Source organism: Vicia villosa, linkage group LG2, assembly GCF_029867415.1.
Source record: "Vicia villosa cultivar HV-30 ecotype Madison, WI linkage group LG2, Vvil1.0, whole genome shotgun sequence".
Taxonomy (NCBI): Eukaryota; Viridiplantae; Streptophyta; class Magnoliopsida; order Fabales; family Fabaceae; genus Vicia; species Vicia villosa.
This window is the reverse complement of record NC_081181.1, coordinates 62,196,701-62,268,789: the sequence shown is the minus strand read 5'-3', so window position 1 is coordinate 62,268,789 and position 72,089 is coordinate 62,196,701. Positions and strand designations below refer to the sequence as shown.

Here is a 72,089-nt window from a genome sequence, read left to right as displayed (position 1 = left end):
TATGGAGATTCTGCTTTGGTCATCAATCAAATCAAAGGAGAATGGGAAACACGCCAACCAGGGCTAATTCCTTACAAAGACTACGCAAGAAGATTTTTACCATTCTTCGACAGGGTAGATTTTCATCACATTCCTCGTGAAGAAAACAATTTGGCTGATGCATTAGCCACACTCTCTTCCATGATTAGGATAAATCATTGGAATGACATTCCTCGGATCGATGTTATGCGCCTGGATAGGCCCGCTCATGTGTTCACAGTAGAAGCAATCATCGACGACAAACCGTGGTATCACGACATCAAGAACTTTCTTCAAAAGCAAGAGTACCCTCTTGGGGCGTCAAAGAAGGATAGAAAGACTTTGAGAAAGTTAGCTTGTAGATTCTTCCTGAATGAAGATGTTCTGTACAAGAGAAATTTCGACATGGTTCTGCTCAGATGCGTTGACAGAAAAGAAGCCTTAATACTCACGACTATGGATGGAGAAGAATTCACCCGTTCTGTGAACGTCGACGCAGTCAAGAAATACTTCGCCTAAATAATTAAAAGAACAGCTCGCTAAGTTGAAAACTCGCAAAGAGCGACTTAGGCAAAAAAGAGCGTCTCGGTGAATCGAAAACCCGAAAGGGCGATTCAGGCGGAAATTAGAGACATAAAAAATATATTAATCAATCCCGGTAGACTTAAAACCCGAAAGGGGTAGTTTACGCAAAAGTTAGGGATATATGGCAAGTAACTGTGTTCAGGACAAACTTGATCATTCAAAATCCATAGCGGAGTATTCATCAGCAGTAGGTCATCTTCTACGAAGCACGAATACAACGCAACTCGAAGTGGAAGGGAAAGATAACGGTCGTCACGTTTCATCGTAGCCCTTTTCCCAAAAAATTACCAATTTCCAACTTTGTAAATACTCCATGGAATCAAGCATTTGGCTGATTACCATTCCATATATAATAATTTGAGCCTTGTGCTTTTCCTTTGCAATCTAGTCTTTTTCAGTTTCTTGAAATGCATTTTAAGTTTAAACAGTCATTTTTCTTGAAACAAATGTTTTCATAAAATAAAATGAATTTACTTGCAAAAATAAAGGTGAAATTTCTTTCTGAGGTTTGCAAACAATAGGAAGAATGCAAATAGTTGCTCCGAGAACGGTTGAGACTCCGGGAACCAAGTTTTCCCCATGAGGTCGCTTTGCGAACATCTCCCAATGACGGATCTTTACTTCAATTCATATTACTCACTTCGGACAGCGGACAACTGATAACCAGATATTCCCAACAGAGTTCGAACTACAAGAAGAGGACATCTTCTGATCAACAAGAATTCAAGTCGCATCATAGGATTTTACATCCGCGACAATTTTATTCACATTCACTTTACATTTTATCATTATATTCATGCATACATTACATCATAATTGCATAGTCGAATCAGGCTTTGATCCTGTGAATGCCTAAGTCATTTAGGCATGAACTCAAGTTTCCCCGCAAGTTCCGGAGAAACTTTTTCCTTTGAAACAACAGTTCATACACAAGGATCTCCCCAAGCAAGTTAACAGATGGTAGTCTCCCTCAAAGAGATAGTTTGTTCACTTTTGGAATTCCTCAGCCGAGATTCTCCTGCAGAGCGACATTCAACAGTCTTCTTCAGATAAGATAGTCTGCTTCGCATTTTGGAATTCCCTACAGGTTTGGTATTTCCCCAGCAAGGTCGAGAGATGCCACTTTTTCGTCAAAGAAAATAATTCAGAATCTCCCAGCAGATCGACAAAATGATTCCCCAGCAGAATCAGTGAATGGTAGTCTTCATCCAGAAGATAGTTCATGATCCCCAGCGGAGTCAACAAATGGTAGTCTTTCCCCAAGGAAAGACAGTTTGTCTGTTAAATACTCCAGAGATCGAAAAATGGCAGTTTCTTCAAACAGTTTGTCTGTTTCAGGGATGTTTAGTTCCCCACAGAGTCAATAAATGGTAGTTTTCCCCTTAGGAAAACAGTTTGTTGATTCCCCAGGCACCAGTCGACGAATGGCAGTTTTCACCCCGAAAACAGTTCGTCCGCCTTCAAACAAAGTCATTAGCCCCTCAAAAGAGCGCGGGCCCATATGACAATCTTTCAAAGATGCCAAGTCAAAAGGGAAGATGGTGAAGTTTCTTTATTTACCGTCAAATGGTATCTTACCTCCAAGTGCTGGTAAGAAGTTTGATGAGGAAACAAACCTTAAAGTTTCTTTATTACCATCAAATGGTATCTCATCTCCAAGTGCTGATGAGAAGTTTGATGAGGAAACAACCCCTTAAAGTTTCTTTATTACCATCAAATGGTATCTTACCTCCAAGTGCTGGTAAGAAGTTTGATGAGGAAACAAAACCTTAAAGTTTCTTTATTACCATCAAATGGTATCTCATCTCCAAGTGCTGATGAGAAGTTTGATGAGGAAACAAATCTTTGAAGTTTCTTTATTTACCGTCAAATGGTATCTTACCTCCAAGTGCTGGTAAGAAGTTTGATGAGCATTAAAATGGTATCTCAAATGGTATCTTACCTTTCAATTTCTATAGGATTCTAACACCACAATCTGCATATTTTAATCAGCATTAAAATACTAATAGGTTATGATTCTTACAAAACCTAAACTTATGTAATTAATCACAACCAACAATAATTAACGATAAACTACACTATGAAACGATTATCTAAACATGCAATAACCTATGAAATTAAAATGCAAGAGAGAGAGAGTATGTGTTTGTGTGTGTGTGTGTCTGAGAGAGAGAGAGAGAGAGAGTACATCTAGATGTATAGTTGTTCGTCTCTATCATCCTCACAGGAGTCTACTCTACTCTCAAATGGTTTCCCATTGAAAGTTGTTCTTCCAATATGTTTTGAAAAATATTACATGAGTTCATACAATCTCATAATCCAAAAAAATGATGAGAAAATAAATCTCCTATATGGATCTTTACTTGTATACATCCTTGATACCGAACTCTCTAGGAAATCTTTACTCAATTATTGCTTCTTGAATTGTCCAGCTTCACCAATCTTCTCTAAGTCTTCATATGTGGAAATCCCCGTGATCCTACCGATTTTTTGAGTGATAAACTATCTGAAGATTGAGAAGAACTCATTCCTTGTCTGTAGACTTCGACACAACACTACCAATATCATCTTGGAGAGAAAAACCTCCTTTTTCATTGTAATTTGTCACCACCTGTTATAACTACCACAATCTTGCAAACTTCCTGAAAAATATTGACACACTCTTCAAAGAAACGTTAGTTCCAAGACAAGTCTTCCTTAATAATTACACATCTTCTCAATTAAGATTTGAGTTCAAAACGTGAGGTTGAAGATGAAAGAAATTTGTTTGCTAGAGATTTTGAGTTTTCAAAATGGAATTTGTTGTTACGTAGTTACGTACATAGTTAATTAGTTTTTTAAATATATGAGGTAACAAAAGGATTTATATGTGCTGATGACTAAGCACAAAAATAGGTTAAAATGGTTGTTAGATTTGAGTCAAGAACAATTGTTGATTTGTGTCAAATGAAATAGTAGAGTGGAACAAGATCAACATAAAATAAGTGACATATTTCCTATGATTCGAGTCAATTTGGATAGATCCAAATCGGAAATATGAGAAAATGTGTGATTCTAGTCATGTGTAAATGGTGATTCGAATCAAACTAGGAAATGACTAACATGAACTTAGACAAGAGAATAAACAAAGATATACAAACAAGGCAATAATCAAACAATTAAACAATAACAAAAAAATATAGATTAAGCAAATAGTAACAAAAAATATATCCAACAAGAGAATAAAAGAACCTATTTACCCACCAAAGTGAATAAAAGAAAGAACAACGTGTTTGCCGTCAATCGAAACAACAAAGCAAACCAGCAATTGGAGATGGAGAACAAGTAGTCTTTGTCAATGTAGAAGTGACTCTGATGTGATTGTCATACCCTAATTTTTGACCCCCCTGAGATGACATATCTTCAGGATTTTCATCAAGTCAAAGTAAGTACCTAGGACAGTCTGGCATTCAATCGAGGGTGTTCAAAGACAAGAAAATTCAGGCAAAGGATCAATCAATAGAAGGATTAGTCTCTAATACAAGCATAAGACTCAAAATCCTCATTATTACACCCATGATTGATTAAGACACCCAGTCATCTAAGCACAGGATTACTCAGATCAACAGACTAGGGTTTGGAGCCTATCAAGGACTAAAATCAGGGATCACCTTTGGGAAACCCTAAAAAGCCCAAAGAGACCATTCAGAGACATTAATCATCTTCAAATAACTCTTATGACAAGATCCACTGGACATTACACCCCAATTCAAAGTCTACAGTCATTATTTTCATATGGTCGACAATTAGGGTTTTTGACCTAATTCACCAGGATGGTTGACTTTTAATCAGGGCATGGATCCAGAACTCAATACATGATTCAAGAATCTCTACTACCTCAATATAATCCATTTACATCATTCATTTGAGGAGAAGATCTTGTTTCTTCACAAAAGCCCAAAAAATTCACTTTGTCAGGAAAAGTCAACTGTGTGGGATCATCATTGACTTTTAAGGTTTTTGGTCAAAAAATGACTTTCAAAGATCAATATCATCAATATATGGATGTCAAAGTCATTTGACCAAAGAAATTCAAAGAAATTCATCAAGGAGCAAAAAGTCGGGAATTAGGGTTTTTGAGGGCATGGTGAGAACTCAAAATTTCACCTACACAACTCAAAAAACTTCCAACATGAAAGTTGTAGATCTTGCAAAATAAAACAACATATTACAAAGGAACTTTTTTCAAAAGATCAACCATTTAAGGGTTTTGGAGATTTTGAAGTTTTAGGTCATAAACACTTAGAAAATTTTCTAAGTGTTTTAACCTAGTTTTCATCCAACTTTGGGCTCATTTTTCACAAATTTCCCAAATGATTCTGAAGAAGACATAAACTAATGATTTAAAGTAGATGTTTAGGGCTTTCCAAATTGTGTTCAACCTTCTCCAAATTCAATTTGAGCTAAGAGTTATGCTTGTCTAAAGTTGGCCTCATGAAGTAAAATTATAGGTCATGAGCAAATTGGAACTTTGCAATTTTGTGCATTTTTGCTTCACTAATGGATGCTACACGACCCATAACATGTCTGAAACAATACCATGCATTCATTTTCACCATGCCATGATAATTGAAGAAGATTCCTAAAACAAGAACATGTGATTATGTAATGATTACTTTTGAGAATTTATGGCAAATTGATGAATCACCCAAGGAATCTTCTCACCAACCAATTAGAGCTCACTTTGCATCTGAATTGTCCCCTAAGATCAGATAGAATCAATGGATAGGGGAGGTGGCTCGAAAATGCAATGATCACACTTGGATATTCTTTGAAATTTCTTCATGGCTAAGAAACCAAACTTGCTTCACTAAGTAAGCTCACTCTCCCAATCAGTACTGAGACATTTGCCTATAAATAGAGGCCTCATTCTCATTCAAAAAACACACCAAAGCAACCATATTCCTTGCTTTCTCTTTCTCTTCTCATGTTCATTGTTTTTCAAAGTTCTTTGGCAAGAAGAATCGATTTCTTCAAACCAGAGCTTATCTTTGGAAAGTGAGCATTCTAACATCTCAAGGGAGGTCATTTGAGGTGATCCAAGCACCTGGATCACTTCTGTAAGTAGAGGAACACCATTGTTGCTCTCACTTTGGAGCATTTGCAGTTGGAGGTCCATAGAGTGACTCAGGAGGTTTCAAGTCAAGCCAATCATCCAGGCACACTCCTCAGGCCATAGTGAAGCTAACCAGATGGCTGCAGCTCATCTGTAACTCCAAATTCAACAACCTCCATGTTCACTTGAAGCTGAAATCGAGGGAGGTCCATAGAGCAATTCAGGAGGATTCAAGCTCCAATAAGCATTCAGTTAGCATCATTGAGTCTCAAGGAAGCTATTGAGATCATTCATTCAAACCCAGGTGCTCTCAATCATCCTCACGACCTCCATTTTCAGAGGTAAGTTTCTGAACTTCACCTCTTTAATTTAATCACTCACTGAGTTAAAGCTCGATTCTGTAACACTCCATTTATTTTCATAATTTAATTTAATTAGATTAATTGAATTATGAGGAATTAAGCAATTGGGCTTGAGTTGTGGTTAGTAAGGGAGGGGGTGTATTGGTAGGCCCTATTACTAATTAAAATAATTCTATTTTATTCTTAATAAAATAGAAGGAGTGGTAGAATAGAGAAGGTTACACTATTGGGAAAAGAAGTCTGAACGTGAAAAGAGAAGAGGAACGGAGAAGTGCGACCGAGGAAGAACGAAGAATCAACCTTCAGGTAAGGGGGGACTCTTCCGTTTATCTTCTATTATGGGATTATAGATAGTATGATAGAATTGATCGTATCATTCGCATCAATTGGGTTGTGCTTAGGTTGTAGAAATGTTAGGTTTTGGGAGGATTGATGCATAATGATTATATCGATCATGTATTGGTGATAATTGGATGGTTGAATGTATTATAATGTGCTATAATATGTGGTTGTTGTACTGTATGCGAAATCTGGTTGGAATGAGATTTGTTTGGTAGTGATTCGGTGAAAGAGGGACGAAATCGCAGGCTGTTTTCTGCTATTCGGAGCGCTGGAATTCGCCAGTTCGCGCCGCGTCCAGGAGTTGGCGCCGCGAACTGCTTAGCAGAAGGCCAGGAATTTTTGTTGTGTTCAGTACGCGCCGCGAACATATGACCGCGCCGCGAGGGCGTAGTTTTTATTCGTTCCGCGCCGCGAACCTTTGTTTGCGCCGCGAAGGCGTAGTTCCTATTCGTTCCGCGCCGCGAACTGTGTGTGGCACCGCGTGCTGTTAGTTGTTGCGACTGTCCATTTTGAAAAGTTTTAAAGAGGTGTAACTTTTAAACCGTAAACCGGATTTTGGTGCCGTTTCGAGTACAGTGAGGCTAATCAAATAATTTATATACTCAAATGGTGTTTTGAGTTGTGGCTCGAATTATTTTTAAAACACCCGATCTTATTTGTTTGTGGCGGGATATGTTTATAGGTACACTAATGAATGTCTTACCTGTATGATGTTGTGGTTATAACTGGTGTTTATTATACATGTATTGTTGGTATGAAATATGTGTTTTATTGATGATTATGACATTGATCGATGTATGTGGGTGATGAGCATGTTATGGTTGATGCATGCATTCATAATCATTATGTGGCTGGTCCTTGACGATGGTGGATCAGTGGTAGCTAATTCCCATTGTGTGGAATTAGTGAGTGGGTGTTGCCGTATCCTTGATGATGGTGGATCGGTGAGTTGGGTTATTCCAGATTTTGGTACCACATGCATGTAGTTGCATTGCATTAGGCTGTTTTGCTATTATAACATGAATGGAAGATTGTCCAATGTTATAATATGTGTTAATTTGGTTGTTTGCTTACTGATTGTATGGTTTGAATCTGATCATAACTGTAATTGGGTGAATGGCATGTGAAATGATATTTTATTATTTATATCTTATAACATTAGTTAAATGTGAATGAGACTCACCCTTACTGTTGTTATTTTTCAGATTGAGGAGTAGCTCTCGTACTTGGTGAGGATTAGCTCGTCAAGTAGTATTAGAGTCAGTTGGGTCCGTGTCATGCTCTGGTCGTGTAACACTGGGGGCGTCGTTTAGAATTAATTGCTGAACTTTTTATTTTGGATGGATTTGTATGTTGACGCTCTAAGTCTGTGACTTGGCTGTTTGTTATTCAGATGTTAAAGATAATTCCGCTGTGTTAACATGATGAATCTGAATAAATTTGGTTGACGTTCTCCTTTATGGCATGACATGAGTATTATTGTTTAATCATTGGAAGTTGTAATGCCCTTATTCATGTTTACTCTGATTAGTGTTTATTATTTATGCGGGGTATTAGAAGGGTGTTACAATAGTGGTATCAGAGCATTGTCGGTCGTTTGAGTCAGAGTCTTAGTGTCGGTTAATCCCTCGTATGCGATTAGTGTAAGGTTGACACTGTCGATACTTCTTGTTCTAATAGATATTGTTTGATATTTAGCAGAACAATGGCTGGAAGAGGAGGAAGAAACGATGATGCTATCGCTGAGGCTCTGGGCATGATTGCTGGTGTGCTGGGAGGGAATGCCAATGGAGCTGGAATTGGTGCTGACAGGCAGCTGAATAGTTTTCAGAGGAACAACCCTCCGTTGTTCAAAGGCACTCACGATCCCGAAGGCGCCCAGAAGTGGCTGAAAGAGATTGAAAGGATCTTCCGGGTGATTGATTGTGACGAAAATCTGAAGGTGAGATATGGGACTCACATGCTGTCTGAAGAAGCCGATGATTGGTGGATGGCTAGTAGGGACGAACTGCAAGCTGCAGGTGTTGCAATCACTTGGGCTGTGTTCAAGAGAGAATTCTTGCGGAGGTACTTTCCTGAGGATGTTAGAGGCAGGAAAGAGATTGAATTTTTGGAGCTGACATAAGTTAACATGACTGTGCCGGAGTATGCGTCCAAGTTTGTGGAGCTAGCAAAGTATTATGTCCACTACAACAATGATGAGGCTAGTGAATTCTCGAAGTGTGTCAAGTTTGAGAATGGTCTCCGCGATGAGATTAAACAGGGTATCAGATACCAGAGGATTCGCAGGTTTGTCGATTTGGTTGACTGCAGCCGAATCTTTGAAGAGGACAATATTAAACTGAAGTCGTCGCACTCTCGCGAGTTAGTCGATAGGAAAGGGAAAAAGCATATGGATCGTGGTAAGCCTTATGGTAAGGGTAACCAGAAAGCTGGAGGCTGGAAGAAGCCTAGTGGGGGAGACTCTAGTGCCCCTATTAAGTGCTTCAAGTGTGGAGAACCTGGACATCGCATTCACGAATGCAAGAGTGAGGAAAAGAAGTGCTATAGATGTGGAAAGGCAGGTCACATTGCTATTGAGTGCAAAGGGAACACTGTAACTTGTTTCAACTGCGGGGAAGAAGGTCATATCAGTCCTAAGTGTCCTAAGCCGAGGAAGAATCAAACTGGTGGTATGGTGTTCGCCTTATCTGGTTCAGAGACTACTCCAGAGGATCGGTTGATTAAAGGTACGTGTTTTATCCATGGCACTCCTTTAATTGCAATAATAGATACTGGGGCAACTCACTCTTTTATTTCATTGGATTGTGCTAAACGACTGAATTTGGAAATATCTGAGATTAATGGAAGTATGGTCATTGACACTCCTGCGTCGGGTTCAGTGACTACTTCGTTCGCTTGTTTGAACTGTCCAATTGATATTTTTGGTAGAGAATTCGGAATGGACTTAGTGTGCCTTCCGTTGGAACAACTTGATGTTATCTTGGGTATGAATTGGTTGCAATTTAATCGGGTTCATATCAATTGTTTCACGAAGACGGTTATTTTTCCTGAAGATGTCAGTGTTGAGGATTTAGCGATGACGGCTAGACAAGTGGATGAAGCAATGAAGGACGGGGCTGTCGTGTTCATGTTGATTGCGCACATGGAAGTGAAAAAGAAAGCGGTGAGTAGTGACTTACCAGTAGTATGTGAATTTCCAGAAGTCTTTCCAGAAGATGTAAGAGAATTGCCGCCAGAGAGGGAGGTAGAATTTGCTATTGAACTAATTCCTAGAACTAATCCTGTGTCGATGGCACCTTATCGTATGTCGGCATCGGAATTGAATGAGTTGAAGAATCAATTGGAAGATTTACTTGAGAAGAAATTTATTCGTCCTAGTGTCTCACCGTGGGGTGCACCGGTGTTACTAGTGAAGAAGAAAGAAGGTTCAATGAGGTTGTGTGTGGATTACAGACAACTCAACAAGGTTACTATCAAGAATCGGTATCCCTTGCCGAGGATTGATGACTTGATGGATCAACTAGTTGGAGCATGTGTGTTCAGCAAAATTGACTTGAGGTCGGGATATCATCAGATTCGGGTGAAGACGGACGATATTCAGAAAACAGCATTTAGAACGAGGTATGGTCATTACGAATATACAGTGATGCCATTTGGAGTAACCAATGCGCCGGGGGTTTTCATGGAATATATGAATAGGATCTTCCATCCTTTTCTGGATCAGTTCGTAGTAGTATTTATTGATGATATTTTGATATATTCTAAGAATGAAAAAGAGCATGCGGATCATCTTAGAGTGGTATTGGAACTATTGAAGGAAAAGAAACTTTATGCAAAACTGTCAAAGTGTGAGTTCTGGTTAAACGAAGTGAGCTTTCTTGGGCATGTAATTTCTAAGGATGGTATTGCCGTTGACCCAACGAAAGTAGAAGCAGTGTCTCAGTGGGAAGCTCCGAGGTCAGTTTCCGAAATCCGTAGTTTCCTTGGTCTGGCGGGTTACTATAGAAAGTTCATTGAAGGTTTTTCAAAGTTAGCATTACCGTTAACTAAGTTGACTAGGAAGGGTCAAGCGTTTGTTTGGGATTCGAAATGTGAAGCAGGATTCCAAGAGTTGAAGAAGAGGTTGACTAGTGCGCCGATCTTGATTTTGCCGAATCCGGCGGAATCTTTTGTTGTTTATTGTGATGCTTCGTTGTCAGGATTAGGAGGTGTACTGATGCAGAATCAACAGGTAGTCGCTTATGCGTCGAGACAACTCAAGGTGCATGAGAGAAACTATCCGACTCATGACTTAGAGTTGGCAGCAGTGGTATTTGTGTTGAAGTTGTGGAGGCATTACCTATATGGTTCAAGGTTTGAAGTATTTAGTGATCACAAGAGTTTGAAGTACCTCTTTGACCAAAAAGAGTTGAATATGAGACAAAGAAGATGGTTAGAATTTCTCAAGGATTATGATTTTGAACTGAATTATCATCCGGGTAAAGCAAATGTTGTTGCCGATGCATTGAGTAGGAAGTCCTTGCATATGTCTATGCTTATGGTGAGAGAATTGGATTTAATTGAGCAATTCCGAGATTTGAGTTTAGTATGTGAAGACACTCCTACCAGTGTTAAATTGGGTATGCTGAAGCTGACTAGTAGTATTCTGGAGGAAATCCGAGAAGGTCAGAAGACTGATGTAGAGTTGGTTGATAAGTTGGCTCTGATTAATCAAGATAAAGGAGGTGAATTCAGAATCGACGAGAATGGTATAATGAGGTTTGGTAATCGTGTTTGTGTTCCTAATGTTGCCGAATTGAGAAGAAGCATTCTTGAAGAAGGACATCGTAGCGGATTGAGTATTCATCCTGGTGCTACCAAGATGTATCATGACTTAAAGAAGCTGTTTTGGTGGCCTGGAATGAAAAAGGAAATAGCTGAATTTGTCTATGCTTGTCTGACTTGCCAGAAGTCGAAGATTGAGCATCAGAAACCGTATGGAGCTATGCAACCGTTATTTATTCCAGAATGGAAGTGGGATAGTATATCTATGGATTTTGTTTCAGGTTTGCCGAGGACGGTGAAGAATTGTGAAGCTATTTGGGTTATTGTAGACAGGTTGACAAAGTCTGCTCACTTTATACCAATGAGAATGGATTACCCAATGGAGAAGCTGGCTCAATTGTATATTGACAGGATAGTGAGTTTACATAGTATTCCTTCGAGTATCGTGTCGGATAGAGATCCAAGGTTTACATCCAGATTCTGGGAAGGTTTGCAGAGGGCTTTGGGTACTAAGCTGAGATTGAGTTCTGCTTATCATCCGCAGACGGATGGACAGACGGAAAGAACTATTCAATCACTAGAAGATTTGTTGCGTGCTTGTGTGTTGGAAAAAGGCGGTGCTTGGGATAGTTATCTACCCTTGATCGAATTTACTTACAATAATAGTTTTCACTCGAGTATTGGTATGGCTCCGTTTGAAGCTTTGTATGGTCGGAGGTGTAGAACGCCTTTATGTTGGTATGAATCTGGCGAAAGTGCCGTGATTGGACCGGAAATTGTTCAGGAGACAACAGAAAGGATCAAGATGATTCAGGAGAAGATGAAGACTTCTCAGAGTCGTCAGAAGAGTTATCATGATAAAAGAAGGAGGACACTTGAATTTCAAGCAGGAGATCATGTGTTCTTGAGGGTGACCCCCACAACCGGTGTTGGTAGAGCACTGAAATCAAGGAAGTTGACTCCGCGATTCATTGGTCCGTTCCAGATTACGGAGAGGGTGGGAGAAGTGGCGTATCGTATTGCGTTGCCACCGACGCTTGCGAATCTGCATGACGTATTCCACGTATCACAGTTGAGGAAATACATTGCTGATCCATCTCATGTGATCCAAGTCGATGATGTACAGGTAAAGGACAATCTGACAGTTGAAACTGAAGGATAGAAAAACACTTAGAAAGGGGGGATTGAATAAGTGTGACTTTAAATCTTGGACGATAAAAATAAATTGCACAATTATTTTTATCCTGGTTCGCTGTTAACGAAGCTACTCCAGTCCACCCCCGCAGAGATGATTTACCTCAACCTGAGGATTTAATCCACTAATCGCACGGATTACAATGGTTTTCCACTTAGTCCACGACTAAGTCTTCTAGAGTATTCTGATCACAACTTGATCACTCCAGGAACAACTGCTTAGACAACTTCTAAGACTTTTCTAGAGTCTACTGATCAACCTGATCACTCTAGTTACAAACTGCTCAGCCAACTGCTAAGACTTCCTAGAGTCTACTGATCACACGATCACTCTAGTTCCTTACAACTTAATGTAATCTATTCAAGAGTTTACAAATGCTTCTTAAAAGCTATAATCACAAACTGTGATATTTCTCTTATCGTTTAAGCTTAATCTCACTAAGATATTACAACAGCAATGTAGTGAGTTGATGAAGATTCTGAGCTTTGATTGAATAGCGTTTCAGCAAGTTTATTTTCGTTCAGAGTTGTTAAGAATTGGTAACCTTGCTTCTCATCAGAACTTCATATTTATAGGCGTTGAGAAGATGACCGTTGAGTGCATTTAATGCTTTGCGTGTTCCGTACAGCATTGCATTTAATGTTATACGCTTTTGTCAACTACCTCGAGCCTTGTTCACGCTGTGTCTACTGACGTTGCCTTTAGTAGCTTTAACGTTCCTTTTGTCAGTCAGCGTAGTCTGCCACCTGTACTTCCTTCTGATCTGATGTTTGTGAATACGACGTTTGAATATCATCAGAGTCAAAACAGCTTGGTGCATAGCATCTTCTGATCTTCTGATATTGAAGTGCTTCTGTTGCGTGATACCATCTTCTGATCTTCAGTGCTTCTGATCTCATGTTCTTCTGATGCTTCCATAGACCCATGTTCTGATTCTGCTTCGACCATCTTCTGATGTCTTGCCAGACCATGTTCTGATGTTGCATGCTGAACCATTTGAGACACAACTTCTGAGCGCTGAATTATGCGTACTCTATATATATATTTCCTGAAAGGGAAATTGCATTGGATTAGAGTACCATATTATCTTAAGCAAAATTCATATTATTGTTATCATCAAAACTAAGATAATTGATAAGAACAAATCTTGTTCTAACAATCTCCCCCTTTTTGATGATGACAAAAACATATATAAATGATATGAATTTGCGATCAGAAAGAGTAGACGGCAAAAGACAAATTACACAGCTATGGCATAAGCATATGAATATGTCTCCCCCTGAGATTAACAATCTCCCCCTGAGATAAATAATCTCCCCCTGAAATAAATACTCGAAGAACTTTGATAAAAGACTTCCCTGATTATTTCGGTAGAGACGATCATATAAGCTTCTGCCTTCAGAGAATTCATAGCTTCTGACTTCTGCTTCCATTGGACAGCTTCAGAACTTGAATTTCTTTAGATCCTTAGAACACTCACAGCTTCTGATTCCTGCTTCCATCGTGGACAGCTTCAGAACTTGAATTTCTTTGATCTTCAGAACATTCACAGCTTCTGACTTCTGCTTCCATTCAGGACAGCTTCAGAACTTGAATTTCTTTGATCTTCAGAACATTCACAGCTTCTGATTTCTGCTTCCATTCAGGACAGCTTCAGAACTTGAGTTTTCTGGATCTTTTAGAACATTCACATCTTCTGATTTCTGCTTCCCTCGGATAGCTTCAGAACTTTGAATGTCTACCAACATCACTTCATGCTAGATTTGTATCAGAACATTGTTGAATGTACCAGAGCATCATCAGAGCATCTCTACATCCTGAAATGTTACAGAACAAAAACTAAACGACAAAAGTCAGCATGAACGAGTTAGAACATAAAATGTATGTTTGAACACATTGTATGTATCAGAGCCATATAGGCTGAAATAACGTATCAGAGCAAATAATGTATCAGAGCCATAACATTATATGTATCAGAGCAAATAGAATTTTGTCAGAACAGGATAGACAATGATATTCAAATTCTATTATCAGTGCTTCTGATTCATTCTTCTTTCTTGCTTCTGATCTCTGAAGCTTGACAGCACTCAGCTTGCTTCAGTTTCCAAGAGCTTATTCCTTTTACAGAATAACGCTTCTTATGGTTTTGCTTCTAGTGTTTGCTTCTGAAGATTCACTTCACTTCTCTGTACTTGCAAAACACTTAAACCATATAGAACTTGCAGTTCTTGTTAGTGAATGTGTGGGAGCCTCTTTACCCAGCAACTGATAGATTTAATCAAATCATTTATCATTTATCTTCTCCCCCTTTTTGTCATAACATCAAAAAGAATATTTAAAAAGATTCAGATGCATAAAACGACAAATAGAATCACTGGAATGTAAATCAAAGAAACTTTTACATTGATAATCAAAAAGGTTTACAAGAAATTCCTATGTTTAACAAGCAGAAGCAACAAGGAAAAGAAAACTATACAGACCAAATCCTAGGACCCTAGCTAAGACAACGTCTGTGCCAGCATGCCATGAAGGAGTGAAGAAGATAATAAAGACAAATGAGGTGACTAGCACAGTTACCTATGGTCGGCGTCCCTTCAACTGCACGCGCGTTTATCCATGAATAGTAACGACAGGTTTACCATCCCGAGATAAAACGTAACAGCTGTTTTGCTTTAAAAGAGGTTCTGAATCAACTTAGACAATGAAACGTTAGTTATAACCGAATCATAATTTCTAAAAGATTTCAATCAGAACTTCTGATTGGAAAATCACATTTCATTTCAGAAGATACTCATATATAAGAACTTCTCATCTTCTCATTCTGGGCATAGATCCATATTGATGTTCTTCAGAATGAATTTAAACCTATCTTCAGCCAGGGGTTTTGTAAAGATATCAGCCCATTGATGGTCTGTATCCACAAAGTTTAAAGAAATAACACCCTTCTGAACATAGTCCCTTATGAAATGATGTTTAATCTCAATATGTTTAGCTTTTGAATGAAGAATAGGATTTTTAGATAAACATATAGCAGAAGTATTATCACAGAATATAGGAATGTTACTCTCAAATATCTGATAATCTTCCAACTGACTCTTCATCCAGAGCATCTGTGTACTACAGCCAGCAGCAGCGACATATTCTGCTTCTGTTGTTGATAGAGCAATAGTTGCTTGCTTCTTGCTATACCAAGAGATCAAATGACTTCCAAGAAATTGGCAACTTCCTGAAGTACTTTTTCTTTCAATTCTGTCTCCAGCATAATCAGCATCACAGAATCCTACTAAGTTGTATTCTTTAGATTTTCTGTAAACTAAACCAACATTAGTAGTACCTTTCAGATACCTTAGAATTCTCTTAACAGCAGTTAAATGAGATTCTCTAGGATCTGATTGGAATCTAGCACACAAACAAACACTGAACAGAATGTCAGGTCTAGAAGCAGTCAAATATAGAAGAGATCCAATCATACCTCTGTATAACTTCTGATCTACCTTCTTACTTACCTCATCCTTACCTAGGATGCATGTTGGATGCATAGGAGTTTTGGCTTCTTTGCAGTCCAGAAGATTAAACTTCTTCAAAAGTTCCTTCACATACTTGGTTTGGTGAACATATGTTCCTTCTGATGTTTGATTTATTTGTATTCCAAGGAAATACTTGAGTTCTCCCATCATGCTCATTTTAAACTCAGCCTGCATAGACTTAGCAAACTCCTTTCCAAGTGTAGCATTAGATGTTCCAAAAATAATATCATCTACATATATTTGACAGATTAAAATATCCTTTTCAAAGGTTTTACAAAAGAGAGTAGTGTCCACTTTTCCTCTAGTGAAACCATTATCTAGAAGGAAAGAACTTAAGCGTTCATACCAAGCTCTGGGAGCTTGCTTCAATCCATATAATGATTTCTTTAGTTTAAACACATGATTCGGAGACATAGAGTCTTCAAAACCAGGAGGTTGATGGACATAAACTTCTTCATCTATATAACCATTTAAGAAGGCACTCTTAACATCCATCTGATAGAGAGTGATGTTATGTTGAGTGGCAAAAGAAATTAATAGACGAATAGACTCTAACCTGGCCACTGGTGCAAAGGTTTCTGTATAGTCAATCCCTTCTTGCTGACTATAACCCTGAGCCACCAATCTGGCTTTGTTCCTTACCACCTCACCTTTCTCACTGAGCTTGTTTCTGAAGACCCATTTTGTACCAATTATATTGAATCCATCTGGTCTAGGAACAAGATCCCAAACATCATTCCTTGTAAACTGATTCAGTTCTTCTTGCATAGCAATTATCCAGTCTGGATCTTCTAGAGCATGATCAACAGAAGTTGGCTCGATCAAAGATACAAGACCTAATTGACAGTCTGCATTGTTCTTAAGGAATGCTCTTGTTCTGATTGGATCATCCTTCTTTCCAAGAATGACATCTTCTGAATGACCAGAGATGAGTCTGGATGATCTTCTGACAGATGGTTCTTCAGAAATACTTAGATCCTCCAGAGAAGCTGATACTTGATCTTCAGATTCTTTGCTTCTGAGAAGCTCTGCTTCTGATGCATTGCTTCTTGGCTCAACAACTTCTGATATGTCAATATCATAACCTGCAAAATGATCAACCTGCTTTGGTTTTTCAGAACCAAGCTTATCATCAAACCTGATATTGATTGATTCTTCCACAATCAATGTTTCAGTATTGTATACTCTGTAGCCTTTTGAGCGTTCAGAATATCCAAGAAGAAAACATTTTTGAGCTTTGGAATCAAACTTACCAAGACGATCTTTAGTGTTCAGAATAAAACATACACATCCAAAAGGATGGAAATATGAAATGTTGGGCCTTTTATTCTTCCACAATTCATAGGGAGTCTTATTTAGAATAGGTCTGATAGAGATTCTATTCTGAATATAGCATGCAGTGTTTATTGCTTCTGCCCAGAAATGCTTAGCCATATTGGTTTCATTGATCATGGTTCTGGCCATTTCTTGCAGAGTCCTATTCTTTCGTTCTACAACCCCATTTTGCTGTGGAGTTCTAGGACAAGAGAAATCATGGGCAATACCATTTTCTTTGAAGAACTCTTCAAAGGATCTGTTCTCAAATTCACCACCATGATCACTTCTGACCTTTATGATTTTACACTCTTTTTCAGATTGAATCTGAATGCAGAAATCAAAGAACACTGAATGAGTCTCATCCTTGTGTTTCAAGAATTTTACCCACGTCCAGCGACTATAATCATCTACGATGACTAATCCATATTTCTTTCCTCTGACAGATGCTGTTTTGACTGGTCCAAACAGATCAATGTGCAAGAGTTCTAATGGCCTTGAGGTAGAAACAACATTCTTAGACTTGAATGCAGGTTTGGAGAACTTGCCCTTCTGACATGCTTCACAAAGAGCATCTGATTTGAATTTCAGATTAGGGAGTCCTCTGACAAGATTCAGTTTGTTAATCTGAGAGATCTTTCTCAAACTAGCATGACCTAATCTCCTGTGCCAGACCCACTGCTCTTCAGAAACAGACATAAGACAAGTCACCTTCTGACTCATAAGATCTTGCATATCTGTCTTATAAATGTTGTTCTTCCTCTTGCCTGTAAATAGGATTGAGCCATCCTTCTGATTTACAGCCTTGCAAGACTTTTGATTGAAGATTATATCATAACCATTGTCACTTAATTGACTGATAGATAAGAGGTTATGAGTTAATCCTTCTACAAGAAGTACATTAGAAATGGAAAGAGAGTTACCAGACTTTATAGTTCCAGAGCCAATTATCTTGCCCTTCTGATCTCCTTCAAACTTGACTTCTCCTCCAGACTTAAGCACCAGGTCTTGGAACATAGACCTTCTTCCTGTCATGTGTCGTGAGCATCCAGAGTCCAGGTACCATGACATGTTGTGCTTTGTCCTTCTTGCAGCCAAGGATATCTGCAATAGGAATAATCTTATCCTTAGGTACCCACATTTTCTTGGGTCCTTTCTTGTTAGATTTTCTCAAGTTCTGATTGAACTTGGGTTTGACATTATAAGCAATAGGAGGAACAGCATGATAATTTTTAATATGAGTTTCATGATATTTCCTAGGTTGTGTCACATGCTTCTTGGTGTGTGTTATGTGAAAACTTTGTGCATGTGAAGTGTGCCTAATATCATGAGAGTGGCCATACTTGAACTGATCATACAATGGCTTGTATGTGAGTTTCATTTCATCAACAGGTTCAAGTTTGTATGGGGTTTCACCCTCATAACCAATGCCAACTCTTTTGTTTCCAGATACGGCATATATCATAGAAGCTAGCTGACTTCTGCCAATACTTCTAGATAAGAACTTCCTGAAACTTAAATCATATTCTTTCAGAATATGGTTTAGACTAGGAGTGGATTTTTCTGAATTAGAAGGAGATCCAACATCATTGGATAATTTTAAAAGTTTATCTTTCAATTCAGAATTTTCCAATTCAAGCCTCTTTGTTTTCAAATTCAAATAGCTTTTTCAGCTTTTTGTATTTAATACAAATCTGAGACTTGGATTCCAGAAGTTCAGTTAATCCGGAAACTAACTCATCTCTAGTAAGTTCAGAAAATACCTCTTCAGAATCTGATTCTGATGTAGATTCTGATCCGTCATCTTCTGTCGCCATCAGCGCACAGTTGGCCTGCTCATCTTCTGAATCATCTTCTGACTCATCCCAGGTTGCCATAAGACCTTTCTTCTTATGAAACTTCTTCTTGGGATTCTCCTTCTGAAGATTTGGACATTCATTCCTGAAGTGTCCTGGTTCATTGCATTCATAGCACATGACCTTCTTCTTGTCAGATCTTCTGTCATCAGAAGATTCTCCATGTTCAAATCTCTTTGAACTTCTGAAGCCTCTGAACTTCCTTTGCTTGCTCTTCCAGAGTTGATTTACCCTTCTGGAAATCATGGACAGTTCATCTTCTTCTTCAGATTCTGATTCTTCAGGATCTTCTTCTTTGGCCTGAAAAGCGTTAGTGCATTTCTTGATATTAGATTTTAATGCAATAGATTTACCTTTCTTTTGAGGCTCATTTGCATCCAGCTCAATCTCATGGCTTCTCAAGGCACTGATCAGCTCTTCCAGAGAAACTTCATTCAGATTCTTTGCAATCTTGAATGCAGTCACCATAGGACCCCATCTTCTGGGTAAGCTTCTGATGATCTTCTTCACATGATCAGCCTTGGTGTATCCTTTGTCAAGAACTCTCAATCCAGCAGTCAGAGTTTGAAATCTCGAAAACATCTTTTCAATGTCTTCATCATCCTCCATCTTGAAGGCTTCATACTTCTGGATTAAGGCAAGAGCTTTTGTCTCCTTGACTTGAGCATTTCCTTCATGAGTCATTTTCAAGGATTCATATATATCATAGGCTGTTTCCCTGTTTGATATTTTCTCATACTCAACATGAGAAATAGCATTCAGCAAAACAGTTCTGCATTTATGATGATTCCTGAAATGCTTCTTTTGATCATCATTCATTTCTTGCCTTGTCAGCTTTACGCCACTGGCATTTACTGGATGTTTGTAACCATCCATCAGAAGATCCCATAGATCACCATCTAGACCAAGAAAGTAACTTTCCAGTTTATCTTTCCAGTATTCAAAGTTTTCACCCTCAAATACCGGCGGTCTTGTATAACCATTGTTACCGTTGTATTGCTCAGCAGAGCCAGATGTAGATGCAGGTGGATTTGTCGGAGTTTCACCAGCCATCTTTTAAATGAAGTGTTTTTCTCTTCCTGAATCTTTTCTAAACACGGTTAAGTGCTTGCACCTTAGAACCGGCGCTCTGATGCCAATTGAAGGATAGAAAAACACTTAGAAAGGGGGGATTGAATAAGTGTGACTTTAAATCTTGGACGATAAAAATAAATTGCACAATTATTTTTATCCTGGTTCGCTGTTAACGAAGCTACTCCAGTCCACCCCCGCAGAGATGATTTACCTCAACCTGAGGATTTAATCCACTAATCGCACGGATTACAATGGTTTTCCACTTAGTCCACGACTAAGTCTTCTAGAGTATTCTGATCACAACTTGATCACTCCAGGAACAACTGCTTAGACAACTTCTAAGACTTTTCTAGAGTCTACTGATCAACCTGATCACTCTAGTTACAAACTGCTCAGCCAACTGCTAAGACTTCCTAGAGTCTACTGATCACACGATCACTCTAGTTCCTTACAACTTAATGTAATCTATTCAAGAGTTTACAAATGCTTCTTAAAAGCTATAATCACAAACTGTGATATTTCTCTTATCGTTTAAGCTTAATCTCACTAAGATATTACAACAGCAATGTAGTGAGTTGATGAAGATTCTGAGCTTTGATTGAATAGCGTTTCAGCAAGTTTATTTTCGTTCAGAGTTGTTAAGAATTGGTAACCTTGCTTCTCATCAGAACTTCATATTTATAGGCGTTGAGAAGATGACCGTTGAGTGCATTTAATGCTTTGCGTGTTCCGTACAGCATTGCATTTAATGTTATACGCTTTTGTCAACTACCTCGAGCCTTGTTCACGCTGTGTCTACTGACGTTGCCTTTAGTAGCTTTAACGTTCCTTTTGTCAGTCAGCGTAGTCTGCCACCTGTACTTCCTTCTGATCTGATGTTTGTGAATACGACGTTTGAATATCATCAGAGTCAAAACAGCTTGGTGCATAGCATCTTCTGATCTTCTGATCTTGAAGTGCTTCTGTTGCGTGATACCATCTTCTGATCTTCAGTGCTTCTGATCTCATGTTCTTCTGATGCTTCCATAGACCCATGTTCTGATTCTGCTTCGACCATCTTCTGATGTCTTGCCAGACCATGTTCTGATGTTGCATGCTGAACCATTTGAGACACAACTTCTGAGCGCTGAATTATGCGTACTCTATATATATATTTCCTGAAAGGGAAATTGCATTGGATTAGAGTACCATATTATCTTAAGCAAAATTCATATTATTGTTATCATCAAAACTAAGATAATTGATAAGAACAAATCTTGTTCTAACAGAAACTTTGCCTATGAGGATTGAAGACCGAAGGCTGAAACAATTGCGTGGCAAGGAGATAGCACTGGTCAAAGTAGCTTGGGGAGGACCAGCAGGTGGGAATGTGACTTGGGAATTGGAGAGTCAGATGAAGGATTCCTATCCAGAGTTATTTGCCTAAGGTATGTTTTCGAGGACGAAAACTATTTAGTGGGGGAGAGTTGTAACACTCCATTTATTTTCATAATTTAATTTAATTAGATTAATTGAATTATGAGGAATTAAGCAATTGGGCTTGAGTTGTGGTTAGTAAGGGAGGGGGTGTATTGGTAGGCCCTATTACTAATTAAAATAATTCTATTTTATTCTTAATAAAATAGAAGGAGTGGTAGAATAGAGAAGGTTACACTATTGGGAAAAGAAGTCTGAACGTGAAAAGAGAAGAGGAACGGAGAAGTGCGACCGAGGAAGAACGAAGAATCAACCTTCAGGTAAGGGGGGACTCTTCCGTTTATCTTCTATTATGGGATTATAGATAGTATGATAGAATTGATCGTATCATTCGCATCAATTGGGTTGTGCTTAGGTTGTAGAAATGTTAGGTTTTGGGAGGATTGATGCATAATGATTATATTGATCATGTATTGGTGATAATTGGATGGTTGAATGTATTATAATGTGCTATAATATGTGGTTGTTGTACTGTATGCGAAATCTGGTTGGAATGAGATTTGTTTGGTAGTGATTCGGTGAAAGAGGGACGAAATCGCAGGCTGTTTTCTGCTATTCGGAGCGCTGGAATTCGCCAGTTCGCGCCGCGTCCAGGAGTTGGCGCCGCGAACTGCTTAGCAGAAGGCCAGGAATTTTTGTTGTGTTCAGTACGCGCCGCGAACATATGACCGCGCCGCGAGGGCGTAGTTTTTATTCGTTCCGCGCCGCGAACCTTTGTTTGCACCGCGAAGGCGTAGTTCCTATTCGTTCCGCGCCGCGAACTGTGTGTGGCGCCGCGTGCTGTTAGTTGTTGCGACTGTCCATTTTGAAAAGTTTTAAAGAGGTGTAACTTTTAAACCGTAAACCGGATTTTGGTGCCGTTTCGAGTACAGTGAGGCTAATCAAATAATTTATATACTCAAATGGTGTTTTGAGTTGTGGCTCGAATTATTTTTAAAACACCCGATCTTATTTGTTTGTGGCGGGATATGTTTATAGGTACACTAATGAATGTCTTACCTGTATGATGTTGTGGTTATAACTGGTGTTTATTATACATGTATTGTTGGTATGAAATATGTGTTTTATTGATGATTATGACATTGATCGATGTATGTGGGTGATGAGCATGTTATGGTTGATGCATGCATTCATAATCATTATGTGGCTGGTCCTTGACGATGGTGGATCAGTGGTAGCTAATTCCCATTGTGTGGAATTAGTGAGTGGGTGTTGCCGTATCCTTGATGATGGTGGATCGGTGAGTTGGGTTATTCCAGATTTTGGTACCACATGCATGTAGTTGCATTGCATTAGGCTGTTTTGCTATTATAACATGAATGGAAGATTGTCCAATGTTATAATATGTGTTAATTTGGTTGTTTGCTTACTGATTGTATGGTTTGAATCTGATCATAACTGTAATTGGGTGAATGGCATGTGAAATGATATTTTATTATTTATATCTTATAACATTAGTTAAATGTGAATGAGACTCACCCTTACTGTTGTTATTTTTCAGATTGAGGAGTAGCTCTCGTACTTGGTGAGGATTAGCTCGTCAAGTAGTATTAGAGTCAGTTGGGTCCGTGTCATGCTCTGATCGTGTAACACTGGGGGCGTCGTTTAGAATTAATTGCTGAACTTTTTATTTTGGATGGATTTGTATGTTGACGCTCTAAGTCTGTGACTTGGCTGTTTGTTATTCAGATGTTAAAGATAATTCCGCTGTGTTAACATGATGAATCTGAATAAATTTGGTTGACGTTCTCCTTTATGGCATGACATGAGTATTATTGTTTAATCATTGGAAGTTGTAATGCCCTTATTCATGTTTACTCTGATTAGTGTTTATTATTTATGCGGGGTATTAGAAGGGTGTTACAGATTCTATCTTGTTTAGCATCATCAGAGGATTGAAAACCCTCTATCATCTTGCATTTATTCATCTTGTTTGTCATTTAATTTCAAATTTAGGGTTTATATGTTCTTAGAGTTTTCTGAGAAATTAGGTAGCTATAGTTCATATAAATAAATGTTAGTTACATATCTGGATTCGTGAGGAAATTTAGAACAAGATTGATGTTTACATCATGTCATTTAGTTGAGAAACCAGAGAGTTAGGATTTTGAAAATCTTTGAGCTCGAGGAAGAAGATGACTATGGCCATGGCGCGCAAAATTTGAATCTGGGGCCAAAGTTTATTTTATTTTGAATGGTATGCGTTCCTTAAACGACTGAACAAACTTGCCCTAGTGGCCTCCCATACGCCCTTAGTCTCATCATGCCTCAAGTCTGGGGTTCGAATCCCCCTCGCCCCAGACTTTTTGATTCTTTTATTTTTCAATGATTTACTAGTTGTTTTGAAACATAACCAAATGAATGCAAGTTACTATCACCACACGCGCGTTGGCTCAGTGGTGTTTGTTTTGAGTGTGTGACCTAGAGGGCGTGGGTTCAAACCCTCCAAGGGCCAAAACTATTTTTTTTAACACACAAATTCTTTCATTTTCTCACAAACTTCACATATTTATTTAACCTATCAAATTAATTTATTTTCACTTCATTTTTCACACACTTATCATTTAATATACCTATTTTGTGAATAATAAAAAAAATCATAAAAATATTATTTATTTCATATATTTTTTATTAGGTTTAAAATAGTATGTTTTAAGTGTTTTCTTAAATACTTTAAATACATATATTCACTTTGTTTTAACCTAATCATTTTGTAAATAAAGTTTATGATAAAACCCTAATTGTTTAGGTCTTAATTAAGTAAAAATCTTTATTTTTACTTTGATTAAGTTGACTTTTGTCAATATTCAAAACTGTTTTCAATCTCTAATTAAACGGATGATTAAGGTTTTCAAACAACAAAACCTTGTATCATTCCAAATCATTTTCAAATTGCTTTTACACCAGTACTGTAAAGTATTGGGCCTCTAATAGAGTGTAAGTCCCAAAAACCTTCTCTTCTTAGCTTGTTTTCAAAACTATATTTTCAAAATCTTCTTTCTGTTTTCAAAACATTCTTCTGGTATTTGAAGGGCATTATTCCCGGTGAAACTCTTCAGATACCTATGTGACCTTTGTCCATCTTCACTTCTTCTGTTTTCAAAAACCATTAACTGTTTATCATATATATATTCAACTGTTATCCATCAATTACTGGTAAGGCTCTGTACATACTTCTTCAATGGCCTCCACTCCATCCAGGTTAGGCTTTACAAGCTTTCAATTTACAGTCTTTATTTAAATTACTGTCAAATATAAACTGTGCATATATATTAGTTTAGAACTACGTTTGAGTATAAACCTTAGGACAGTTAAACTATATATATATTATAGGAATATGGCCTAGGATTGAGAATGTCTTCCCGGTGAAGGCTCTTTCCTAATTAGAGATCTGTAGTTCAAACCCCCAAGATGAATTATTCCCGGTGAAACATCTTGGTAAAAACCTTAGAATCCAAATAATAGGACACATCCACCCAAAGAGGAATTATTCCCGGTGAAACCTCTTACCCATTTGCTTAGAGCCAAAATAAGTTCAAAACTACATAGCTTTCTCTTGTGCTATAACAAGGACCCTCGATTAGCCTCCTCTTGGGCTTTGTACAAGGACCCACAGGCTTCTTAAAAGCATTTCCAGCTTCCTCTTGAGCTTGTATACAAGGACCCATCAGGTTTCTTATAAACATAGGAACAGGTCTTTAGTCACCTTTTAGCCTACCCTGGTGAGTTTCTTCCAATTTAAACCAGACTTTAAACAATCTAAGTTTGTCTCAATTTTGCATTGAGTACACCTTTTGGAATGAGAGACATGGACAGTCTCTGTCACCCTTATCTTCATCAATCTTCCTTAGCAGAGTCTAGGATCCATGTTTGATCATCCTCAGCATATGTCAGCCTTCATCTTGGGCTTTAAACAAGAAGTCTCCATTAGATAATTTTTCTGCCATTCATTTCAACAAAATCCCTGGAAAGGGTTAGCTTCCACACATTCTTTCATTTTTAATATAAACCCCTGGAAAGGGTTAGCCTCCAAAGTCAATTTAAAATCAATCCATCATTTCAATAAAATCCCTGGAAAGGGTCAGCTTCCACACATTCTTTCATTTTTAATATAAACCCCTGGAAAGGGTTAGCCTCCAAAGTCAATCATTAAATGTCAAAAAATAAAGATTCATTTCTCTTAGGAGATAATTTCCCCAAAAAGAGTCAAAACCCCTGGAAAGGGTCAGCCTCCAAAAACATGATAAAGTCAGTCTTTTAACAGACAAATTCACCAGCTGAGTCAAAATCCCTGGAAAGGGTTAGCTTCCAAAGAAAAACAGTCTTTTAATAAATAAAACCTCCTCAGTAGAGTCAAAACCAACAAAAACAGTTAGCCTCAACCTTGGGCTTCATACAAGGCACCCAAACAATAAAACTCCCCTGTCAAGAGTCAGCCTCAACCTTGGGCATTGTACAAGGCAGATAATAGAGTCTCCCCAGTGAGTTCTTCATCATTCAGTAGCCACAACCTTGGGCTTTGTACAAGGCAGATAAACCATATTTTCATGTGTCAAAGATTCCTAAAACCTAGGATCTTTTCCCCATAGAGTCATCCATACTCAGTTTATTTAAGAGCCTGCCACAACCTTGGGCTTTGTACAAGGCAGAAAATAATGTTTTCCCTAGCTAGAGTCAGCCACAACCTTGGGCTTTGTACAAGGCACATAAAATAGAGTCATTCATTTAATTATCCTCAGCAGTCAGCCACAACCTTGGGCTTTGTACAAGGCACATAAATAGAGTCTCCCTAAGTAGAGTCAGCCTCAATTCTGGGCTTTGTACAGAACACAAAAATATCATGTAATTAATCCCCAGTGGAGTCATCTCCCAGAGTCAATAATTAATTAATCAATCAAAAAGCCTCAAGCTTGGGCCTCATACAAGCCAGCTAAAGTCAAATCTTTTATACAGTAGATAGACATAACTTATCTCTATAGAGAGATATTTTTACTACTCTACCACATTCAAACAAACAAACATTTCATTTCAATTTTAATCAAGTCTCCCATTTAGGATTTTGAAAGGCATGAGCTGGCAGTAAAACCCAGACATGTAGTAACTTTCCCTAATTTGGATGAGCATCTTTCTTTCATTTAAGAGGCATTTGACTGGTATACTTGCACATACACAAGTAAGGTCCCCCTCTTGAATGAAATGAATTCAGTTATTCTGTCACTCCTTTAAATGTTTGTGGTAGAATAGTACAAATACCTCTCTGTAGAGATAATTTCATGTCTCTTTACTGTAAACAGAGATTTAATTCCAAGCTTCAACCTTGAGCTTCAAGCAAGGCACCAAAAAAACATTAATTTCCCTAGTTAGTTCCCCGAACTACATTAAGCTCTGACTTCCACTAGGGATATGTAGGCATGAGGTTCACAAGGAATCTCAGCGAGCTAATAAAATACCAAAAATAGTCAGTTTGTTTGTCTGTCTGTCTTTTTTTTAATCAATTCAATTCCTTCTCCTAATACAAAGGAAAAACTTTCCCAATCATTAGCAATAAACACAATCACAAATGACACAGAGAAGGTTCCTGTAGAGTACTACAGATATGTAGGGTGTTTAAACACTTCCCTATGTATAACCGACCTCCCGGACTCCAGAATTTCTAGTCTAGGTGAAATCCCCACACTTAGCAAACTCCTAGGGTTTAGTTGAGATCTTTTTTCCCCTTTCCTACTCGTATGACAAATAAGAAAGTTCGTGTGATATCGTAGGAAGAACTGAAATAAAATTCCTCCCACCACGGGCGCATTCTCCTTCCAAATTTCGCGTGAAGGGTTTAGCGTGCCGTCCTCCCAAGTGAAACGGGGAGGTAAAGAAAACGACCACCACAGTGATACAACGGCACTACAATATGACAAACATAGATTTGAAGTTCGTAAAATCGATAAATCACAAATATAAATCTACAGAGTTGCTGCAATTGCAGTTGCAAATTTTTTTCTTTTGAGAAATTATTCAATTGAAAATGATAGGAGAAATTTTAAAGAAATAGATGGATTTAATGATAAGAGGCTATTACTAATTTATCATAGGAACATTAGAAAGTAAAAGAGTAAAAATTCAAAAACGGAAAAAAAACTGAATACTCCCTTTCTTTTTTTCACGCAATATATTTCATGATAGGAGGTCTTTTCCTTTTTTATAGGCCTTAATCATCAATTTATATTTAATTAATTTATTTTAATTATTTTTCACTATGCCATAAAAGGGCTACGAAAGCGCTTTTTTTTATCCTTTTACAGCGCTTAAAAGCGCTGCCTATGGTGGCGCTGCCGTAGGTAAAGACAGCGCTTTTTTTACGCCAAAAGCGCTTCCTTAGGTTTACTTTAGACAACGCTTTTTATTGAAAAGCGCTTTCGTAGGTGGGTCTGTAGCAGCGCTTTTTCCAGAAAAAGCGCTTTCTAAAGTAGTCTTTAGCAACGCTTTTTTTCAGCTTTTATGCTTTCGTTTGGCATCTTAAGCAGCATTTTTTTTATTAAAAGCGCTTTCGTAGGTAAGCCTTTAAGAGCATTTTTAAAAGCGCTTTCGTTGATTCTCTGTTTTGTTCCATTTCTTCTATTGCTATTAAAAGTATATATATATATATATATATATATATATATATATATATATATATATATATATATATATATATATATATATATATATATATATATATATATATGTTTTATCTCCCAAAATCTTAAATAATTTAATTTTACAATAAAAAAGCTTATACTATAAGTTAGCTTCCAAGCTTACATCATTTACAATTGAAGTAACATAATTTCAATTTCTAATATCAACAGCAAAATAGATAACAAAAGAAACTAATTTCAATTTTTAATACCAATCACATTTCATGTAAGACTTGAACAACTAAATTGCATTGATAGAAAAATTAGTTTCAAAGATCAATTACATTGCATATCAGCATGATTCTACTTTTTAACATATTCGAGATTGTATATTAGCATGACTCTAGTTTTTAATATATCCGAGATTGCGTAATATTAGCAAATATCATAGTGCATTGTATGTAATATCTCCTAGACTCATAATACATAAACTAAAAATGACAACTAACAACATCCACCTAAAAAAAATGATATTTTAAACATAAGACATGTATGTAAACTAATTCCTGAGAACACAAAAAGAAAAAGAACAATAGACAACATTTACACTTGTTATAAACTGAAGCTGCAGTGGAAAATCACCTTTGAATCAGAGGCAAAATTATAAAATTCTTTCTTAGCCAAGTAGTTTCATTTGATGTCTTATATCCTGAAATTGAGAAGTGAATCATTTATTAATATTATATGAAGTCTAAAAGGATAAAAAGAGAGTATAAAACATAAACATGCACTAGTATAAAACAAAAGATACCACACAGATAAATTAAAAATTAGCATGTTCAGCAAAGTAACATCATGTAACCTTACTGAGACTTTATTCACGTCCAAAGTTCAGCAAAGTGCATTAAATGTCATAAAGAAAGACTGATATTTCATTTCCACCTTTGTTCAAGCCTATGAACATTGTTAGTACAATCTAACCAAAACAAATATCAAACATAATCATTGGATTCATTATACTACATGGTGCTAATGCTAAAATTTTCATAAACTCTAGAGCTGAGATACAAAACAAGAAAAACTATAATAATTCTATAAATTATTCCATACCAACAACAAGGAATTTCACCACCAACACCTTCGGCGAGAATTTCACCACCTACGAAACACATACACCTAATTGAATCGACGCGTTCAAGAATTACTCCATCGATTTATTCAGCTCCGAGCACAACGAATATTAAGCTCTGCCAATCACAACGACAGTTTCAAAACCTACGTTATCAAAACCAACACTGCGGAAGAAGACTTCAACTACTACAGAACCAGTTTCGCCACCAGATCCGGAGAATTCAAAACCTACACTCAACATAGAAACATGCCTAACCTAAAATTCGCCACTTACACTGCCGTCTCCGTCGGAAGATAACAAACCTTCACAAGCTAAAGCAATTCCAGAAGCGTCTGTAACAAGAGTTTCAGTAACTACGGCAAAGACTCTCTCCATGCTGTTAACGCTTTCAGACCGCATTGTCGTTGCGTCGGACAACATCACCGCCGTAACAAACAAATTTAAAACTATGGGTGTTATATAGAAACATGATAACATGGTAAAATTTTGTGCTATGCTACACATTAGATCTCTGAAATATGGTTTGAATACAATCATATACATGATTAATCAGGGACTAATTATGAGCTAATGGCATGCTCAAAACCTAACAATCATAGCTGGTGAGCCATGATTATTTATACATAACTATATAAATTCTAACATGAATGTTTCACTTAATAACTTTAACCCAAAAGTTTTCATTTCAACAATCAAGCATCAAAGAAGAATGAATGACTCAAAGATGAACTAGACACCATTCAATTTTACAGTGATGCTTCACTGAACTAGTTTAATTAGTTATTCAACCATATGAGATACCTGGACCAATTGTATATGTACTTTTAAACTTAAAACTCATCCATATCTTAGGATCTAATAATTATATTCTAGATAAAAATACAAAACTACACTTGTACAAAAAAGAAACACAAAAAAAACAAACACTAAATTTTAAACAGAAAAATACACTAATTTTCCTACGATGTAGTAGCATCTTGTCTTTCTCAACATTAACATTGAATGAAATAGTTTTTAAACCCTGAAAATAGGTTTCCAATTTTATGACTTAACACTCTCCACAACTCCTTTGTATTTTATGTCATACTAGTTAATGTATTACATGTGAGCTACAACAATGATCCATTCTAGTGTATCAAAACTATCTCCAGCTCAAATATTTGAAGTTTAATTATGAGACATATATAAGAAATCATTTATATTCAAAATGATTAAAGCTTATTGCAATTAGTTATTCAATATTGATTTGTAAATTGCATGAAGGTCTGAAGGGATCACAGTTACAAATGATATGAACAAATACACATAATAACTGGCATTCACGGTATGACAACACAACCTTCAAACGCATAACAGACACAATGTCATCAAAGTATACAACCACTACACGCAGACACACAACAATGACAGTATTAGAGAGCACAAGCACACATATTACACGTAGCAGTTAAAGTGTGAACAGCTGCAACATCATACACATAGTCACACTCAAACATACATACACACACCTCACAACCACATATACATCATGCATACATCACATGACAAACAAGAACAAACACAATATGCACATGATTGTGGCAATAACATACAAGTATGGTATTGCATTTCTAAACATCAGATTACACAAATAAACCCAACAACCAACACTCCTTTAAACTACCAAAACAACATTAACTCACTTTATACAGTGACGCTTATTCTTAATGTCGTCGAAAAACTGATGGACATCAGCAGTAGTAATTATTTTGGAGGAAGCTGCAGATTCCTGTCACGAAACATGACAACAACAAATTAAAATGATTAAACAAGGACGTGATCAATGTATTCATAATCAATATTCCAATGTGTCTCTACGAGGATGATGGATACTACACTAACTGTAACACCACTCTTACGTTTAAATACAACATCTAATACCTCAAGTACCCATTTTGAGGAGAAAACAAAGAAATGTATTGTTACAGTGTTGTTAATCCTAACATGAAACTCACATGGGAAGATAAAGCTCCAAAGATCACAATCAACAGTAGATTCATAAACTAGAGTAAAAAACCCATTTTAAAAGTGAATAACAATACTTAATGAAATTTAAAGGAGAGATTGTAAGAAAGTTAAAAGAAACTCTTACCGTGGTGATGAAAACAATGACGAACAAAGCTTCAAGAGCCCACGGGGATTCCCAATTACGAAACTCCTGAACAAATCGGCAACCAAATCGCAGAACAACAACAGCAGAATCGCATAAAGATAGACGGAGAAAAGCAGATCGGAGAAGAAGAGGTATCTAAGTCGAACAACAGCAGAATCGACAACCAAATCTTAATGAATTAGGGGTTTAGGGTAATGTTGGGGATGAAGGTTTAATGTTGTTCGTTGTGTTTTTGCTTCATGAGAACCACCGTGTTTGCTTCAATGGCGAGTGGAAAGGTCGATTGAGAGAGATGAAGAGGGAACCTGAATGAACCGTGTTTGCTTAGGGGTTTTCTGTTTTATTTTATAAAACTTAAATGGCCTACGATAGCGTTTTTGAAAAGCGCTGGTAAAGGCCCCCCTTTAGAAAGCGCGTTTTAAAAAGCGTTTTCTAAAGGGGGCCTTTACCAACGCTTTTCAAAAAACGCTCTCTAAAGGAGGGCCTTTATCAGCGCTTTTTAAAAGTGCTTTTGTAGGTCAACTTTACACAGCGCTTTTTCTGTAGCCAATTTCCGTGTTTTTTAATACTTACTTATGGCAGCGCCTTTCAGAAAAAACGCTATCTTAGGGGTGCTGCCAAAAGTTATTTTTAAGAAAAAACGCTATTTTTAGTCCCCAAATATATTGGGGGACTAAAGATATTTGGGGGGCCAAGCCTTGCTTGCTTAGTTTAATGGTTGATTCTTCAACAAATTTTTTTAGAGAAACGAAAAATAAAAATCTATAACTTTAAAAGGACTTTAATCATATTCAATCTAAAAAAGATAGATATTAATTTTTAAAAAAATTTGGATAAAAACATATTTATTTAGTTATAAAAACAACTAACTTAAAATGTTTACATTTTAAATTAATCATCCAATTAATTATTTAAAATGTATAGAACTATATATTTTGAAATCATTTTCTTGTAACCAATTTAAAAGAAGGATATTTCAATTCAAATTTATACTATGAATAAATAACAGTTAGATTTTTCTACATGCCTTTTAATCAATCCAAACATATATAATTACCAATCAAGAATTTTTCTTTCTCTCTTAAAGAAGTATTGAAGAATTCGGTATATATTATAGCTATAAAATTTTCATAGATTAAGAGTCAAATAGTCACAGGAAACAATCACACATAATTCAGATTTCCCAATTATTAGTTATTAGAAAGATAATAAAGTCCCACATTAGTTAGAGATAGAGCATTGAAAGAGTATATAAAGAGGAACATCCCTCATTTTACAAATCGGTTTTGTAAAGATGAGTTAGGTCAAACTCTAATATGATATCAGAGCTTATCGATCGGACCATGGGCCGCCTACCATTAATATTCACGTACCAAGTCCAAAAAAACTGTTGGGCGTGAGGGATGTACTGGGAAGATCCTAAAATCTAGAATGTATTAGGAAGATCCTAATATTAGTTAACACATAATCTAATGAGCTATAGAAATATAAATAAAAATTCAAAACTAATTATAAAAAAGTTTAATATTTGGGTGGATAAATATTTTTTTATAAATTAATCAATATTGTGAAATGTGAATAAACAAAGATTATGTAAATATATACCTCATTAAAATAAAATATTAATAAAATAATTATTTTAGCAAGAGTATTTTAAGAAATAAAAGTTTCAACTTGTTGGTGGTGATATGCAGAAGGAAATTTAGATTTTTACTTAGCCACTTGTTTATGTATGGTTATTTTTAGTTGTTGACATTTGGTGTAATTTTTGTTCCAAGATTTCTAATTTATACAACAGACTATGGAATTTAGGGCCATTTTATTTCAGCTTTAAAGAAATAGATTTTTTCTTTGTATTTTTGAAAATAGATTTTCTAAAACCGTTTTTCAAAATATTACAAATTTTTTTATATTCGTTTTTTCTAAAATGAAACACTTAATTTGACATCCTGTAACATAAACATACATAATTGAAGACCAAAACTTAGTCAAAATCATAATTTTTTCAAAAAGTTGTATTTCAAAAATGATTTTTATGAAAATCTATTTGAAATAGCTTCAAAATTAAGTGATTTTTTGAAATTTTGATATCCAAATTTTTTCCCCATAAATAGATGAAATACCTAAAATCAAATTTTAAGAATAATTATTCAAACAGATTTTTCATTTGAAGCTTTTATAAAAAGTTTCTTTGTAAAAATTTTTTTTGCAAAATTTGGTAACACTATAAAAATCATTTTTAAAAAAAGCCAAAACAAACGGGCCCTTAGTTGAACAAATCATCCACATTAATATTGACACTAATTGCAATATTACATCAACTATATTCTAGATATTTGTCAAAAGAGTTAATCTGGCCAAAGCAAGCGTATCATTTTGAATGTTGAGATTAGTGTAGTGAATTTTATTTGGAATTGTAAGAACTAACACAAGTTTGAAGATAAGGAAATTCATTGGATTTCTTCTATTAATATGTTTGTTTGTAGTACTTCTTTGACAGATAACCTCTCTAGTGCTACTTCTTCATCTATGCATGCATGGTTTTGAATTTTGAAATTCTTTAATACTCACCCTCCTATAACTCCTAATATAAAAAAGTTTCTTTGAAACCCTTCTAATATTTGATTGAAATAAATGTAATATTAATAGTGTGACTAGAGGTTCTCCAAATCCTTGGATTGATAGAATTGTCTCCTTTGTCTTTCAAGTTGGGGGTTTCTATTGGCGAGACTCTGCCAAATTGATTTTTTGAGAATTTTTCTTAAAATAGACTTGGATTTATTGAGTTTAGATTTTGTTACCCATGTTTTAATCTATAACCATGTATATTTTTCTATGTTATTTAACCAGAGTTTTGATTTTGTTAATTGCTCTATATTCATTTGTCCTAATTAGAGTTTGACATAATTCATTTTTATAAAATTGATTATCTGATATCATATTAGAGTTTGATCTAACTCATTCTTACAAAATCGATTGATAAGGTGAAGAGTGTCACTCGATATAAACATTTTCAATACTCTATCTCCAACTAATATAAGACTTTAGGATTTTTTAATAACTCACCTGAGTTTTATCCTCCTTATGTTTTGAAGAAGATTTTTAATGAGACATATGTAGAGAAAAACTTTGTTTCTCCTTACTTAGGTTTTGGTATAGTCCCTTGAGAGTTTTAATTTTATTCTATTTTTTAATTATTAATTATACTTTTTGTTGATAGAGAAAAACTTTGTTTCTCCTTACTTAGGTTTTGGTATAGTCCCTTGAGAGTTTTAATTTCATTCTATTTTTTAATTATTAATTATACTTTTTGTTGAAAGGTCATAGTTTCCGTTGCACTATAATTTTGAAATAAATATTATATAATTGATTTCATTGGTAACATAGAATAAGCCATGCAATTAAAATAAATAAAATAAACATTATTTTTATCCCACAATATTATCAATAAAAAATTTGATGCGACAATACCCATCCCTTAGTTAAAGATATGATCTAATCTCAATGGTGCATTATTCAAATCAACCAACTTTACTATTGTTCGAAGGAAAACATATCTTTATTATCATGAGACGTCAAAAAGAATTATTTTAACAATTAGCAAATTTATTGTGTAACCTCTTTACTAAGTGCACTAAATGGATAAACATAATACATTAATATACTTAAGAAACATTTAATGAGAATTATAAATTGATGAAGGGTCTTTGCAACCTCATAAGAGCTAAAAACAATTTCATTATATTTATAAGATCATGAACTTTATACACTATAAAAATATTAATTCATGATAATCTATTTTCTACATGCAATAAGAAAAAAATATGGTTGTGATTCTCAAGTTTGTTAATATTTTGATTCTATTTTTTTTCTTATTTCTTGTTACAATAGAAGTGGATGGTCGTAAGTTATCGTTTTATCATTTTTTTAATTCTTTTTTTTTCTTCTACTTTTTTCGTTTGTAAACAGTTTTTTAAATCTAATTTTAGTAACATTATTTTATCATCTTTTTCATTTCAGAATATACTAAATGTCAGACAGATGGTGATTGCCCAAAAAATGTGGACTTATCTTTTGTTAGTAAGTGCATTGCTAACAAATGTTTTTTTTTCTTTTTTTATTATAAGCGAAGATTTGATTAAACAAGAGTACTAGGGGTACTCAATCCCAATTACAAAACGAGAATAACCTTCGAACAAAAAAGCAAATTACTCACCAAATGTATCCTTACCAACATTGATAAAAAATGTGAATGGGTCAGAATTGTTTTTTTATTCTTTGATTATGTAATTTAAGAGAGTACAAAAAAACCATATGAATGAAGGAGATCACGATGTTTTGCTAACAAAAGAAATTTTAACAAAATTTATGAGAGGCTATTTCATGAATTGTAATTTAATTATTATGCTAGAACCTGATAATTTTCTTCCTTTTTTCTAATTTTATGATTTTGCAGTTATTATTTTGTAGTCAAAGATAATAACAAGATAGAAAAAAGTATTATTTATATTTTCTTCTTGTATTTAAATTTTTGGAAGAATTACCTTGCCATCCAAATCTGACATATAACACATAATTTTCAACCCACCACCAATAAGAAAAACATCAATAATAAGATTGAATGACATTTTTCTAACTCCAAAGCCTGTATTTTATTTTTCTGTCATAATACTTTTTCATTCATCATTTTCAAACACGTTAATTTAAATTTATTTTTCCTTTAATAGATACTTAAAGGGTCTGTATCATGAACACTTAAACAAAGTGATGAGTACAACACTTAAATTTGTATCAACTACATGTGTATCTTTGACCACTTGAACTAATTTTAGCAATTACTTGACTTTAAATGTTATCATCATCAAAATAGTGCATCATCAAAACTAAGCAGGTTCTGATTTAATTGTATCTTGTTTTCCATAAGCTTTACCATCTTGGATCACGTCTTGATTATACCTGCAAGCGCATAGATCTACGACTCTTAATAGCTTAGGAGCGAGTGATCTCTCTCCTATATATATTTCACAGATTCCTTCATGGATATCTATGAGTACCATGGCGATCTCATCACCGCCTAAGCCTCGGTATAGGAGAAGCACTTCCTATCTTGTACAGTTTTTCTCCTACCATAGTATACTTCGTTGCTAATCTTCTGATCATTTTTGCTTTGGTATGAGTTTAAAATTTGTTAGCCATGTTTTCTTTTGTAGCCATGTTTATTTTCCTATATTATTTATCAAGAGTTTTATGTGGTGGATTTGTTGACTGCTCTATACTCTTTTCTCTTCTTTGAGTTTTATCCTAATTAATTATTTTAAGAATAATTTTAAAGAGGAAGACGTAGAAAACCTTTGTTTTTACTTGCTTAGTTTTTGCTTACTTATTAATAATACTTTAAGAGTGTTATATTATAGATACAAATCTTATAAGTAATTTGCAAGGTAATCCTTGGTCCATGAATTTTGTCCACCATTTTGCCCACCATTTTCATATGATTGTATGAGTCTGCATGAGCAATAATCTGCATGGTAATCCTGAGTCATTTTTTTATTTTATAATTAAATTAACATTACTTATTTTTATTTGAATCAGTCATTTTTTACCTTTTTAGTATTTTTTTGTTTTGTTTTGTTTTGTTTTGTTGACCAAGTCAAAATTCAAGTTCATAATCCCATGACCAAAACACCCTTAAACTTGCACTACAGTAATCTCAAACCAGATCAAAGATACAAAGATTGAAAAATAAAAATCATATCTTCCCTTTTCAAATTCGAGATACATTGAGATTTCATTTTATATTACAAGGAGGTCCAAATACATTGACTTAAGCCTTAAACTTATATAATCAAATCGAACATAAAAAAATAATAGAAATCAAGTCTTTATTCGACTAATATAACAAATTAAATTAATTTTCTAACCTAATTCTTAATCTATAAAATGCCAAGAAAATTTAGAAAATGGAAGAATGTTAAAAAAAACCTAAAAAGAATTCTAAAGTTGTTGTTATCCCAATTCACCCTCACTAAAGCTCGCCATCTAAGTACTTAGGGTTTCACACTAAAACCCTAAAATACTTGAGCATTTGTCTTCACCCATTGCCACCGGTACCTCACATCAAAAGAATACACAACCCAAAGTCAGAGAGAAAAAAGGGAAGTACAAAGACAAAAAGAAAATGGAACTTAAACAATTACCTTTGTTCACTGGAGAGAATCATGTCTCAATAGATTGGTGATTTTCCTTTCACGTCATTATACTCGCATTTGCATTATCTTTTTCTTATTTGAATTGTGTTTTGGGGTCAATTTTTAAACTAACAGAGATTAGGGTTTGAGTTTAGGAATTTTGGATTGACGTTTAGTTTAGATGTTTGGAGGTCGAATTAAGGCTTATGAGCCTTTGATATATAATTTAGGTTTTGTTTTGATTTCAAATGTGTGTTTATGATTGTTGGTTCAGATTAGTGTTTAGGTTTTATTGTTGATGTTTGGGGATTTTGTTTAGGAATTAATTGCTAACTCAGACTGATCCATGTTTCGACTTAATTTTGGAGTTGTTTAGGCTTGGTTTGGTGGGTTTATGTGCAACTAAGGTTAAGGTTCGGTGGGAGAAGATGGAGATTCATCTCCTCGAGGTTTAGGGTTCATCCAGATAGCATAGGGTTCATAGGGTTCTAAGTTAGGGTTCTTAAGACTTGAAGTTTTCTCGGTTTGTGATGAATTTTCATGATGAATATTCATTGGTTTCTTGGGTTATCCTATGAAGGTGGTGGCGCTAGGGTTTAGGAGTGGGGGTTTGAGGGTAAGCCTCCAACAGAGGCGATTCCGTCAGTGGCATTTTAGAAAAAGGTCAGAGGGTGCATTTTAGAGAGAGAGAGAGAGAGAAATGGGAGATGGTGAAAGAGAAATAAATCTCTCTAAGAAATGTGCGATTCCAGATTTAAGACATGTGGCCTCATTGGCGGACACTGGATTCTTTTACTTTAACTTATCCCACGTACCCATGTTTACTATGCGCCCTTGTTGACTTTAAATCCCGACCTTCTATATATTTTAATTACTTATTATGTATGCAGATCCAACAAGCGCAAAGAGATTTGACTCGATCTCATCCAACACCTCAGAGAGAGTCAACCTTTGACTCTCTCCATGGACCCTAGGCTGTCGCTATGGGCCTCCATGGCTTTGAGCCATGTCTTCGTTATTTTTCACACCCTCCTGAATTGCTACCTGGTCATAATATGCACCCCTTGTTTATTTTCTCATTTATTTTATTTTGCTTATTTATTTTGTTTCTATTTTGTTTTTTCTTCTTTATTTTTAGGATCATTTATAGGGTTTTTATTTTAAATTTAATTAGATTAACTTTATTTATTTTTGGATAGATAGTCAATTAAAAAATACCAAAAATGTTTTGTTTTCTATGTAATAATAAAAACATAAAAAAAAATCTTTTTCTGGTGAATAACAAAATGTGAAAATACTTAGCTATGTTTACTTTCTTTTCAAAATTAACAAATAACTAAAAAAAATAAAATTAAAGCAAAACATTTTCTCATTGTTCATCAATCCATCAAGTTAACTTTTCTTGATCATCTGACTTAATAAAAAACAAAAACCTTTTCAAAAAGAGAATAATTCGGTTCTTTAAATGTGAATACAAACAACACTTAAGTCTCCATCATATGAGCATATAGATATACATTTAAGCGCTCGAAGGCGACCTAACATTGTTCTATAAAATCAACCAACCAACAAATAACCGAACTACGAAGACTCTGACTTTCTCATCGCATAGTGGAAATACATAGGCACAGGATTTTGAAATCTTGGCAAGCTCACTAATATAAATACTAACTTTTTCCTCTTTTATTCTTTTCTGTAAATAATTTATTAGAAATAAATAAAACCTCGCAAACATGCCCTTAAGCAAACCACTAACCCTTAGCTATTAGGAGGTTCCCGTTGAGTACAACAGATGTGAGGGGTGCCTAACACCTTTCCCTCGCATAACCGACTCGCGGATCCTAAATTGGTTGTGATGACCATGTTTTGTCCTATTTAAAGGTTTTATCGAATTTTCCCTTCAAATAAAATCTTCGATGGCGACTCTGTTATATTTCGACCATTTAGATGCTAGGGTATTATTCGCGTCGCTAAACAATTTTATACATACAAAATTGATGAGTTGATACGCGAGGTGTTTAGAGATATGATCTCACCTCAATGGTGCATTATTCAAAACAAATATATTTACTATTGTCCAAAGCGAAATTTATCTTTTTACTATCATGAAAAGTTTAAAAAGAATAATTTTAATGATTAACAATAAAAAAATTAGTTCTATTTAACAATTTTATAATAAAAATTGATGTGACAATACGCACCACTTATTTAGAGATATGATCTCATGGTGTATTCTTCAAAACAAACAACTTTATTCTGGTCCAAAGAAAAACTTTTCTTTTTTACTTTCATGAAACGTTAAAAAGAATAGTTTTAATAATTACTAAATTTGTTATACGGCCTCCTCCTTTAATTGAGTAAACAAAATACAATAATGTATTTGAGTAACAAACATCACTATATAAACTTGAGAAAATTAACTACCATGAAAAATACTAAATAATCCTTTAGAAGTATTTCTTCTTTTGAGACACCTGGGCTTTTATAAGGCTAAAATTGCATTTTGTACAATTCGCCATATAAAACTAGTGGAATATCCGTCCTTCCGCACGGGTACTTGCGTGGGTTGGACAGGTTGCACCAAATAAGGTGTATTTATCTGCCAAAAGGAAAAGGCATAAAATAAAAGAAATAGTAAGTAACTTAAAAAAGATAATATCTAAATTGATTAAAGTAAAATTAAAAACTACATTTAAATATTAAAAGTAGTTTGATTAACTAAAAAAGATAATATTTAGTTTGATCAGTAACTTCATGTTTTCGTTAATATTCAATATTTTGATCGATTATGTTCCCGTTACTATTTAATATTTTAATCGTAATTGCATGATTATAATATAATATTAATATAAAATGGTATAATCTCTTAAAAGTTTTAATTTCATTCTATTTTTTAATTATTAATTATACTTTTTTGTTGAAAGGTCATAGTTTCTGTTTATAATTTTGAAATAAATATTATATAATTGATTTCATTGGTAACATAGAATAAGCCATGCAATTAAAATAAATAAAATAAAATTATTTTTATTCCACAATATTATCAAAAAAAATTGATGCGACGATACCCATCACTTAGTCAAAGATATCATCTAATCTTGGGCTAGCTGGCAGCGCTGTTCATGGTTCTGGTTTTGCTGCTGACAGCAACCAGCTGGAGCTTTTAATCGGTGTTGTGCAGCCCACGCCGGATCTTCACGATGGCATTGGTTGGAAGCACGAGCAGGGGGGTATTTTTACGGTGTCTAGTATCTATAATTCTCTTCGTAGCAAGCGGATTCCTTTTGGTCCGGTTGAGCAAAATCATTCAGCTTTTACCAAAGTTTGGAAGGTGTGTTCGATAAAGATCAAGGCTTTTGGATGGAGGTGTTTTATCAACAAAATTCCGACGAAAGATCAATTGGCTCATCGAGGTATAAATTTTTCTCCGAATGTTAATTGTGTTTTCTGCGAATGTTCTGTGGAAACGGCGCAACATGTTTTATTGTTATGCAATGGTGTGGATTTGGTTTAGAGAGATATTGCAGAATGGATCGGTTTGAAGGATTATAGGAAGCGGACTTTCAAGGTAAGTTTTATAAAATGGCGGCGTTTTAGTAAGGTTTCCAAGGTTAGGAAAGGTAAGGAGGGAGTGGTGTAGTTGGCAACTTGTTGGTATATTTGGTTGGTTAGGAACAACATTATTTTTAGAAATGAATCGTGGAATATTTCGGTTATGGTGTGGGGTGTTAAAACTCTAGTATGGAGATGGGCATTCATTGGGAAAATTATGAAATCCAATTGTAACTTTTACGAATTTTGTAGGGATCTGTTAGCCTACTTGTCATAAGTCTCAATTGGTTTGTAATTTTCTTTTTGGTTCCCTTTTGTTGTTAACGTTGTTTCCTTTCGAGAACTGTGGTTCTCCGTTTAATAGATTCTTGCCTTTTGAAAAAAAATATATGATCTAATCTTAGAAATTTTTTAGTAATCAAGTTTTAAAAAATATATACATAACTAACCCATATTTCAAGAAAATTACCCCAATAATCATGTTTGGGGGTGTTTTACACATAGGCGCCATTCCATATGGCGCCTACTATTTTTTTTCAAATTTTTTCAGCTACCTGCGGCTTTACCTATGGATTTATTATTACTTGCGGATTTACATGCAAACTAAATATTAGAATATTCTGCAGGTAAATTCGTAAGTAAATCTGCAGGTAACACTAAATTCGCAGGTAAATCCACAAGTAACTGAGAAAAATTTACAAAAAATAAGAGGCGCCATATAGATTGGCGCCTATGTGAGAAACACCCCCAAACATGGTTATTTGGGTAATTTTCTTAAAATATAGGTTAGTTATATATATTTATTTTAAAACTTGGTTATCATAAAAAATTTCCTCTAATCTCAATGGTGCATTATTCAAATCAACCAACTTTACTATGGTTCGAAGGAAAAAATATCTTTATTATCATGAGACGTCAAAAAGAATTACTTTAACGATTAGCAAATTTATTGTGTAACCTCTTTACTAAGTGCACTAAATAAATAAACATAATACGTTAATATACTTAAAAAATATTTAATGAGAATTATAAATTGATGAAGGGTCTTTGTAACCTCATAAGAGCTAAAATCTATTTCATTATATTTATAAGATCATGAACTTTATACACTATACGAATATTAATTCATAATAATCTATTTTCTACCTGCAATAAGAAAAAAATATGGTTGTGATTCTCAAGTTTGTTAATATTTTGATTCTATTTTTTTTCTTATTTCTTGTTACAATAGAAGTGGGTGGTCGTAAGTTATCGTTTTATCATTTATTTATTTATTTATTACTTTTTTTGTTTGTAAACAATTTTTTAAATCTAATTTTAGTAACATTATTTTATTATTTTTTTCATTTCAGAACATACTAAATGTGAGACAGATGGTGATTGCCCAAAAAATGTGAACTTATTTTTTGTTAGTAAGTGCATTGATAACAAATGTGAATGGATCAGAAAAATTTTATGATTTACGTTGTTTTGTTAACAAAAGAAATTTTAATAAAATTTATGATAGACTATTTTATAAATTGTAATTTAGTTATTGCGTTGGCACCTGATAATTTTCTTTCTTTTTTCTAAGTTTATGATTTTGCAATTTTTATTTTGTACTCAAAGATGATAATAAGATAGCAAAAAGTATTATTTATATTTTCTTCTTGTATTTAAGTTCTTGGAAGAATTGCCTTGCCATCCAAATCTGACATATAACACATAATTTCCAACCCACCACCAATAATAAAAACTTCAATAATAAGATTGAAAAATAACATTTTTCTAACTTCAGAGCCTATATTTTATTTTCTGTCAAAATATTATTTCATTCATCATTTTCAAACTCATCAATTTAAATTGATTTTACCTTTAATAGATACTTAAAGTTAATAGATACTTAAAGAATTTGTATCATGAACACTTAAATAGAGTGATGAGTACAACATTTAGATGTGGATCAACCACTTTGTGCATCTTTGATCACTTGAACTAACTTTAGCAATTATTTGACTTCAATTGCTATCATCATCAAAATAGTGCATCATCGAAACTAAGCAGGTTCTGATTTACTTGTATTTTGTTATCCATAAGCTTCACCATCTTAGATCACATCTTGATTATACATGCAAGCAAATAGATCTACAACTCTCAATAGCTTGTGAGCGAGAACTCGCTCTCCTATATACCTTTCATAGACTCCTTCATGGATCTCTATGAGTACCAGTGCGATCTCATCACCGCCTAAGCATCTTTGCATGGGGGAAGCACTTCCCATCTTGTATAATTTTTCTCCTACCATAGTATACTTCGTTGTTAATCTTCTGATCATTTCGCTTTGGCCTGAGTTTAAAATTTGTTAGCCATGTTTTCTTTTAACCATGTTTATTTTCTTCTGTTATTTATCAAGATTTTTGTGTGGTGATTTTGTTGATTGCTCTATACTCTTTTCCCTTCTTTGAGTTTTATCCTACTTAGTTTCTTTTAAGAATACTTTTAATGAGGAAGATGTAGAAAATCTTTGTTTTTACTTGCTTAGGTTTTGGTATAGTCCCACAATAGTTTTAATTTCAATCTATTTTTACTTATTAATAATACTTTTAGAGTGTTATGTTATAGATACAAATTTTATAAGTATATTTTAACTTATTAATAATACTTTTAGAGTGTTATGTTATAGATACAAATTTTGTAAGTAATTTGCATGGTAATCCTTAGTCCATGAATTTTGTCCACCATTTTTTCATCTGACTGTCTGAGTCTGTATGAGTAATATGCATGGTAATCCTTAGTTCATGAATTTTGTTTATGTCTCATAAGCTCATCTAATGTCAAGAGTTTCATCTGAACTATGGCCTTTCAAGTATTATAGTCAAAATCAACCTCATTGACCCAAAAGTCAAAGAGGAACTATTTTGAAGTTTAGTCACTTTACTTCCTTTTCATTTTGTTATTTGGGCTAACAGTGTTTGTTATTTATTTTAGGACTAATGCATTGCCATTTTATCGTAGTTAATTTGAGTGTAGTAACATATTATTAATAATATTGTTAGTGATATTATTATTGGCATTATCATTGGTAATATTAAATATTAGTATTATATATTTAATATTATTAATATTTGTTGTTATTATTATTAATATTAGTTGAATTCTAGGGAGTAGGGGTGGAAATAGGCTGGGGAGAGATAGGCTTTGCCAAGCCTAAGCCTGTCAAAAAAACCCGAAGCCTAAGTATAGCTTGTAGTCTGTCGTAGGCTTATTTTTTAGGTCTGAGCCTAACCTTTTCGAAGGTCTGGTTAGCCTGTAGCCTACATAAAATCCTATTTATTTTAGACATATGTAAATAAGCAATTTAAATAATGTTTAAATAGACTAACTTATTTTAACTTACCTATTAGTATAAGTTCTAGGAGACTATTTGTTTAAGAAAACTTATGAAAACAATGTTCATATGGTGTTTTCATCTTATTTTCGCAAGTTCTTCAAGATAACCAAGTTTTATTTATGTATTTTAATTCAAATTACAAAACATAACGTAATGATCATAAAAAAAATATTCATATTTATTTAAATAGGTCGGCCTGATAGGTTTAAAAGGCTTTTTTTAGGGCCTGAGGCCTAGCCTTTTTAACTAAATAGGCTTATAAAGAAGCCTAGGCCTTTTCTATTTAAAAATAATGTGTGGCCTGGCCTGAGCCTATATAGGCTAGCTTGTAGGTCCCTGTTATCGGTCTGGCCTATTTCCACCCCTACTAGGGAGTCCGTTTTTAATTTTATAATTAAATTAACATTATTCATTTTTGTTTGAGTAAGTCATATTTACCCTTTTATTATTACTTTGTTTAGTTTTGTTGACCATGTAAAATTCAACTTCAGAATCTCATGATCAAAACACCCTAAACTTGCGCTACAATAATCTCAAACCAGATCAAAGATACAAAGATTGAAAAATAAAAATCATATCTTTCCTTTTCAAATTCCAGATACATTGAGATTTCATTTTACATTAAAAGGAGGTCCAAATACATTGACTTAAACCCTAAACTTAGCAGAATTAAATCAAACATAAAAATAACATAAATCAAATTTATATTATCCTAATCTAACAAATTAACTTAATTTTCTAGCCTAAGTCTTAATCTATAAAAAGCCAAGAAAATTTAGAAAATGGATGAATGCTAAAAAAACCTTAAAAAGAACTCTAAAACTGTTGCGATCCTAATTCATCCTCACCAAAGCTCGCCATCTAAGTACTGAGGGTTTCACACTAAAATCCTAAGATACTTAAGTAGTTGCCTTCACCCGTTGCCACTAGTACCTTGCATCAAAAGCAGGCATAACCCAAAGTCAGAGACAAAAAGAAAAAGGAACTAAAACGATTACCTTTGCTCATCGGAGATAATCACATCTCCATAGGTTGGTGATTTTCCTTTCATGTTATTATACCCGCGTTTGTATTAACTTTGCCTTGTTTGAATTGTGTTTTGGGGTTGATTTTTAAACTAACAGAGATTAGAGTTTGAGTTTAGGGATTTTGGATTGATGATTGGTTTAGGTGTTTGGAGGTCGGAATAAGGCTTATAAGCTTTTGATCTATAATGTAGATTTTGTTTGGATTTCAAATGTGTGTTTATGATTGTTGGTTTCGATTAGGGTTTTAATGTTGATGTTGTTAGAACAAGATTGAAAATCTATGTTTGGAATCTAGTTTTGATGATAACAAGCATATATTTTGTGAGTAACAATTTTATTACTAATGGTTTCATTTAGTGTGCAGATATTATGTTATAAATTGTATACAGGATTCATCAGAAAAAGAGTACAACAACTACATCCAGAAGATTGACGGAGCTAAACATCATTCATCAGATGTTCTGATTAAGAATACGTCAAACAAGACCATTCAGAAAAATATGCAACAACAACAGTATCACAAAAAGCACACAATCAAAAAGTACATCAAAAGCTTCAAAAATAAATAAACAAGGAAGATCATTCCAAGAAGCTTTGCAAACATCAGAAGACCACGCAAGTAGAAAGATAAGAAGTTCTGAAGTTACAACACAGTGACCTACAAAAGGTAAACAGCAACAGAGTCACATATAAATCAGAAGATAACCTTCAGCTCAGTGTGGAAAATCAAATAAAATATAAAGGATTAGAATCAAGAAGAAAACCGTTACAAACATCATCATTAGCTAAACGGCTACAACAATTAAAAGGAACAACTCCCAAGGTTGGTTGAAGAAGAAACCTACATGCAGTCCATTGAAGAAAACAAAAGCATGGTGGAAACACGTCTACATTTACTACGCTTTCCAAAGATCAAGACAACAAACACACTTTCAAAGCTATAAAAAGAAGTAAAATCTCTCATGAAGAGTGTGGTTTTTGGAGATAAGATGTAGTAATGAAAAACTAACAGAATCAGAAGGAGCCTTAAATAAAAGAGGATTGAAATATTGTCTGACAAAAGACTCCCATTCAAATTACTAAAAAGAATCAAAGAAGCTACTCTCAATAAGAATTTTTGTTCTTAATCTGCTTATAAAGAAGATTAAAGGAAGAAGAATAAAAGAAGCTACTCTCAATAAGAACTGTTGTTCTTAATCTGCTTACTAAGAAGATCAAAGGAAGAAGAATCAAAGAAGCAACTCTCAATAAGAACTGTTGTTCTTAATCTTCTTACTAAAAGGATCAAAGGAAGAAGAATCAAAGAAGCAACTCTCAATAAGAATTGTTATTCTTAATCTGCTTAAAGAATAAAATTGAAGATCAATGCAAGAAGCAATCCTGACTAAAGACTGATATTCTAATCTACTTAACAGAAGAAGTAAAGATGAAGATCAACTTGAAGAACCATTCAATACTGAAGGACAATGATCTTACTCTACTTACCAAAAAGAAGCAAAGATCCATTCAGAATATGCAGACAAGAAAAGTTCAATGATTAATACAAGCTATACAGTTTGTAATTAGAATATCTGCTTACTAAGAAGCATTATGTGAAAACCAAGCGAAAATTGGTAATGATGCCTTGAGCGACCTTGTGAAGGTCTGATGCTCGAGAAGACAATTGGCTGCGGTCATTGTGGAAATATCTTGGAGACCAAGTGAATGTCAGGAGTCCATGAGTCAATGGATGTTATATCTCGTGGAGATGATTGAACAGTCCATTGTAGTTAGTCACAACAGGTAGTTATGCAGGGAGTTAGTCACAACGCGTTGTTGTGCAGGGTTCCTGAGTCAATGAACGTTATATCTCGTGGAGATCACTGAACGAGTCATTTTCTAGATTGTTAGTCACAGCAGTTGGTTGTGCAGGATTGTTAGTCACGACGGAGGTTTGTTCAATTGTGATCATGAATTGGTTATAGTGGATTAAGACCTTTATAGTGAATTAAGACCTTTCTGCACTGGTCATTTTAACTCAGAACCTCCTAGCTTTAATATGCAGAACTGTACTGAGCAAGTCAAAAGTTCTGAGAATCTTTAGAAGTTAAAATGAAACGTCTCATTGGTTATGCAATTATTCTTCATAATATGCTTCCGTTATGTAACTCATAGCATATCTAATATATGAGATATAAGAAGAAGAGAAGACGTTAAAAGGAAAGGGAATTAAAATCTGATAAAGAACACAATTCAATCCCCCCTTTCTTTTATTTTTTTCCACCTTCAATTGGTATCAGAGCATGGCTCTGTATTGATCTCAAGATCAAACACTTAACCGTGTAGAGAGATCCAGAAGGAGAAAAACATCACTGAGTAGAAGATTAACGTCATATTCCAACACTCAGTATAATCGGGAGATGTAAAGGCAAAGACCTCAATACTCTGTGCACATCATCTACTCATCATAAGGAGTTTTGTGGATCAGCGTCAAATCTGAAGAAGCCCAAGTCATCTAAAGTCATAAGATAAATAGTCAGGCATCAAAAAGAACTGAAGAAACAAGAATCGTCTCTGGAAACATCATATGAACTGTGTGTCTCAGAAGCCTATAGTTCATAAGTTCGTCTTGATAAAATATTACTTCATCATGCTAGCTCTAAGGAATGAACACGCGTGTAAACCTCCGAAAGATCACACGTGCCAAGTATGGTTACTCATCTCTAGATAACTGTTCAAATCATCTCAAAAACCATGTTCTCTTCCTTAATCAATGGGTTAACTAATTAGTTATCATAATTAATTTCTTTTAAATGATTTTTAAGTGTTCTCTATAAATAGTATTCAAAATTTCTCTTTCCCTCTTTCGCTCCCTCTCATTTTGAAACCCTACATTCTGTCTTTCCCGTTTCTCTCTCTCTAGAAATAAAACCTCAACCATTCATCAATGGAGTCTTCCTCATCCAAATAAAACCCAACAACCTTCTCCATCAACCCCCAAACCAAAGGATACATTGAACCCAAAAGAACAATGCTTCTACCCGTTGATAAGATTAAAGTTCTTTGTGGATACATGGTGGATTTGGAGAACATCAAGGATAACGAAATCAATTTACTTTCTGCGCTTGAATTTCAAGGATGGAGAAACTTCTTTGATAGATTGATCGGTCCAGTATTCCCACACTTGGGCAAAGAATTCTGGATACATGCAGAAACTACTTCATCTGCAATTCTATCGATTTTAATGGGTAAGCAAGTTGTGATCACTGAAAATTTGATTAGGAAATTATTAGGGATTGAAAAAGATGGGTATGTTGGTATCTTTGATGGAAGACCAGACATGGTGGATTTGGAGAACATCAAGGATAACGAAATCAATTTACTTTCTGCGCTTGAATTTCAAGGATGGAGAAACTTCTTTGATAGATTGATCGGTCCAGTATTCCCACACTTGGGCAAAGAATTCTGGATACATGCAGAAACTACTTCAACTGCAATTCTATCGATTTTAATGGGTAAGCAAGTTGTGATCACTGAATATTTGATTAGGAAATTATTAGGGATTGAAAAAGATGGGTATGTTGGTATCTTTGATGGAAGACCAGATATGGAATTGGTCCGCGCAGAAATTTACAAGAATGGAAAATCCTCGACAAACTCAAAGTTCAAACAATTGAAAGAATACTATCAAGTTTGGGAAAAAATCTTTCTGGGTTGTATCTTCCACCGTAAACCTACAAGTCATCTGACTATGTGAATGCCGACCAACAATTCTTATTGAACTGCCTTGCTAAGAACATTAAGATTGACTTACCATTCATTCTCTTCAAACATTTATTGACACATGTCAGAGAATCAAGAGAATATTGAAAGGTCAAAGTTCAGAAAAACTGGATTCCCCTCTCTAGGTTAATCTCAGACATTCTGACGGAGAATGGTCTGATAGCTCATCTAGAAGAAGCTAAACTGGTTCAAGAGTTAGAACCAATATGTGGAAAAACCCTAAGCGGGAAGAATATGAAAAGATGAATATCTTAAAGAACATGGTCCACAAGCCCACCACTCCTGAAGCAAGCTTCATCATAAGCAGAAGGGTTCAAATTGAGGATTTTCCTATGTTCAATGCGAGAGACACTACTCACATCATTTTGGACTTTATTAGGTTAAACAATCAAGCAGGCATACCCATTAAGCCAGCCTGGTTTCATGGCAGAAATAACCTCATTCCAGAAGTTAACAAGAAAAAGATGAAGTCCAAAAAGAGAAATGTTGAAGAATAAGGAACCTCTGTCAAAGTTAAGAAGGCTAAGAAGAGAAGAACTTCAGGTAATTCCTCAATCTCTCTTTCAGCTATTAATTATGAAAATATTGAAACTTCTGTTTTACCTGATTCCCAGACTATCAAATCTCCAACCTTAGAAAACAATCCTACCAATCCTCCAGAAGACGAAAATTTGGCACAACTATTGTCAGACATTGACAATTTTGATCCAAAATCATCTGAATCATCCAAACAAATAGAAACCATTGCTAAGCAACAAGAAACTCAAACGAACACTCCTCAAGTCATTTCCAGTACTCTGGAAAATCCCAAAGAAACAAGTCTTCAAACCGACAATCAAAGAGAATCCTCACCCTTATCACCTGCTGAAACCCAAACAAAGACTACTCTAACAGAAATTCAACAAGAAAATCCTCCCATCTCTCCCATACCAACTAATCCAAACCCATCTAAACATCCACCACCAAAAGAAACAATATCTCTCAACTCTTCTGAACCTAAAGCTACACCTTCACCACAAAATCCACCAATCCATGAAGAATGTATAGAATCTTCTGAATACAGGTCTCAATCTTAAAATCTGATTTCAAAACCTTATGGGTGGTACACAAGATCTTGGAACATTCTTGGATACACTATCTCCTTAGCCACAATTATTCCTGACACCTTTGACCAAAACATTCCTGCCTATAACATGTTTCCTGAATCCATCACATCCACCCCTCCATACTTAATCAGAACAACTTTACCTCGTTCACTAAAAGATGCTGTCAGAACATCATCACCTAAAGTACATGTCATTCCGGCTCCCCATCACCACAAGATTCACCAATCTCACAACAAATAACTTCAGAAGATCCATTTTCCGAATCTCAACAAGTAGAAGCCTCTGAACCTCAAATTGAAAAATCTCCAGAATGACAACCTGAACAACTCATTAACCCTGAAAAATCCATTGGATCACTATCAGAACCATCTACCGAGTCAGAACCTAACCGACCCTCTGAAAAGGAATCAGAAACTCACCCTGAACCTCAAATTCCTGAACCTACACAAACAAATGTTGATATATTGTTCAAGAATTTTGAAACAGAGATGCAGGAATGGATAGCAAAGTTAAAAGCTGACTGTTCAACAAACAGAAGTCTAGTGGCTTCAGAAGCCCTTTGGGATGCATTCAGAAGGAGATTCATCTCTGAGTCTCTTAAACTCAAAGAAGTATGCCGCACTCATGCTAATGAGAAATTTTCTGAGTATCTGAATGTTGTTATCACTCTTGTGATGGATCTCTGGGCTCTAAAACCTTCACTATTCATCAGCAACACTTCTGGTTCTACATCTTTTGAGCATATGGACATTTATGATAATCAAGAAAATTCCTTGGCTTTGGTAAAGCATATTTCAAGTGATGTGCCTAAATACATCTGTGAAGGAAGAATACCAACGTGGGAAATTAATGCATATTAGGTGACTCCCAAGGTTCTCACTGTTTCATTTGTACTTGCAAGCGTTGCAAATGACAAGTCTTCTAAGATGCTTGAAATGCTAAATAAACTTGATAAGGAAAATGCAGAAGTTAGAAAAAGACTGGACAAAGAGGATGCAACCAACAGGAAATTTGAATCATGGATGATGAGGCAAGAGGAGTCTACAAATGAAATTAAAAATCTTCTTCTATCTATCGTTCCCAAACAACCTTAGTTTATGTTTCTATTTGAACGTCTGCTATACTTCTCTCGCTATGTGTATAAATACTTTGCGTATTGTGTGATTTATGAACGACTCTCTGTGCTTTATTTCATACTCCTTACCTGCAATCACTTACAGCATCAGCAACTATCTAAGCAACCACATAAGTGAAAATTATTAGAAATTTTGAAGTTAGTTTCCTTATTAAAATTGACATGCCATTCCTATCTGACTTAAACGTATGCAGTAGAATCAAATAGTTAATTCAATTCAGGGGGAGATCATACATCTCAGGGGGAGATTGTTAGAATACTAAGGGAGTTTTTAAATCAGAAATTAACAGAATTATCAAGTTCAGGGGGAGAAAATTAGTGCACCTAACCTTTCAAGCCTTTGGATTATGACAAAAAGGGGGAGAGGAAGAGAAATATATTTTGATAAACAAGAAGTATATCATTCAAAAAGAAAACAATAGTAAAATCTTAATGTGATTAAAATCTAAGATGTTTTGATTAAAACATGAAATATGAGGAAATATAATTGTTTATTTATTATTGTCTCATAAATTTTTTCCATCAAAATACATGGGTTTGTCATCATCAAAAAGGGGGAGATTGTTAGAACAAGATTGAAAATCTATGTTCAGAATCTAGTTTTGATGATAAAAAGCATATATTTTATGAGTAACAATTTTATTACTAATGGTTTCATTTAGTGTGCAGATATTATGTTATAAATCGTATACACGATTCATCAGGAAAAGAGTACCACAACTACATCCAGAAGATTGACGGAGCTAAACATCATTCATCATATGTCCTGATTAAGAATACGTCAAACAAGACCATTCATAAAAATATGCAACAACAACAGTATCACAAAAAGCACAAAATCAGAAAGTACATCTGAAGCTTCAAAAAGAAATAAACAAGGAAGATCATTACAAGAAACTTTGCAAACATCAGAAGATCATGCAAGTAGAAAGATAAGAAGTTCTGAAGTTACAAGTTCTGAAGTTACAACGCAGTGACCTACAAAAGTTAAACAGCAACAGAGTCACATGTAAATCAGAAGATAACCTTCAGCTCAACATGGAAAATGAAATAAAATACAAAGGATCATAATCAAGAAGAAAACTGTTACAAACATCATCATTAGCTAAACGACTACAACAATTAAAAGGAACAACTTCCAAGGTTGATTGAAGAAGCAACCTACATGCAGTCGATTGAAGAAAACAAAAGCATGGTGGAAACACGTCTACATTTAATACGCTTTCCGAAGATCAAGACAACGAACACACTTTCAAAGCTATAAAAAGAAGTAAGATCTCCCATGAAGAGTATGGTTTTTGGAGATAAGATGTATTAATGAAAAACTACCAGAATCAGAAGGAGCCTTAAATAAAAGAGGATTGAAATACTGTTTGACAAAAGACTCCCAATCAAATTACTAAGAAGATCAAAGGAAGAAGAATCAAAGAAGAAACTCTCAATAAGAACTGTTGTTCTTAATCTGCTTACAAAGAAGAACAAAGGAAGAAGAATAAAAGAAGCTACTCTCAATAAGAACTATTGTTCTTAATATTCTTACTAAGAAGATCAAAGGAAGAAGAATCAAAGAAGCAACTCTCAATAAGAACTGTTGTTCTTAATCTTCTTACTAAAAGGATCAAAGGAAGAAGAATCAAAGAAGCAACTCTCAATAAGAACTCTTGTTCTTAATCTGCTTAAAGAAGAAAAATCAAGATTAATGCAAGAAGCAGTCCTGACTAGAGACTGATATTCTAATCTACTTAACAAAATAAGTAAAGACGAAGATCAACTTGAAGAACCATTCAATACTGAAGGATAATGATCTTACTCTACTTACCACAAAGAAGCAAAGATCCAGTCAGAAGATGCAGACAAGAAAAGTTCTATGATTAATACAAGCTACTTGTCATACAGTTTGTAATTAGAATATCTGCTTACTAAGAAGCATTATGTGAAAACCAAGCGAAAATCGATAATGATACCTTGAGCGACCTTGTGAAGGTCTGATGCTTGATAAGACAATTGGTTGTGGTAATTGTGGAAATCTCTTGGATACCAAGTGAAGGTTAGGAGTCCATGAGTCAATGGATGTTATATCTCGTGGAGATCACTGAACAGTCCATTGTAGTTAGTTACAGCAGGTAGCTATGCAGGGAGTTAGTCACAACATGTTGTTGTGTAGGGTTCCTGAGTCAATGAATGTTATATCTCGTGGAGATCACTGAACGGGTCATTTTCCAGATGGTTAGTTACAACAGTTGGTTGTGCAGGATTGTTAGTCACGACGGAGGTTCATGCAGTTGTAATCATGAATTGGTTATAGCGGATTAAGACCTCTGTTGAGAGGAAAATCACCTGAAGAAGGTGGACTGGAGGTAGCCTTATTTAGAAGGTGAACGAGGATAAAAACAAACGTGTCTTTTACTTTCCGCACTGGTCATTTTAGCTCAGAACCTCCTATCTTAAATATGCAGAACTGTACTTAGCAAGTCAGAAGTTCTGAGAATCTTTAGAAGTTAAAATGAAACGTCTCATTGGTTATGCAATTATTCTTCAGAATATTCTTCCGCTGCGTAACTCATAGCTTATCCAATATATGAGATATAAGAAGAAGAGAAGAAGTTAAAAGGAAAGGGAATTAAAATCTGATAAAGAACACAATTCAGTCCCCCCTTTCTTGTGTTTTTCTCCACCTTCAGATGTTTGGGGATTTGGTTTAAAAATCGGTTGCAAACCCAGACCGATCTATGTTTCGACTTAATTTTTGAGTTGTTTAGGCTTGGTTTGATGGGTTTCTAGGCAACTAAGGTTGAGGTTCAGTTGGAGAAGATGAAAATTCATCTTCTCGAGGGTTAGGGTTCATCCAGATAACCTAGGGCCCATAGGGTTCTAAGTTAGGGTTCTTAAGACTTGAAGTTTTCTGGGTTTATGATGAATGTTCATGATGAATATTAATTTGTTTCTTGGGTTTTCATATGAAGGTGGCGGCGCTAGGGTTCAGGAATAGGGGTTTGAGGTTGAGCCACCGACGGAGGGGATTTCCGTCCGGTGGCATTTTAGAGAGAGGTCAGAGGGTGCATTTTAGAGAAGTAGAGAGAGGTTGAGAGAAATGGGAGATAGTGAGAGAAAAATGAATCTCTCTAAAGAAATGTGGTTCATATACCCCCTATGTGCGCTGCTAGATTTAAGACACGTGGCCTAACTTGTGGCCATTGGATTCTTTTACTTTGACTTACCCCACGTACCCATGTTTACCATGCACTCTTGTTGACTTTAAATCTTGGCATTCTATTTTAATTACTTATTTTGTATGTTGATCCAACAAGCGCGAAGAGATATGACTCGATCTCATCCAGCGCCTCAGAAAGAGTCAACCTCTGACTCTCTCCATAGACCCCAGGCTGGCGCTATTGGTCTCCCTAGCTTTGAGCCTTGTCTTCCTTGCTTTTCACACCCTCCTTGATTACTACTTAGTCATAATTCTCACCCCCTGTTTATTTTCTCATTTATTTTATTTTGTTTTTTTATTTTGTTTTTTTATTCTTTATTTTTAGGACCTTTTATAGGGTTTTTATTTTTAATTTTAATTAGATTAATTTTACTTATTTTAGGATAGATGGTCAATTCAAAAATACCAAAAATATTTTGTTTTCTTCTTCATAATGAAAACAAAACAAAAAATTCTTGTGAATAACAAAATGTGAAAATACTTATTTTTTAGCTAGGTTTACTTTCTTTTCGAAACTAACCAATAACTAAAAATAACAAAAACAAAATATTTTCTTATTTTTCATAAATCCATCAATCCATCAAGTTAACTTTTTTTATCATCTGACTTAATAAAAAAGAAAGACCTTTTTAAAAAAAGATTAATATGGTTCCTTAAATGTGAATAAAAAAAATGCCTAAGCCTCCATCGTGCGGGCATACAGGCATACATTAAAGCGCTCGAAGGAGACCTGGCATTTTTCTATAAAAACAACCAACTAGCAAATAGCCAAAATACGAAGGCTCAGACTTTTTTATTGCATAGTGAGAATACGTTGGCACAGAGTTTCGAAGCTCTGGCGAGCTCACTAATCAAAAAACTAACTTTACCCTTTTATCCATTTCTTGAAATAATTTAGTAGAAATAAATAAAACCTCGTAAACATGTCCTTAAGAAAACCACTAAACCCTAGCTATTAGGAGGTTCCCATTGAGTATAACGGGTGTGAGGGGTGTCTAACACATTCCCCTTGCATAACCGACTCTCGAACTCAAAACTGGTTATAATAAACGTGTTTTGTCCTCTTTAAGGGTTTTATCGACTTTTCCCTTCAAATAAAAACTTCGGTGACGACTCTATTATATTTTGAGCATTTAAACATCGGGTATTTTTTGCGTCCCGACACAATTTTATCCATTAAAAATTGATGCTTTGATACGCGTGGTGTTTAGAGATATGATCTCACCGTACTGGTGCATTATTCAAAATAAATATCTTTACTATGGTCCAAAGAGAAAAAATTTCTTTTACTTAAAAAGAATAATTTTAATGATTAGCAATAAGAAGATTAGTTCTATTTAACAATTTTATAATAAAAATTGATGTGACGATACACACCCCTTATTTAGAGATATGATCTCACCTCAATCGTGTATTACTCAAAACAAACAAACAACTTTATTATGGTCCAAAGAAAAAAAAATTCCTTTTACCTTCATGAAACATTAAAAAAAATAGTTTTAATAAATACTAAATTTGTTATGCGACCTCCTTACTAAGTGCATTAAATGAATAAGTAAAATACAATAATGTATTTGAGTAACAAACATTTAATGATGAATATAATTTTATGAAGGGTTTAAAAACTATTTATCTATATTTAAATCAACATTAACTTTATACACTATAAAAAGATTAATGCATAATCTGATTTTTACATGAAGAAAAAAAATATGGATGGATTTCTCAAGTTTGTTAATGTCATGATTCTATTTCTTTTCTTGTTTCTTGTTACAATAGAAGTTGGTGGTGGTAAGTTATCTTTTTATCATGTTTCAATTTTTTTAACTTTGTCGTTCGTAAACAATTTAGTAACATTATTTTATTTAATTTTTTCATTCCAGAACATACAAAATGTGAGACCGATGGTGATTGCCCATAAAATCTGAACCCATATTTTGTTAGTCAATGCATTGATAACAAATGTGTGGTTTAGGGAAAAAAAAATTATGACTCTACGATAACTTAATTTATAAAAGTACAAAAATACCATATAAAGAGGACTAAGTTATTTTGCTAGCGAAAGCAATATGTAATAAGTTTATGATATATTATTTTTTGAATTTTAGTTTAATTATTGCGTTGGCACCATATAATTTTTTTGCTTTTTTTCTAATTTTATGATTCTTGCCATTATTATTTTGTACTCAAAGATGATAGTAAGATAGCAAAGAATATTTATTGTCTTCTTCTATCTAAATTTTCAAAAGAGTCATCCTATCATCTAAACTTGATATATAATCTAAACTTGATATATAATATTGAGATTCGTTAAAAATATATATGTTGATATTCTTTATGTTGGAGTATGATTGTCAGTAACGACAATGAAAGTTTACGTATTATTTTCAATCAAGGTGGAGATTATTAGGTTTGGTTGAAAATATATATAAGTTGAAGAAATCCCACATCACTTAATTTAGTGAAGGAAGAGAGATCCAAGACTATATAAAGGATTCAAGTTTTTCGTTACAAGATGCATCAGTTAAAAGCAATTTAAACTTGTATTTGACTTCCTTTGCTCTCTTATGCTCTTGTGTTAGAGTGTTGTGAGATGTAGTTAAATATTTGTTTTGGAGGGTGTGGGTATACTGGGGGTCTGGGGTATTTGAGGGTATATTACGTGTTGTAACAATTTTCACATAGTATTATTCTCTGATTGTCTATTGACAACGGTCGTGGTTTTTCTCCGATTTTGAAATTTCCATGTTAATCTCTTATGTTATTATTTTGTTCCTCTTTTTCTCCATCTTTGTTATTTTCCCAACATATAACACATAATTTTCATCCCACCACCAATAAGAGAATTTTTTTTTTAAATAACCATGTTTAATAAAAAAATTACCAAAAAAACCATGTTTTTGGGGTATTTACCAAAATGTCTAGGTTTGGGAACCCAAATAAGTGGATGCGCCAAATCAATTGGCGCATATGTGCATTATACGCCAAACCATTTGGGCAAATGATAAAAATTTAGGGCAAAAGCATGTTAGCCAAACCATTTGGCGCATGCATGCATTATTCAACACATAGGCGCCATTTCATTTGGCTACTATGTGTTAGGGCTTTTTTTTTTCAAAATTAATACGTTTCGGGTATTTTCGCGCAAAGTTTTTGATTCCGGTGTTATATTTTCGTAAAAACGTTTGATAAACCGAGTTCGTAAAATTCTTAGTAACCCTAAATAATGTTTGCGTTGTCAATTGCGGTATTTTACTAAAGCACACTTTATTGATGAAAGACTTAGGAAAGGTTACAATAGGTGGTAAAGAAATTGATACATTGTCGAAAAAAATACAAAGTAGATTAAACTTGCGACGAGGTTGAGCCACGATTAGGGCATCTTTTTCTATTGTGCCCCACCTGACGACAAATGCTGCATTTTCTTTCCATTTTGTCGTGGACGTCCATTTCGGTTCTAATTTGCGAACTATTGGGGCGACCCTTTTTCTTTCGCCGCATTGCGTCATTATGCCAAACTACCTCCCCATCATACTCAAGCCAGTAATCCTCCTTGGCTACCACTGGAAACGCAGCATTGTAAACTCGGAGCAATGTCTGAGCCTTGTAAATTGGAGACAGTAGTGATTTTGCGTCGCGGTGCGCAAATGCACATGCAGATGTGACATGTGAGCAAGGCATACGAAAAGCTTGAAACCTTCCACAGTCACACCAATGTTCGTCTAGCAGAACCCTATATTGTTGTATTGGCAAACCTTCATTGTGGTCAGTTGTTTTGCGCACACTGAACGTGCGGTTGAATCGGTCAAAAGAAGTTACTTGATGAGTGTTTGCTTTTGCCGATTGCTCTTGCATAAATTTCATGCAACTATCACTTAATAGTTGACCAGATTGTCTAACATCAACCCACTTCCTGCCTCTCGTTGAGAATAGCGAAGCCATCCTAAAGTAGGTTACCTCCACTAGTGCTGTGATAGGAAGGTTATGAATGCCTTTGAAAACTCCATTCATGGATTCTACCAGATTTTTCGTCATATGGCCCCATCGCACGCCTTTGTCATAAGCCCTTGTCCATTTCTCCCTAGAAAGGTTATCTATCCAACTTCCCGCATTTGGATTTGTCAGTACAATCTCACTCCGATAATGGTGGAATGTGGGTTGGGTTAATGCATAACCAGCATTAACCAGGGCCTTTTTGAGTTGCCTATCCTTGATCTCCCGCATGAAGTTCTGGGCAATGTGGCGAATACAATAGACGTGTTTTGATGGCGGGTCATGCCATCTGTTTGCTGGATTGTTATAAGCACTCTCAATGGAAGCGTGCCTATCAGAGATTAAACAGATGGCAGGCTGAGGAGGAACATGTTCTCGGAGGTTCCTTAGAAAGAAACTCCAAGCCGCGGCAGTTTCACCTTCAACAATTGCGAACGCCACTAGAAATATGTTGTTGTTCCCGTCTTGTGCAACCGCCATAAGCATGGTTCCCTTGTATTTGTCGTATAACCATGTTTCATCAATTTGAATTATAGGTTTACAATGTGCAAAGCCTCGTAAGCAAGGTTTGAACGCCCAAAAAGGCGATGGAATATTCTGTTTCCTTGGACATGGCTTCCATAAGGGGCATACGCGGGCAGTGTCTCTAGAATAGTAACAGTGCCAGGTGCGTAACTTTGTAGCGCAGTAAGGTAGCGGGGAAGAATTTTGTATGACTCCTCCCAGTTGCCGTAGACTTTTTCAATTGCCTTTGTTTTTTTAACCCACGCCTTTCTGTAAGATGGAGTGTAGTTGTAGGCTGTAATGATATGCGAGATAATATTTTTGACCTTCAAAAATGGATCAGAGCTTATGAGAGGCAAGATCTCCTAACAGATAAGATCGCCACTAAGTTTCGTATAATCCTGGGAAGTGTTAGGGTTGACACATGTGTGTTGTTGCGTAATCGACCCTATGACCCATGCATTACTTCTCTTTTTATAAGAAGCCAACAGTCTGAAGCCACATTATGGATTTTTACAAGTGATTACATATCGTTCCAGGTTTGAACGATCTACGTCAAAATCAACGTTGTGCGCCATGTGCCATTTTTTATTGTTCTAAGACATGCCTCCTTAGAAGGAAACTTGTCTCCTTCCTTTAACTCATCGTCATTTTGGATGTACGGTGTGAAGAAGATGTCGGATGATGGTTCGTCACCTTGCAGATTCAAGTTACTCATATGTGTTGGAGGTGCGTACACATGAGTTGGAGGCACCGACATGTGTTGCTCGTCGTCGGATTCCTCGTTGACCATGTCATCAAAATCAGTTTCCAGATCTTCTTTTTTCTCGTCTATGACATCAACCTCTTCTTGCTCATTGACTGGTGGGTCAATAACTTGCGACTAGACAATATGAGTTTCTTGTGTCTCAACCTATATATTCGTGGGTAGCAAACATATCTTGGAGGTCTTCGTCATTTGCAATCTCCATCTCATAAAACTTGACGGTGTTGTTGTTATTGAAAGAGGGACATTGGTAAAAAATGTTTGCAATAGGACCCATTGCAATCTTAGCGTGAAGTCGGTGAATGAAGGATGTAAAGGTGGCTCTTTTGCTTAACAAAAATGGCACAACTTGAGTGTTTCTCATCACAAAACCGGCTATTTCATGTGAGTAAGTCTCACCGTTTAGATGGGCATGTACCAAGTATTGGGGAGATGAAGCCATTGTTTCGGGTTAGTGTTTGGGTGTTGTAATATCAGGTGATAATAGGCAATATTGTTTGTGTGTGTTGTAATGTTTAGAAATATTGGTTGTCTTATATAGGGTAATGCTCTATTGCACAATGTTACCAACATGCTTACAGCTTTGCATTGTCCCAAGATGATGAGACGCACGTTGTCCCAAGATTCCAATATGATGAGACTAGACAGACGCACACTGATCTAGGTCTGTCACAAGATTCCAACATGACGAGACTAGACAAACGCACGCTGATCTAGGTCTGTCACAAGATTCTAACATGACGAGACTAGACAGACGCACGCTGATATAGGTCTGCCACAAGATTCCAACATGACGAGACTAGACAGACACACGCTGATCTATGTCTGCCTCAAGATTCCAACATGACGAGAGTAGACAGACGCACGCTGATCTATGCCTGCCTCAAGATTCCAAATTGAATGTAAAAGACCAACACACAATGGTAAATATCTGTTAGCTTAATTAATGTTTAGACAACCACAACTAACACAACAACCACATTAATTTTAATTAAATGATCCAGCGTTTGCAACACAAAACAACTGGTAGAACACGAAATTACATTGCAAAAAATAAAATAACATAAAATAACTGGTAGAAATCGAAATTACAATGCATCAAATAAAATAACACAAAACAACTGGTAGAACACGAAATTACATTGCAACAAATACAAAAAAAAACACATAATCTAAACTACTCAAGTATCACTGCAAGAACAAGTGGATTTTCAACGCCTCGGTTAACTTCTCCACTGTGTGTCCAAAACATTAGATCCACATCCACATCGTCTTTCACACCATCCCAATAATACATGTAGGTGCCTTCTGGGTTATTATCTGTCAACGTAATGTATGGACAACGATAATCTATTTGTTTAACTTTCCTGGTTGGACCATCTAGTTGACGAAACCCGGTGTTAATGGCTCTAACAATTCTCTTGAAATCCCAATGCGGGTTCAGACAAAACCGCATGTGACTACCTTCCTCAAAAAAGACTACAACCCAAACTGAATCCATTTATAATTATTTGCAGTAAGAAGAAAAAAAGAGTTAATACTTCAACTGCACACACACACACCTCTATTTATAGAAGAGCGTACCACTTGTAGCAAGTATTTTTTAGCGCGTAAATATGGCGGGAAATATTGTTGTTAATTATTTATAACTTAAATATTTATAACTTATTTATCAAGCGTACCACTTGTAGGAATTATTCGTAACGATAAAATATCATTTCATTGAAATATGCGTTGAGCATTTGATTGAACAGTACAGAAGTTACAGAAATGATAATGAAACTGCGGCATCTAGGATATTACAACAATTAAAAAAATGTCTTCTCTGTCCTCCATCATCCGAGTGCATTGGATGTCGTCTTCCATAGTCTCCCACCAACGCTGCCTTTCAAGAAAAACACCACCCCTTGTTATAAGCCTCTTGATAGATCTGATTTCTTCGCCGGGACTGTACTCCCCATCCAAAAACCTCAGGATGGTCCTCTTAAGTTGGTCCATGGAATGGATATTCCAAAACATAACCGGTATGCGAGGTTTGACGGGAGAGAAAATGACGTGCCCGTTCCTTCGAAGATACTCCGGTTGATAGTCGAACTGCCTCACAGGTGGTGGAAGCTCAGAGCTCTAGTGCGTGCTATCTGGCCTTATGCGAGATCTCATTTTTATTTTGTTTGTGTAGTCTTATGCACACAAGAAACCCTAATTTATAGAGGGACGGACGCCTGACTTACGGTCCATAGCACAACTAGGGTTTCCACTACATGACAAAACAGAAACCCTAATTTGCAAAAAAAAAATTAGGGTTTGTACTAATACGCCAAATGGAATGGCGCATATGTTAGTTGGCTTTCCTGGAAGGCGCCAAATGGTTTGGCGCATTAGTGTTAAGTTCAAAGAATGTTCCATTCCATTTTGTGCATATGTATTAAACATGTGGTCCCCACCTGGTCCCCACATGGTCCCCACCTGTTAACGTCTTAATAATTTTTGTGTTTCGCATGCGTCTGAAACGATTCCTGAAACGATTCCCCCTAATATTGCATGCATGCAACCCTATTTGTCACCTATTTCTGCTTTGCATGCATGTCACCATGTCCAGTCACCGAAAGTTATGTTGCATGCATGCCAACCACTTCTGCAGAAGCAACACCTAGCAACTTTGAATGTGTTGACATGTAAAACATGCAGCTTGTTACCGTTTCAGTCTCACCACTATATATACTACCTTGGCCTTTGCAGATTTCTCATCACCATCACTCATTTACTCTCACAATAATCTTTTTGCTTTCAAATTCTAGATTTCCAGTGTTCAACCATGTCTCTCTTAACAATGGGTGATACGCACCGAGGAACCGCGGAGAACATCGCATCCTATGTAAGTATTTAACTATTACGTTCATAACATGCATATGTCTATTATGTTATAACTGCATACTAATGCATACATAATTATTTTCAGGATGCTTCCCGATTCCGGACTCGTAGTCACTCGATCATCGCTCCGAACGAACGCATAAGACCCTACTTAGAAGTTGCTGGTTTCAGACCCATTAGAAGCATCGCTGAGGCTTCCATAGATCACAAATTTGTTCTGGCCTTGTTAGAACGCTGGAGGCCGACACACACTTTCCATCTTCCAACAGGGGAGTGCACCATAACCCTGGAGGATGTTCGCATGCTACTAGGCCTTCCAGTAAACGGTAAGGCAATTAATGGTTGTTTCATGCAGGCAAATTCCCTATGCTATCAGGCATTGGGTATAGACTTGGTTGAGGGACAAGTTGGTGCTAGGGGACAGGGTGTTAACCTTAAGAGGTTAAAGGACTATTATGAAAATTTTCGGTTGGATGATGATTCTCCCCAAGAAACTATACTTCAGAAAACCAGGTGCTACCTGATCTTGCTAATTGGAAATATTTTGTTTCCAGATAGTACCGGTAACACTGTTAATTTCATGTATCTACGTTTATTAATGGATTTTACTAGAATTAGTCTATATAGTTGGGGGTCTGCAGTGTTGGCTATGATGTACCAATCCCTGTGCAAGAACGCAAAATACGATTCTTGCACATTCTATGGATGCGCTCTGTTGGTGCAAGTGTGGGGGTGGTGGAGGATGCCTATAATGGCCCCGATTAACAGAGCCAGTTGGACCTTTCCGTATGCAATGAGGTAACTTTTTAATTCAAATTTTTCATGCAGAATTAATGGATTATGATTTACTCTAACTAACACATTTAATTTGCGTTTTAGATTTTGCGTGAAAAAAATGGACTTCACAAAAAATCCACGGTCAAATATCACAATGTACCACCAGTTGATTGATCACTTAAGACCCGAGGATGTATTATCTCTAATCTTTTGCTCTTTTATAAGTGTATTTTTTATAAATATTTGACCGAAATAATGTATAACTCTTATGCATGCAGTTTAAATGGAGACCGTATCTCGATTGCGACCATGAGCCTAGAGGTGCAGATGCAGCAATTTGGACTACAAAATGTTGCCTGATCCGATACAACATCATAGAAATGCATCATAGTGACCGGGTCAAACTACAGTTCGAAATGCATCAAGGTATACCCGATCCTCCAGTTGACTTGGGAGTGTGGCACCTCAAACGAGTCAACCATCAGCGAAATCACCAAAACTGGAAGGATTACGCACCCGACTAGCGCCAGATGTGGAAGGACTGTCGCCAATATATCCTCGACTTCCCCGTGAGTGATCATGAGATGAAATCGTCCGCAGAATACATGAGTTGGTACCGTACGGTTACCACCCCTAACTTATTTATTGCAGATCCGTTCTACTTAATAGATCACCGTGCTCACAACCACATCCTACCCCAACAACAACCTGAAGAGGAACAACAACAACAACAATAACGACAACAACAACTACAACAACGACAACAACTACGACAACTACAGCAGCAACAATAATAACAACAACAATAACGAGAACAAGAACAAAATCAGTACACCAACCAACAATAAAATCTGTTCCATACTCCGTCCCGTTATGCCCGCAACAACCGGCAACAAAATTTGTTCCAATCACAGTCTCAACCTTTCCAAGAAGCTGAAGACCAACACCATTCCGCTAGCCAATAACAGACCCAATCATAACCACTTGGCTTTGCAGGTTACACAGGGTCCATAAGGTTCTTCGGACAAAACATTGAGACCGGTTCGTCAAGCGTCCATCTAAGTCCCGGCGATGGTCCACATGCTGAATCATCTCACCGTGGCACCCCTTTTGGCTTATTTAACACCGTCGAACCAATTTGGATTTAATCAAGGTAGTTCTAGTGCTGCTGGGTGCTACCAACCTGAGGTCGTGCCCCAACCCACTCCCCCACCACCATTTAACAATTTTGAGGGCTTGGGTAACCGACTTTACGATAGTCGGTTTCTGAAAAATTATGGTGGCGTGGACGAATTCATAGACAACGACCAGCGGAACAACCCACTTCCAGGGCCAACTACATAGACCCAGTAAGAAGCACGAAGGGGTAGGGGTGGTGCTAGGCTTCACGGCGGCGTCAACGACCATCCTCGACGTGTCATAACCAGAACTCAGTGCGGAACAAATGGTTATCTTAGCGATGGACGCCATTAGGCATTTTGTTATGTATTTTGTTATGTTTTCTTTAATCAATTGTTGTCGATGTATCGTTTCTCTTAAATTAATGAAATTTGTTATTTCCGGTTATTATATATAGCCCTGTTGTTTCAATTTCGAATAACATATGTCAATATAGGTTTTCTAAATTTAATTATAAAAACTATAAAAAAAATAATAAAAAAAAGGATTTGGCCTTAGGCGCCAAATGGTTTGGCTAATAGGGAAAAAATACCCTAATGCGCCATTCCATTTGGCGCAAACAATTGAAATATTAGGGTTAGCCAAATGGTTTGGCGCATGCACCCCTTTACAACACTTATGCGCCATTTCAGTTGGCGCATCCACCTACCCGGGGTTCCAAACCTATACATTTTGGTAAATACCCCGAAAACATGGTTTTTTTGGTAATTTTTTATCAAACATGGTTATTTAAATTTGTTTCCCAATAAGAATAACTTCAATAGAAAACTTAAAAAATAACTTTTATTTAACATCAAAACCTATATTTTATTTTCCTGTCATAATATTATTTTATTCATCATTTTCAAATACTTCAACTTACATTTATTTTATCTTTAACAAACATCCAAAGGGTCTTTATCATGAACAATCAAATAGAGCGATAAATAGAACACTTAAATATGTACCAAATCTTCATACTCATTCAATAAACATCATCTAAAACCCACATCTTGATTAAAAGAAAATAATACATCTAAATTACATTTTAAATAATAAAGTGGTGGTTTCTATCAACATACCTTCTTAGGAGCCATATAACTGGATTTACATTCCAAGTGTCTTTTTTGGGCTTAGCCACTTTTGTAAGTATTAATTAGTTAGAGATTTGTGCTGTCGCCCGAATGTATTATTTGTGGTGTAATATTTTTTGAATGATACAAAAAAATGTGAAGTAAAGAAGTTTGACCAAATTGCATATATAAAATGAAAATTAACCATTAAAAAAAAGTTTTATTAATAAGATATTAGTAGCATAAAAATTAAATTCTAAGTTAAAATAATGATCCACAAAAAAGGTTTAAAATAGGTCAAAAACACAATAGCAAAATAGGGTCAAGTATTGAATTAAATAATTGACGGCCCAACAACAATTTAAAGAAAGGGATATGGGTCACTATAAGTTAAAGAGTAAATAAAATTGAGAAAAATCATGAAATGTATAGTCACATCTGAACATTCCAAAAAGACATGAGATAAAGATTAATTAAAATAGTATTTAAAAATAAAAATTTTGTCTCTTAAATTAAGATAATAATTAATTTAGTTAAAATAAATATTGTGTTGATAGTGACCCATGCGATAAATAAATTATTAATTTTATTAAAAATTATTTTGATAAACATATAAAAAAACGTATGCATAGTATGTATACGAAGATACGGGTAAATTTGTTTAAACAATATAATTTATTACAAAAATCTTACTTAAATGAACTTTCATGATAAAAATTACTTGTATTGACAATAGAAAATTACGTGCATACGTTACAAAAACTTAAATGTTAAGTATTAAAATAGAAGTAAAGCCGTAGTAATTGTCATCCAATGATCAAATTTATTACACATAAGCATACAAAATTGTTAAGGGGCAATGGACCATCTATTTACTCTATTTACTCTATTATAACATATTTTAGCATATCATAATAAAAGTAATTCATGATTCCACACAATGATAAGAAGGAATTTTGCAACTATTCCAAACTAAGGGAAATGTAAAGAAGGATAAACTCAAAACACATAAGAACAAATGAAAAGATGAATAATTTTCTTCTTGCTCATTCACCAACAAGAGTTGTCTTAAATACAAGAGTCTTTTTCTTAACCTAATGGGTCATATCCAAAACGGGCTAGGCCCAACAACAAAACATAATATTTAAAACATTAATATAAAAGGTATTTATTTAGTAACAAAGTCTTTCAGCCAAGTGGGCTGCTTCATCATGCGTTTGGGCCTGTTGCTAACATTACTCTCCGGCCCAAAGACAACCTTGTCCTCAAGGTTGGAGTGGGAGTTGGGCTGTGGTGCAAAAGCTTGTGTCCAACGAGAAGGCCCATTAGAATTTGGAACTAGGGTTTTGGGAAGTTTGAGTGGATGGGGTACAGCTGGTGCGGCGCATGGGGAAGTTGCAGACGGGTGAATTAATGCATGGGGCCCAGGTGTCATTACTAATTTATCTTTTCCAATGCTTTTGGCCGCTGGTGGAGTGTTGGGATAGTACAACCCACGTGAAGGGTCAGAGGCATCCAAAGGTGGGCAGTGACTTGGTGTGTTTGGTAAGCTAACGGATGGTGGAGATTGGATTTTCCCAGATCCGTTGGAGATAACGTTCTGATGTCCTTGCTTCAAAGTACAAGTAACATTAGGAGACTCTATAAGCTGTTCGCTCTCACTCTCGTCCCTTGTACAATCACTTCTCTTTTTCTCTGTCTTCCTTGTTTCTTCTTGTTCCATATCTTCTACAGATTTCCCCTTTGTTTCATCTTCCTCACTATCTCCATCATCAGGAAGTGGCGAGATATGGTGCGATAGATCAGAGCCAAAGAATGCTCTGAGTTGGGAAACATGAATAACCGGATGAATCTTCGACTCCGCCGGCAAGTCCAAGTGATAGGCTACTTTCCCGATCCGGCGTAAGATCTTGAAGGGGCCGAAGAAACGCTGTGAGAGTTTCTGTGAGGTGCGGCGGTTCACGGAATGTTGGCGGTAGGGCTGGAGACGAAGGAGTACGAGATCTCCGACATTGAAGTTACAATCGCGTCTCTTTATATTGCTTTGAAGTTCCATTTTTTTTCTGCTTGTATCCAGATTGTGTTTAAGACTCTCTAATATTTTTGTGCGTTGTTGCAGAGAATCCTCTAAGGACGTAACATCTGTGGATCCTTGAAGGTAGTTGGGAAACGAAGGCGGTGGTCGTCCGTAAAGCGCCTCAAAAGGGGTCATGTTGATAGAAGAATGAAGAGCTGTGTTATGCCAAAACTCCGCTAAGTGTAAGTAACGAAACCATTTCTTTGGATTTTCACTGGTAAAGCACCGTAAATAAGTTTCTAAGCATCGATTAACGACCTCTGTTTGTCCGTCTGTCTCAGGGTGGTATGCTGAGCTATACTTCAGAGTTGTGCCTTGGGTGCGAAACAACTCCTTCCAGAACGTGCTGAGAAAAAGTGGGTCGCGATCTGATACAATAGAGGATGGAATACCATGAAGGCGACAGATCTCGATTGAGAAGCGGAGGGCAAGGTCCTTGGCCGAAAACTGTGTTGGGAGTGCAATAAAGTGGCAGAACTTCGTCAACCTGTCACAGACTACCCAAATAACCGTGTGACCAAACGAATTAGGAAGGTGAGTAATGAAATCCATGCTCAATTCATCCCAGACCATTTTTGGAATTGGCAATGGCTGTAGGAGACCCTGTTTTCGTGTAGTCAAGTACTTGTTCTTCTGACAGACTGAACATCTCTTAATAAACTCTTTTATATCTCTGTAAATGCCAGGCCAAAGGAAGGAAGTAGAGACACGAGCCAGAGACGGCTTAACACTTGAATGGCCACCGGTTGGTGTTGAGTGGAACTCTCGAAGAATGGAAAGTCGCAAGTCGTCACTATCAGGTATGTAAATGCGCCCTTTGTAGTAAACCAAATTATTATGGGTGTGGAAAAGTTGTTGCATATTACTATCCTCTTTAATCTTCTGCATAAGATTCTTGCCATCTTGGTTCTGTTTGTAATAACTGGTTAACTTTTGTACGAGGACTGGAATCGGAGAAGAGATGGAGAGAAGGATTGCTGGTTCATCTGTGTGTTTGCGGCTGAGTGCGTCGGCTACGAGATTTGCTTTACCAGGTTTGTAAAAGATGTCAAAATGAAAACCTTGTAACTTAGCTGCCCACTTTTGTTGTTCGGGTGTTTGTATAGTTTGCACTAACAAATTCTTTAAGCTCTGTTGATCCGTGTAAATGTGAAAATGCCTTCCAATTAAATATTGTCTCCACTTTTTTACAGCTTCTGTGATGGCATACATCTCACGAATATAGACTGACGAGGCCTGAAGACGGTTGCATAGTTTCTTGCTGAAGAACGCAAGTGGGTGACCCTGTTGTGATAGCACAGCTCCAACTGCGATAGCGGACGCATCTGTTTCGAGCACAAAAGTCTTGGAGAAGTCAGGAAGGCACAAGACCGGAGTCTCTGTCATTTTCTTTTTCAGTGTTGTAAAAGCTTCTTGTGCTGTATCATTCCAATGTAACTTGCTGGACTGTAATAAATCGGTGAGAGGAGCGGCGAGTGTGGCGTAGTGGCGAACAAATCGTCGATAAAAGCCGGTGAGTCCTAAAAAACCCCTTAGTGACGTGAGTGAACGAGGCGTCTGCCATTCTAGCATAGCTTGAATTTTAGTCGGATCAGGGGTTACACCTTCACTGGAAATAATATGACCTAGGTAATCCACTTTAGGCACAGCAAACACACACTTTGATAGCTTTGCATAAAATTGGTTAGAAAGAAGTAAGTCCAAAATCAGTTTTAAATGAAATGCATGATCAGATAAGGATGAGTTGTAGATTAAAATATCATCAAAAAAAACTAAAACAAACCGTCGTAAGTATGGGCGAAGCAAATCATTCATCGCTGATTGAAACGAACTAGGAGCGTTAGTTAGGCCAAATGGCATAACCAAGAACTCGTAGTGTCCATCAAATGTCCTAAATGCAGTTTTGTGAGTATCCTCTTGACTAACCCGAATTTGGTGATAACCAGATCGAAGATCGATCTTGGAAAAAATAGTTGCAGATCCCAACTCATCAAATAGTTCGTCTATAGTTGGTATGGGAAAGCGATCACGAACAGTTACCGCATTAAGAGCGCGATAGTCTACACAGAAACGCCAAGAACCGTCTTTCTTGCGTACTAGCAAAACGGGTGAGGAATAAGGGCTATTACTGGGTTTGATAATGCCCTCTTGTAACATGTCTTGTATTATTGTGGTCATCGCTTCTTTTTGAGAGTGAGGGTACCGGTAAGGTTTAACGTTAACCGGGGTGGTATTGGGCAATAATGGAATGTGATGATCATGTTGTCTTGGGGGGGGTAGGCCTTGTGGTTTCTGAAAAATCTGGGAAAAAGATTTAAGAATGTGAATAATTTGTTTGGGTATGGACTTTGGGAGTGAAGTGGAAAAATCAGAGGTAGGTGCATTGGGTTGGGTATCTTGGTTATGTGGTGGTTGGAATAGCAGTAAATGCATAGAGGCGATGGAATCTGTATGAAGGAGTTGGCAAAATTGGTTAAATGAAGATTGGGTAGGATAAGTTTTTGGATCGCCTGTGATGGTAATTTGGTTGTCTTGGTGTTTGAAGGAAATTTTTGGGATAGAGAAATCAGCCATGAGAGGTCCTAGAGTACGTAGCCATTCCATACCTAGTACGACATCAGCACCCTCAATTGGAAGTAGGTGGAAAGGAATGTGAAACAAGGTATTTTGTAAGGTGATTGGTACTTGTGGGCAGAACCCTGAGCACAACAACTTAGAACCATTTCCCACCATGACAGAAAAATTTTGGATTGGAGTGGTTGGCAATTTTAAGTGGTGGGCTACCCTAGGCTGTAGAATGTTATGTGTGCTACCCGTGTCAATTAAAACCGTGACAGCCATGCTACTGATTTGACCTTTGAACTTTAGTGTCTTAGGGGAAAAATGACCACTAGCAGCCTGAGGTGAGAGTTGAAAATAGGTTTCTTCGGGAACAGCTATGGAGGTGGTTTCTTCAATAGGACTTGTTGGTTCCTGTAGCAAATTATCCTCATCATCAACCAGTAATAAGAGAAATTTTCCTTTAGAACAGCGGTGGCCCGGAATAAATTTCTCGTCACAGTTGAAGCATAGTCCTTGGGCTCTACGTTCTTGGAGTTGAGCACTTGTCAGTTGTTTAATGGGTAATTTGGGTGTATGGTCTGGAAAACTTTGTTTTGGGCCTGTTTGGGGTGGGTAGGCATTCTGTTGGGCTGGAATGGTGCGGTTGTAGGAGGGAGGTGCAGGTTTAGGAAACTTAGGCTTTGTGTCTTTCAATTTGGACTCAATAAGCTTAGCTAACCCAATAGCTTGTGATATGGAAGTGGGTTTGTGAATAGCAATTTCGTTTTGAATATCAGAATGCAAACCGGAAATGAAACAATTAATGATAGCATCGGGGGATAATCCCACAACTTGGTTACCTAGTTTTTCGAAAGTAGCTTGGTATTCCACCACTGACCCAGTTTGTTTTAATTTAAACAATTCTGCTTGGTGATTAGCATAAGTGGATGGGCCAAAACGTAGTTCCAAAGCCCTAGTGAATGAGAACCAGTCCACTAATTCGTGGCTTTGATGCATCCACTTAAACCAACTTAGAGCTTCACCTTTCATATAAAAGGACATCATACCCAAACGATTTTCAGGGGGTAATTGATAAAAGTTAAAATATTGCTCAGCTTGAAAAAGCCATTCAAGTGGGTTTGAACCATCGAACATGGACAACTCTAATTTAGGGGTACGGAAAGGAGGTAAGGGGGTTGAATTAGGGATGGGGGTGTATGGAATTTGTGGAGTGTATGGGATTTGTGGAGTGTATGGAATTTGTGGTGTGAAGGGGAAAGGTTGGGTTAGGGGTGGAAGTGTAAATGGCGTAGAAAAAAGTGGGTAGGTAGTGAAGGGTACTTGCATTTGTGTGGAGGGACGGGGGGTAGGGTTTGTAGTAGCAGAATGTCTTTGAGGGGTATTTGTGGGGGTTAGGATGGTAGATATGGGTGCTGTAGCAGCAGAACTAGAAGGTGGGGGTTGAAAAGTA

General features: G+C 35.9%; 1 protein-coding gene and 2 long non-coding RNA genes across 3 annotated transcripts in view; 1 reads left to right on the top strand and 2 right to left on the bottom strand.

The window, feature by feature from the left end:
* Positions 1 to 28,626: 28,626 nt before the first annotated feature.
* Positions 28,627 to 31,832, bottom strand: LOC131646214 (uncharacterized). Its single transcript, XR_009297341.1, has 3 exons — positions 31,483 to 31,832; positions 31,034 to 31,119; positions 28,627 to 28,928 (listed from the first exon to the last, which is right to left on the bottom strand). It is a non-coding gene; the product is annotated as an uncharacterized LOC131646214 (long non-coding RNA).
* Positions 31,833 to 42,136: 10,304 nt separating this feature from the next.
* Positions 42,137 to 42,769, top strand: LOC131650941 (uncharacterized). Its single transcript, XR_009298334.1, has 2 exons — positions 42,137 to 42,486; positions 42,596 to 42,769. It is a non-coding gene; the product is annotated as an uncharacterized LOC131650941 (long non-coding RNA).
* A 24,399-nt stretch (positions 42,770 to 67,168) lies between these two features.
* Positions 67,169 to 72,089, bottom strand: part of LOC131649199 (uncharacterized) — a 5,226-nt gene continuing 305 nt past the window's right edge. Inside the window, exon 1 of the mRNA XM_058918955.1 lies at positions 67,169 to 72,089. This exon is cut by the window's right edge and continues 305 nt beyond it. Coding sequence (XP_058774938.1) covers positions 67,169 to 72,089 — 4,921 coding nt within the window.